We start from the raw sequence: 72,089 nt of genomic DNA on the forward strand, positions 1-72,089 counted from the left end.
CACCCCCGAGGTAATTTACTGCTTGCATCTTGCTCAATACAGGAGTTGGAGTTTGCCACAGAGTAACCATTATGCCTGCTGGCTCCCGCGGTGCAATGAATTAGCACCTCTGGGCCTTTGCTGGGAGCGACAGAAGGGTGTGACATTGGCAACGGCTGGAGGGCTGCCCCTGCTGGGGCGAGGTTGGAAAGCGCTGCCTCTTGGGGTGAGAAAAGGGGGATCCTGTCACTCTCTGGCCACGGCCAGGAAAGGGAGCTTGGATCCGGATGGGCAGTATTGCAACACCTCGCTTTTAGGTCCCTAGGAAGTCCCAGGAACACACAGACCCCCAAAGCTGGGGTCTGGGCCCCGGCTGCCTCGACAATGAATGGGGAGAGAGGGGCGCCTAAGAAGGGGATCCCCAAAAGCCAGCACGCCAGGCACGTGGGGGAGCCTAAGCTAGCCAAGGGAAGATGCTGACAGCAGGTTTGCGCGCTATGCCCTGCCCCTCCCTCCGAGATCAGTGCCCAAGCCCGGGGAGCCACTGCCCACCTAGAGGATTGGGTCCCATTCAGCGTGGTGGCATTCACCTTACGGGTAGCCCAGTGGTTAGAGGACTTGCCTAGGATGCGGGAGACCCAGGTTCAATTTCCCCCTCAGGCTGATGGTTTCTCATGGCCTAGCTGTGTGCCCGGACCACTGGGCTTCACATGATCAGGTGGGTACCACGGCCACTATGACCAAGGGGACCCAATCCGGTAGGCATGAGCAGAGGCCACCTACCCAGTCGTGCCTGCATGCGAGTTACATGGTCGCATGCCAATCTCTGGTTGGTGAATTGCTGCGGGGCTGAGACAGGCGTCCCAACACCTGCAGGGAGGCAACAGTGCGCATGCTCAGAGGCAAACACTTAGGCGGTGCGAGAGTTTAGGTGCCTACTGGGTTTTGTGGAGCCTAAAACTGGGCCTTAGGTACCTAAACCCAGACTTAGGTGCCTCTGTGAGTCCAGGCCTTACTGCGGCTAGACATGGGAGGTCTCCTCTAGCTGGAGTGGCGGATGCCTGGGTTTTCAGACCAGGGGTCTAGTCTCACTCCCGCGGGGGTGCTTCGTAGTGACCATGCAAGGCTGCCCTGGCTGTTCAGAACAGATCTGTTACAGTGGCTGCATGAGCCCCAAAATATTAGCACCATCTTAGAGGTTTATACTGCCACCCATCTGGGATGGTTCTCGAGGTACCCTGGACTGAGAGTCACTTTTACCCCCTGTCTCACCTGTGCTTGGGTGGGCATTCAAGTACTCTTTTCTGGGTTACACCAGCCATCTCTGTGCCTTGCAGGTTAACAAGAGATGCCCCCTAGTCCCCTGGAAGCGTTGCCCTGTGATATTCAGCCCCCGATACTGGCTACTCACAGACATCCCAGATCCTCTGCTCCCAAAGGAACAGGGTACCCCAGTTTTACCTTCAATCACCGCTCCTGTATAGCGCATGTATAATAAAACAAAATATTTCATTGACAAAGGATAGCGATTCCACCAGAAGCAAGGGAGTGTGGTGGAAACAAATGTTACGATATAAAACAAAATAATAAACCGTGACCTAGGGCCTGCATTTATTAAGAGTTTCCTTTCCTATCTAATAAAGTAGGTCTCCCACAAAGTTCAGTCTGTTGCAGAACTGGCTGGCTTCCCAGGAACCAGGATCCAATCTTACATGACACACTCCTGCTCCACAAGAGGTCTCCTCAGTGAATGAATGTGAAGTGTCTTTCCCCACCCTGGGATGGACTGAATCAGTCCTTTGGCTTTATTCACCAACGGGTAAAGTAATGATCCCTTTAGCCTTCAAAGGGTTCCCATTGTTTCCAGTTGTCTTGAATGACTTTCCACTGACTGTTCTGGGATGGGGCAAGAGTAGACGAATGATCGGTGCGTTACATCACCAGCTGACCAGGGAGGGGTGACATATCCCTTCTGCCTGAATGGATGATTCCCTGGTCTTTGTATCACGCTGTCTCGTGGTATCTAAACAGAAGATTGTCCAAGGTGTCACAGCCGGTCAGAGCTCAAAAGAGAATCCAGGTCTCCTGACTCCTTGGCTTACAGATTCATTGATTGCAAGGCCAGACGGGGCCATTGTAACCCTCTAGTCTGACCTCCTGTTGAACCCGGGCCAGAGACCTTCTCCCTCCTCCCCCCAATAATTCCCAGAGCAGATCTTTTAGAAAAAAAATCCAATCCTTAATTTAAAAATGGTCAGTGATGGAGAATCCACCATAACCCCTGGTAAATTTTTCAAATGGTTAATTGCGATCACTCTTAAAAATGTACACCTTATTTCCATCCTGAATTTGTCTAGCTTCAACTTCCAGCCATTGGATCATGTTAGACCTTCCCTGCTGGACTGAAGAGCCCATGATTAAATATGTGTTCCCCATATAGGTACTTATAGACTAATCAAGTCACTCCTTAACCCTTTTGTTAAGCGAAGTAGAATGAGCTCCTTGGGACTACTAGCACTATAAGACATGGTTTCCAGTCCCTACGGCATTCTTGTGGCTCTTCTCTGAACTTTGTCCAATTTCTCAACATCCTTCTTGAACGGTGGGCACCAGAACTGCCAAATACAGATGTAAAATAACCTCTCTGCCCCTACTCGAGATTCCCCTGTTGATGCATCCCAGGATCACATTAGCCCTTTTGGCCACGGCGTCTCACTGGGAGCTCATGTTCCGCTGATTATCCACCGTCCCCCCAATCTTTTCCAGAATCCCGGCTTCCCAAGGTAGAGTCCCCCATCCTGCAAGTAGGGACGGCATTCCTTGTTCCTAGATGCAGACATTTATATTTAGCCATATTAAAACACATCTTGTTTACTTACACCCAGTTTACCAAGTGATCCAGATCACTCGGTATCAGCCACCTGTCCTCTTCATTATTAACAAATCCCCTAATTTGTGTGTCATTTGCAAACTTTCCCAGTGATGGTTTTATGTTTTCTCCAGGGTCACTGATATCAATGTTAAATATAGGTCCAAGAACTGATCCCTGCAGGACTCTACTAGAAACACACCTGTTCCATGATGCCCTGTTTTACGGCTACATTTTGAGACCTGTCAGCCAGTTTTTAATCCATGTAATGTGGGCCATGTTAATTTGATATCAAAATGTCATGCGGTACTATTGAGTCAAACACCTTAGTGCAGTCCAAGTATATTACATAAACGCTATTCCCTTTATCAACCAAACTTGTAATCTGAGCAAAAAAAGGATATCACGTTAGTCTGACATCATCGATTTTCCATAAATCCAGCCCAGTGCCTGTGCGCTCATCTAGATAGCCCCCATTTAAAGTAAGCTACATGTGCCCAGATTCATTTCTCAGAGGTGGGCACCTGTCTCCTCATTCAGAATTTCCTGCTGGCACTGACTAATCAGGCTTTGCAGAGTCAGACCCCCTCATCAGCCACCTCCTTTCCTCTAAGCATCCTCTCCTGGCCAGGCTTGGTCCCTGACACAGTTGTTATTGTTTGTAGTTATTGCTAAGTGGAGCAGGGAAGTTCCATTTTGTGAAGGATGCTGTGATACAGATTTCCAACGTTGTGAATCAGGACAGCACCCAAAAACATCGAACATCACTACTCATTCCAGAAGAAAGTTTAATTTCCGGTCGACAAAAATGTTTGGTTTCGATTTTGACTTTTTAAAACCCTGTATTCTATTATCTATAGTGCAGTACAAAATCAACACAATTCAAAACAGAAAGTCATTAGACTAAAAAGTCCCAAACATTTCATTCCGAAAAGGTCAAAACAGGATGTGTCACACGGTCAGCAATCCCCCCCCCGCCCCAGTTTTCTTCCTAAACAAAATTCCAGCAAAATCGGCCTGATTTCAGCAGAATTGCATGTTCTGATGGAATATGGTTCCAACAACATTTCTCTGACCAGCGCTGTGTGTTGTAGGAGCTGCCAGAGACCACAATCAGGATCAGGGCCCCAGTGTGCAAAGTGCAACCGACATAAATCTCTCCTACTGGCAAAGAGCAGCTACACGGGAGACCTTACAGTGGCATGGCTGTACCACTACTGCTGTGCCACTGTAATATCTGTAGTGTAGACATAGCCTTAGAAAAGAAGTGACACTTCTGGGTGGGACAGAGGGAATTAAGTCAAATAGATACCATTTTATATCTACACCACGAGTAAAGCGTAGGCATTGCCCCACTGCATCAGATCAGGGCTCCCTTTCGCCCAGTGGCGTGTCTCTGACAGCACAGAGGAAAGTGCAAGAAATCCTGCAGCAGGCAGTTACGGGGTTATCTGACCTCAGGGGAAGTTTGCTAACTCCCAATAGCTAGAGGGTCTCTTAAAAGTCACCTATTTCACTATCCAGCCACCTATCCTTTCATGTAGGCATCACAGCAGAGCTGGGTCTTGAGGAGGGAGAGGAAGGGTGTGCCACATTGAGATGGTTGTGGGAGAAGAGGCTGGATGGGGCAGCATCTTTGGCAGAGCAGAAGGAGCACAGGAAGAGGGCAATGCAGAAAGGAACTCACTCAGGTCATTATCGTTGGGAGGTGTCTCAAAAGGGAATAGCAAGTAGGAGCCAGGAAGGGTGATTTCTTCTGCATAGTCCATTAGCAAGAGCATGACTGGAGACCAGGCCCAGCTCTTGTGTTCAACTTCAAAAAGGATGTGGAGAAATTGGAAAGGGTGCCGAAAAGAGCTACAAGAACGGTCTGAGGTCTGGAAAGCCTGACTAAAGATGCTCAATCTATTTCACTTCCAAAGAAGGGGAAGAGGGAGCTCCAGCACAGTCCACAAGCATCTGTGTGGGGAAGAGATTTCTAGCAGCAGAGCGCTCTTGAATCCAGCAGAAGAAGAGCCAATGGGCTGGAAGCAGAAGCTGAGACAAATTCATACTAGAAATACGGCGCCCCTTTTTAACAATGAGAAGAATGAACCATTGGAGCAGCTTGTGTGGCTGGGGATGTGGGGGAGTCTCTGTTGCTTGCAGGTTTTAACAAAATTCTTTCAAAAAGGTATGTGTGACGGGTTCAGTCACACAGATCCTCTTGGGACTGTCACCTGATGTGCCGAGACTACCTCTGAGCCCATTTTCTCTGCCAGCTTGGGACTTCAGAACCCTGTCTCGTTGAGCCAGACATGCCAGCCTGCTGCAACACAGACCCAGGGTCTGACCTGACCCACGCCCCCAAAGCTGCAGACTTAACTGAAAACAGCTCAGCAGGTCACCTATCTCCAGCACACAGACACCCAGTTCCCAATGGGATCCAAACCCCAAATAAATCTGGTTTACTCTGTATAAAGCTTATACAGGGTAAACTCATAAATTGTCTGCCCTCTCTAACACTGATAGAGAGATATGCACAGCTGTTTGCTCCCCCAGGTATTAATCACTTACTCTGGGTTAATTAATAAACAAAAGTGATTTTACTAAGTATAAAAAGTAGGATTTAAGTGGTTTCAAGTAATAACAGACAGAACAAAGTAAGTTACCAAGCAAAACAAAACACGCAAGTCTAAGCCTAATACATTAAGAAACTGAATACAGGTAAATCTCACCCTCAGAGATGTTCCAATAAGCTTCTTTCACAGACTAGTCTCCTTCCTAATCAGGGCCAAATCCTTTCCCCTTGTACAGTCCTTGTTAGTTTCAGCAGGCATTTTAGGTGAAAAGCAGGGGATTCCACATGACTGCAGCCCCCTTTGTTCTGCTCCACCCCCTTGTATAGCTTTGGCACAAGGCGGGAATCCTTTGCGTCTCTGGGTCCCCACCCCTCCTTCTAACTGGAAAAGCACCAGGTTTAAGATGAATTCCAGTATCATGTGAAACGGTCCCGTCCGGTGAGACCCCAGTCTCCATTCTTCCAGGGCTGGCCTGCATGTACCCAGGAAGTTTTGCAAGTAAACAGAGCCATTTACAACCAATTGTCCTGGTTAATGGGAGCCATCAAGATTCCAAGCCACCATTAATGGCCCACACTTTGCATCATTACAGTAGGACCTCAGAGTTAGGGTTACCATACATCCGGTTTTTCCCGGACATGTCCGGCTTTTCGGCAATCAAACCCTCGTCCGGGGGGAATTGCCAAAAAGCTGAACATGTCCGGGAAAATGCCGGCCGGGCACTTCCCCTCCCGCGGCTCCTCTGCTCCTCCCCTGACTCTTTGGCTCTGTTTAAGAGACGAGCTGCCCGAGCGCTATGGACTTCAGGCAGCCCCCTTGCCTCCGGACCCCAGCCGCCGGCCGGGCACTTCCCCTCCCGGGCTCCGGTGGCGCAGGGTCCGGAGGCATGGGGGCTGCCCGAAGCCGGTAGCACTCGGGCAGCTCGGCTCTTAAACAGAGCCGAAGAGTCAGGGGAGGAGCAGAGCCTCCGGCCACGGCGGCTCTGCTCCTCCCCGACTCTTCGGCTCTGTTTAAGAGCCAAGCGCTACGTACTTTGGGCAGCCCCCATACCTCCGGACCCTGCGCCGCTGGAGCCCGGGAGGGGAAGTGCCTGGCCGGGGGCGCAGGGTCCGGAGACAAGGGGGCTGCCCGAAGCCCAAGCGCTACCGGCTTCACAGTTTGCCAGGCAGCCTCCAGACCCTGCGCCCCCGGCTGGGCGCTTCCCCTCCCGGGCTCCAGCTGCGCTGGGGAAGCGCCGGCCGGGGGCGCAGGGTCTGGGGGCTGCCCGGCAAACCGTGAAGCCAGTAGCGCTCGGGCAGCCCTTTTCGCGTGGCTGGGAGTGGGAGGGAGCGGAGTTAGGGCGGGGTTGGGGCGGGGAAGGGGTGGAGTTGGGGCGGGGCTGGGGTGGGAAATGGGCGGGGCCAGGGCCCCGTGGAGGGTCCTCTTTTTTTATTTGTTAAATATGGTAACCCTACTCAGAGTTATATTTCATATTCCTAGTTTCAGATACAAGAATGACACATTCATACAAATAGGATGACCACACTCAGTAGATCTTAAGCTTTGTAATGATACCTTACAAGAAGCCTTTTGCATAAAGCATATTCCAGATACATCATATCCACACTTATAAACATATTTTTATAAAGCACATGGAGTGCAATGTCACCGTATGCAATATCTTAAGCAGCAGCTATGGGCTTGCTGCAGAAATTCTTGGGTGAGGATGGTTGGTCTGGGTCATACCGAAGCCAGACTAGATGATTGAAATCTATGAAAGTATAATCTCATCCCCAGATGCACAGCTTGACCCGGGCATGGGCCAACAGCTTTAATTGGGGGGCCATTTGCATACGTTTGCCCCCCCTCCCGAATGTCAATTAGCGTTTAGCAGGGGACTGGGTGACTTCGGGCATCAGGAATGAGATACTCAGAGTCCAATCCAGCCCAGGCCAGAATAATCGATAGTCAATCCCACCCCAGAGCAGATTGAGATGTGTCCATAGCTCACACAAGCACGGCCACACGTGGCAGCAGGAGTCTCACTGATCAGTCTCAGCAGAGGCCTAAGAACTGGCTGGGTCTCGCCAGAGATTCCCTTGTTCTAGCACTGGGTTTCAGAAGCATATTGACATGGAGGACTTCTGCTCTGCTACTATCGATGCTGTACCTGGTCTGGGGTTCAGAGCATCCATCCTCAGGGCTTTCAACCCTGTATCTCACCTGCAGTAAATTCACGTTAAGAGAGGGGGGTAAGTGGATGTATTTGATCTTATATAGCAATCGCCTACATAATGCGCTCATGACATTAGCCAGGTTTTAGGGCAGTCGGCATTGAAGGTGGCTAGATGAGAACATTAATCTTCCATCTCTGTAAAACTGGGCACAAGTCTGGCTGAAGATAAACCTCAAACCACCCTACCCAGCCCTGCCGCACTATGAAAAACAACATCATCTAGGACACACAATTGCTACTGTGGAGTTGGAGGGGTGGTCCTGACAAGCCCGGGAAGGCTCAGATACAGAGCTACCACGCAGTTTTCCATTAAACTTTTCTTTGAGCCTAGAATTTCTGCGCAAAATATTTTCACAGAAAGTTTTGTCTTTAATGCAAAATGTAAAAAAAAAACAAAAAAACGGGGGAAATTATCAGGATGTCAAGAACGGAACTTTTTAAAAAACTGTAAAGGTAGTAGAAGTACTGAAGTAAAAATCTTAAATGAACCTCAGCACGGGGTGCAGAGATAAAGTTTCTAGACATCAGAAATGACTATTTCTTGGAACAGCTAGTCCTGGAATCCACACGGAGAGACGCAATTCTTGATTTAATTCTAAGTGGAGCACAGGATCTTGTCCAAGAGGTGAATATAGCTCAACCGCTTGGTAATAGTGACCGTATTGTAATTAGATTTTACATCCCTGTGGCAGGGAAAACACCACAGCAGCCCAACATGGTAGTGTTTAATTTCAGAAAGGGGAACTACACAAAAATGAGTAAATTACTTAAAGAGAAATTAAAAAGGTACAGTGCCAGAAGTGAAATCCTTGCAAGCTGCATGGAAACTTTTTAAAGACACCATAATAGAGGCTCAACTTAAATGTATACCCCAAATTAAAAAACATAGTAAGAGAACCAAAAAAGTGACATCGAGGCTAAATAACAAAATAAAAGAAGCAGTGAGACGCAAAAAGGCATCCTTTAAAAAGTGGAAGTTAAATCCTAGTGAGGAAAATAGAAAGGAGCATAAACTCTGGCAAATGAAGTGTAAAAATACAATTAGGAAGGCCAAAAAAGATTTTGAAGAACAGCTAACCAAAGACTCAGAGAGTAATAGCAAAAAAAATTTTAACTACATCTGCAGCAGGAAGCCTGCTAAACAACCAGTGGGGCCACTGGACGATCAAGATGCTAAAGGAGCACTCAAGGACAATAAGGCCATTGTGGAGAAACTAAATGAATTCTTTGCATTGGTCTTCACAGCAGAGGATGTGAGGGAGATTCCCAAACCTGAGCCATTCTTTTTAGGTGACAAATCTGAGGAACTGTCTCAGATTGAGGTGTCATTAGAGGAGGTTTTGGAACAAATTGATAAATTAAACAGTAATAAGTCACCAGGACTAGATGGTATCACCCAAGAGTTCTGAAGGAACTCAAATATGAAATTGCAGAACTGTCGTCTGTAACCTATCATTTAAATCAGCTTCTGTACCAGATGACTGAAGGATAGCTAATGTGACACCAATTTTTAAAAGAGGCTCCAGAGGTGACCCTGGCAGTTACGGGCCAGTAAGCCTGACTTCAGTACCTGGCAAACTGGTTGAAACTATAGTAAAGAACAGAATTGTCAGACACATAGATGAACATAATTTGTTGGGGAAGAGTCAACATGGTTTTTGTAAAGGGAAATCATGCCTCACCAATCTACTAGAATTCTTTGAGGGGTCAACAAGCATGTGGACGAGGAGGATCCAGTGGATATAGTGTACTTAGATTTTCAGAAAGCTTTTGATGAGATCCCTCACCAAAGGCTCATAAGCAAAGTAAGCTGTCATGGGATAAGAGGGAAGGTCTTCTCATGGATTGGTAACTGGTTAAAAGACAGGAAACAAAGGGAAGGAATAAATGGTAATTTTTCAGAATGGAGAGAGGTAAATAGTGGTGTCCCCCAGGGGTCTGTACTGGGCCCAGTCCTGTTCAACATATTCATCAATGATCTGGAAAAAGGGGTAAACAGTGAGGTGGCAAAATTTGCAGATGATACAAAACTACTCAAGATAGTTAAATCCAAAGCAAAGTGTAAAGAGTTACAATGATAGGGTCTAAATTACCGTAGCTGTTACCACTCAAGAAAGATCTTGGAGTCATTGTGGATAGTTCTCTGAAAACATCCACTCAATGTGCAGAGACACTCAAAAAAGCGACCAGAATGTTGTGATCATTAAAAAAGGGAGAGATAATAAGACAGAAAATATCATATTGCCTCTGTATAAATCTATGGTATGCCCACATCTTGAACACTGCATGCAGATGTGGTCCCCCCCATCTCAAAAAAGATCTGTTGGAATTGGAAAAGGTTCAGAAAAGGGCAACAAAAATGATTAGGGGTATGGAACAGCTGCCATATGAGGAGAGATTAATAAGACTGGGACTTTTCAGCTTGGAAAAGAGACGACTAAGGGGGGATATGATAGAAGTCTATAAAATCATGACTGGTGTGGCAAAAGTAAATAAGGAAGTGTTATTTACTCTGTCTCATAACATAAGAACTAGGGGTCACCAAATTAAATTAATAGACAGGAGGTTTTAAACAAACAAAAGGAAGCATTTCTTCACACAACGCATAGTCAACCTGTGGAACTCCTTGCCAGGGGATGGTGTGAAGGCCAAGACTATAACAGGGTTCAAAAAAGAACAAGATAAGTTCATGGAGGATAGGTCCATCAATGGCTATTAGCCAGGATGGGAAGGGATGGTTTTCCTAGCCTCTGTTTTCCAGAAGCTGGGAATGGGCGACAGGAGTGGATCACTTGAGGAATATGTGTTCTGTTCATTCCCTCTGGTGCACCTGGCACTGGTCACTGTCAGAAGACAGGATACTGGGCTAGATGGACCTTTGGTCTTACCCAATATGGCTGTTCTTATGTTCTTAAAAAAACCATGACAACCTTCAGAAAAAAATTAAAACAAAGTTTGTTATGGAAAATATATATTTTTTCCAACCAGACCTTTATCTGGGAACTTCACAAGGCCAGGTAAGATGAGCCCAGTGCATATAGGCTCCATCACAAGATTTCAGCCAGGCTGAGGAAATGCAGAAAGGCTTGTGAACTTCAAGGGTTTGATGCGGAAGCAAAGGTTTAGCTTTATTTCTTTTTTGATTTGAAATTGCAGGGGAGAAGCTGCAGGTCAGAACTGAGGGGCATTGGCCCAGCTGGACAGAGGCCAAGGGGATTCGTTGCGTTGGGATTGAGGGGCATCAGTAGAGCTGGGTATGGGTGGGGGCAGGCCCAGGGCTGGAATAGCCGGCAGGGCTAGAGGCAGGATTCAGAGGTGTGTGTATGGGGAGCTCCAGGCTGGAATAGCGTGAGGACTGCAGGTCAGTATTAAAGTGCATTGATAGCATTCACAGAGTACCTGTCACCAGCTCCTCACTTTTACCTGTACGTTTCTGCTCCTCTCTCTCACCATCACTGACTGTTCAATGAATGTATTTCATTTGCCTCCAGCTTGCCAGCCAGGCAGTTTTCTTTTCAGCACTAGCAGCGAGGATGTCTCTCCCCCGCTTGGTAATTAACAAAACATTGTTTTCAGCACATGCCAAACAGCTCAGCTAGAATAAGGGGCAGAGGCAGCTACTCACCCCGATCTGCTCCTTGTCACCCCTCCCCTACAAAAATAGGAAACTGAATCTGGATCTAGACCAGGGGAGAGACGGGTCAACCCCTCCCAGCCCTGCCTGAACATCAATCCAAAGTGCATGTCAGAGGCTCGGGACAGAGCAATGAAAAAATAGTTTTGAATTTTAAAATTCTGCTTTTCATTTTTTTTTGTCAAACTAAAAATATCGGCTTGTTTTAAAAGTTTCCGAGCTGGAAGCTCTGAAGAAGCAAAACGACAGATGCTGCAGATGGCAGATGTTTTTCTTTTTTATGACTATTTTAATGACTAATATTTTCCACACCAAAACTCACAGATGGTGGTTTGCATCCCCCCTACTGGGGTCAGCGTGGGACGGCCCTGACCTGCAATGGACGTACCCAAAGGGCGCTGGGAAGTATTTATATTTAGCTTGGATTGTGCCTACTGCTATTAACCAATTGTTTGCCACTAGGTACATCCAGAACCACCATCATACTTAGCGCAAAGGCCTTGTCAACACACAGTTTGTGCAGCAATTTAACTAAACCGGTTCAGCAACCCTAAAATTAGGGTGAGTTTAATCAGAGAACACATTTGTTTAAAACCGATACCTCTGGGTATCTTAATTAACTCCTTGCTATTGCAAGGGCCTTGGGCGCTGGTGCGCCTCGGTCCCTCCTGTTCTCTGCCTGTGGCACACACTAGTTCAGACTCTTGAGGGTTGTAATAAATAGAATCATAGACTATCAGGGTTGGAAGGGACCTCAGGAGGTATCTAGTCCAACCCCCTGCTCAAAGCAGGACCAACCTCCAACTAAATCATCCCAGCCAGGGCTTTGTCAAGCCGGGCCTTAAAAACCTCTAAGGAAGGAGATTCCACCACCTCCCTAGGCAGGGCTGGCTCCAGACACCAGCTTAAGCAGGTGCTTGGGGCGGCCAAGGGAGAGGGGCGGCACCTGTGGCAATTCGGGGGTGGCAGGTCCCTCGCTCCCTCTAGGAGCGAAGGACCTGCCGCTGAACTACCGCCGCCGATCGCATTTTTTTTTTTTTTGCTTGGGGCGGCAGAAATGCTGGAGCCGGCCCTGTCCCTAGGGAACCCATTCCAGTGCTTCCCCACCCTCTGAATGAAACAGTGTTTCCTAATATCCAACCTAGACCTCCCCCATTGCAACTTGAGACCATTACTCCTTGTTCTGTCATCAGGTACCACTGAGAACAGCCGAGCTCCATCCTCTTTGGAACCCCCTTCAGGTAGTTGAAGGCTGCTATCAAATCCCCCCTCATTCTTCTCTTCTGCAAACTAAATAACCCCAGTTCCCTTAGCCTCTCCTCGTAAGTTGAAAACTGAAGTCTAATACTTAAGACTAATACTTTGGTCTAACCTTGGTTATTGGTTAAGGTGGGGGTGGGGGGTTGATGTTTAGTGGCCTGTACTATACAGGAGCTCACATTCAATGATCTGGTCCCTTCTCACCATAAACTCTCTGACTAGGTCCACACTGCATTGTAAACCTGGACTCAGACCCGGGTTGGAGCCCCAAACTCCCTACGGTCCACACACAAGTCTGTCTGACTCAGGTCAGCAAGCACTCAGGACCCAGGTCTTAGCATCCCGCCAGGGGGTGGGCCCGAGCCTGCGTCCTGCTGAGACTCAGGTCTGAGCGGTGTCATTCTGCAGTGTGGCCACAGCTCAAGCCGCAGACCCGAGTTGAGCAGTCGGGACGTGTTAGCACGGCCGCGAGACCCGAGTGTAGCAGTTGCAAAACCAGGTTTACAATGGAGCAGGTCCTTCGCTCCAATACAAGCTTGGAAACAGTGAGTCCACAAGGCCGGGTCCCACCGCCCTGGGTTTCCAATGCAGGATAGACCCACCCTATGAATCTCAGAGACAATCCACCCGACCCAGGATACTTTTAAATCTGTTTAAGAGAGTGTTAAGCTTAGCTCACCTTGATTTACAAACCAATGGAAAACGAGACTGATTGAAGACACGCTTACATTGATACGAGCTTCCACGCACAGAGCTGCCCTGGCTTCAGTGTCACACCTTTGATACACCAGTGCAACACTGTGCGTGGGCCAGACTTTAGACGGCTCCTTACTCAGTGCTGTGCTCTTAAAGGGAGGCTTTCCCTGGATCTGGGATACCTGTGTCTGCCGGGAGGAGGGGATGGCAAATGGAGAATCCACAGGCTCAATTCACCATTTCACCAGCTCATCATCCACGCCACTAAATCGACTGCAGAACCAAGAACAGCCGGGTTTGACCCCAGTGCCAAACAGGCACGAACCCCCGGTGTTACAAACTCCCATGGCCCTGGTGCAAATGACTGTGTGAGGGGCAGGGCACTGGTGTGTCGGGGCCCTATCCACGAAGCAAAAACTGCCTCCAAACATGGGTGGGGAGGACGCAGTGCCGGGGGACAAAGTAGCTTATTTTCAGCTGCAACGTGATGGGAAACTTTCCTTTATGACCTAGAAATATAGAGCGCATCTGTAGATAGTGTGAGGGGACTGTTGCCCCCGTACTAACACTCAGTGGGGGGGTTTGGTGGCTGCTCCCAGCACTAAAAGGGGAGGGGTCAATGGCAAATCGGGACCTGAGACTGACAGTCCCCAGGAACAATGGGGAGAGGCCAATGTTCCAGATCAGCCTGATTGACAGGGCGGGCAGCTAGTCAGAGAGTCAGGAGGCCAGGGGGGGTCCCGTCCTCCCTGTGAACTGGAATGGCCTGGGTCAGACAGAGTGGGGCAGAGCTAAGGAGAGAGCAGGGGCCCGAGCTGAGCTGGGGGCAGAGCTGCAGCCCCAAAGCCAGAGCACGGCCCAGAGAGAGCAGAGCTGCCCTGGTGGGAGACCTGCAGCAACCAGAGCCAGAGGGGCCAAAGAAGCAGCCCAGGGGCTGGAGGTGGAGCAGCAGCAGCAGCCGGGCTGAGGCCGAGTGGGGCTGGGGCTGGGGCTGGAGCCGGGGCCGGAGCTGGGGCTGGAGCAGTCCAGAACTGGGTGCGGGGAGCAGCTGGGGAGAGGAGGGGGACCCTGGGCAGTGGCCCAGCGCAGGGAGACGCCTCAGCCAAGAGGCTCTGCAGGCCAGACTTGGAGGGGGATCATAACCCCGACCGGGCAGGGGCGACGCTGGGAAGACGGGTCCTGCCACCTAGAGCCTGAGAGCGTGTGGCCACCACCAGAGCAAGTGTCCAACCCACAGCGTCTCTGCAGCACGGCCAGGGCCTGAGAAGGAGCCTGGGACCTACAAGGAACAGACTGAACTGCCCTGATGTTCCAGAGACACTGGTTGTGATGTTCCCGGCCACAGAGCGGGGTGACGTGTTTCCTTTAACCTTTCCCATTTTTCCTTATTCTTTTTTTAAATTAATTGTTAATTAAACAACTTGTATTTGCTTTAAATTGTATGTAATGATCAGTGGGTCAGGGAGGTGCCCAGTGCAGAGAGAGTACCCCGGAGTGGGGACACCCTAGCCCCTGTCCCAGGCGACTACAGCAGGGTTGCGGGTCAAGCCCCCCAGGAATCCTAGGCCCAGCCTTGTCGGGGGTTACAAGGACTCTGCCACACAGGAGAGTGGAAGGAGAGTCCTCAAGGGCAGGGAGGCCTCTGGGTAAAGGAAGTGGGAGCGAGGACTCAGATCCTTTCGCTAGCCCACTTCACTGGGGTAGTGCAGAAGCCAGGAAAGTTCCCCACAATAGCGGGACCATTCCCCCGCTTACAATAGCGCAGACCCCTTTCCCCATGTGAAACTTGGATGTCCCCAGCGGACATTTTTCCAACAGGGGCAGGACCAGGACCCCTCAACCACCCATTCAGTGTTGCAGAACAGTCATAGACAGCGGCTCCTTTCCCCGGCACGTTCCTGGTGTTACACCTTCCAAGCAGCATTCAGACTTTTCTCCCGCCACCCGTAAGCATGTCCAGGCAGAACACACCTGTTGTGTTGCCCATCAAACCATGCCAGGTAGATGCAGTAAGAAGACACCCACTCAGCTACCTAACATACCAGGGGCACTTGGGTTGAACACATCTGCTCTGGTACCACATGTGCCGGGTTGGACCGCACCTGCTTTGCTGGCCACAGCACAACTTAGTATGGCTGCAACAGAAACGGAATGGGCGACAGAGCCCCAGCACCCAAAGGGTTAATGGTTACAGGACATGAAATGCTAGCGCAAGATCGGGAGAGGCAGCTGAAAACCCAGCCCCACCCGCATAGCCTGTCACCCAGGGTAAGGCTAATGCAGCCACGGAGATCCCAACATTCTGCTCTTACCTCACCCCGGAGGTATTGAGATCCCCATTACACAGCAAGGGAAACTGAGGCACGGAGCTAAGAGGTGAACCCAGAACTGACTCTCAGCCCTATAAGTGGGTAGCCGTGTTCGTCTGTATCCACAAAAACAACAAGGAGTCCGGTGGCACCTTAAAGACTAACAGATTTATTTGGGCATTAGCTTTCGTGGGTAAAAAACCACAAAAGCTTATGCCCAAATAAATCTGTTAGTCTTTAAGGTGCCACCGGAGTCCTATAAGTGTTAACCACAATTCCCCTCTCGGACCCCCCTGCTACCAACAAATCCCACCCAGCAAAACAGCCAGACTGCAGAGAAAGCCGAATGCTCCACCCTAAAAGGACCAAGGCACCGGCTGCGGCCACCCCACAAGGTCAGCTCTGTAGCTAGAGAGCAGGAGCTCTCCCGCCACTCCCAGCAGGAGGCAGCAGCTTCGGTAGCGCCAGGGCCTGGAGCGTGAAGAGTCTGTGGAGTTCAGAGCCTCGGGGATGCCCATCCCGGCTGCAGCACTGGGGACAAGGCCCTGGCTTCTCACAACAGGGACAAAGCTCAGAAACTTTCAGAAACTCACTGGGAAAGAGGAGCAATGAAGCACAGCCCCAGATCCAGGCAAACAAACTGGGCCCAGCTCCTGGAAGGGGCTGCAGAACTGCACACTCCCATTGCAGTCAGCAGGCTTTGGGGGGTGCACAGCACCTGTCAGGATCAGGCCCCATTAGCCCCACCCCAGATCTGACACAGAGGAACATCACAACTTAGTTACAAGGAGGGTGGGGGCAGAGAACGAAGGCGAGGCAGCCCCACCCGCTTTCCAAAGGGTTCCTCTCCCCTAGGGGAGCAGAATATTATGACCCTTAAATCACACTGGCCAGGGTAAATTGGGAGGAAGGGCCAGCCCCACAGGAAGCAGTGGGGGAGAGCCAAGCCCAAACACTTACCCCTGAGAAGGAGAGAGATGTGGCTTAGCAGCAGGTCACTTGCAAAGTGGGCCCATTAGGGCTGCAGCTGGCTGTCGCTCCCAGATTTAAAGAGCCAGCTCCCAGGAGAGCATGCTGGGAAAGGCCACTCTAAGCGGGCCAGCCTCTGTTAACTAGCCTGACAGCAGGTCTGGTCAATATCAGTCAATGAAGCAGAATTCCCCAGCTTTCTGCAGCCTGGGAGAGTTTGATGTAATTGACCCTGAGTGTTCCATAGTCGCAGCTTAGCGTTTTATGTGGTGGGGATATTGCTCTCTTTTATTGTGCTTTGCTGCGGTATTATGTTATACTGTGTAATAAAAGACCAGCTTCCTCTCCTCTTGGGCTTGAAGCATATGGCCCGTTTTATGGATGGATGCTAAGAAATGGCTAATCTAGTCTTACGCTCTGAGAGGACCGTGTCTTTTTACATGACTGTACAGCTCCTAGCACGTTGTGTGCATGACTGTGGGGGTCGGGGTATGCATGAACAGACACACAATTCCCTACAAAAATTACTTTACAAGAATGTTCTCCAGGTGGTAGAGCCAAGCTCTCAAAAGTTAGGAAACGACCCATTTATGCTTGCCTAGACGACCTTAATTTGGCCTCCTTGTGCATCCATCCTGGGCCTGGAATGGGGCAGGGGCCTGTGGAGAAAACAGACTGGGATCGTGCCATTAAAGGCTGCATCACTGCGCACATGCACAAGGGGCCAGAAATATGGTTTCTTGGGCAACCATAAATCTGGCATTTGCTGTCCTTGGAGCGCAGGAGTCTGCAACCTAAATTACGTTCTTCTAAGGATATATGCATTCGAAGAAGTGGGCTGTAGTCCACGAAAGCTTATGCTCTAATAAATTTGTTAGTCTCTAAGGTGCCACAAGTACTCCTGTTCTTTTTAAGGTTTCTTTGTTGCGTGTAATTTCCTAGGGGCTTTTGTTAAAGGGAAAAATAAATTCTATGATGGGCCAAGGGGAGCCTGGCCCAAATCTTGCTCTGCTCCACCAGCTGGGCGAGCTCCAGTCCCATGTGGTGCCCCCAAGGGAGGAACAGGCCACTGGGACTAGCTGGTAAATGCAGGGGGGATATGCCAGGTGAAAGACCGCCCATCTCTTTCTCACTCATCCTGAGAGGAGTTCCTTAGCTGCAGCCCCTTCTCCCTCCTGTGTGCACGGCCACCCTGTGTCCTTCCACACTGAGCTGGCTCCCTGGGCTGGGAGGAGGAGAAGGGCCTCTTTGGCTTTGTGTCTCCATGTTTTGTTACTTTACGACTTGGTTTGGGTCGAACCTTCCGGCAGGGACCTGGCACGTCCCCTCCACGCACCCGTCCAGCAGAAGGGACTGGCCCCAGAGAACCCTTGCATGTGTAACACGGAGCCTGGTGCAGGCTGTGATGGGACACAGGGTTGGGGTTGTGAACCCTGTCAGCTCTGGAGAGGTAGTTGAAGGAAACCTTAGCATAGTTAGAGCCCTTTCTCCTAGGCCCCGAAAGAGGTTACTGCAGGTTAATTATGGATACCTGAGTCTAATTAAGGGCAGCCTGTGGCCTTTAAAACCCACTTTCAGGGTGGGAGAAAGGCTGAGAATCAAGGTGCAGAAGCGTTGTGAGAGGAAGAGGCTTCTCCTGGGTGAAAAGCTGTATGATAAGGGGCAATCTTGTGTTTATTTCTGTTTGGGGAGGGGGTCTTGGGGCTAGACAGGATGGCTGGCAATTGGTAGCTGGCAAAGGAAGGGGCAGCATTCCAGTGGGAGTTAGGAAATGTAATTGTCTTTCTCTTTAAAGAAGCCCCTGGGCCAACTCCGAGCTGTTCTGTGGGTTGTCACGGGAGGGGATCCTCTTGCAATGCAGGTGTGATCAACAAAGCCCAGTTATGCACCTCGGGCTCTCTCAGCTTCTAGGGGAGTGGCCAGGACTTAGCAGCTCTGAAACTCAGGCTGGTTCTTTGGGTGCTTAAGTTATGTCAAAGGGACACCGGGCAGAGCTAAGGAGAAGTGGGACCAGCTGAGTTTCTGTGATCATCCAACAGAGGGCAGTGCAGTGAGGTACTTGCACAGAGTCACCCCACCCTCCCAGCTGCCTATCCCCAACGCTGCCTTAAACTACCGTGCCTCTCTGTAGGCCTCCAACTCCCCGGCGGGCCTTTAGGCTGGACAGGCAGAGCGTAATGGTGCCAAGTCTGACACTATTATCATGATGTGTTAGTGTTTTTCTAAAGGCCCCGCATGCTGGAATCAGGCTGTCACCGGGGAATCTCCACTTTTTTTAATGTCAGTTTCTAGCCCTTCCGGCATCAGAGCTGAAGCTTAAGAATATGAACTCTGAGCCCCCCACACCAGCCAGCAAAGAAAAAGAGCCTTGGATGTATTACTTTTAAAATCTCCTGCTTTTGAAGCCAGTCTCCTGTGTTTTCTGGGGCCAGACGCAGGATAGTTGTGGTTGGCAATGCAGCGGGCACTCTGCAGGACCCAGCAGCCACCTGCAACTGCTGACTGAAAGCAAGAGTCCAAATGGGATTTTTTTCCCCATCTGATAAAATACTTTGGTTTGCCTGAAGCCCCTTGAATCTGAAATCCCCTGTTGATTTGACAGGGGGACTACTTGTGAGAACATGTGGGACGTTTCCACCCTAGCCTGACTCTGCCAATGGAAAGAGCATGGAAAACCATTGATGATTTAATTCAGAGGTTTCACACGATGACCTGACTCAGCAGTGAAAGCGGCAAAGAGCAGGTCGTCGCTGGGATCAACTCAGAACGGCTGCGATAAACAACAGGACTGCCAGTTTGGTTAACACAAGGGATTGAACTAGGACCTCCAGAGCCGAGAGCATGCAGTCACAGCATGAGCTAACAAAGCAGGCTTTGTAAAGGTGGCTGTAACAAACTCACATCTCATAGACTTTAAGGCCAGACAGGACCATCACGATCATCTAGTCTGACCCCCTGCATATTGCAGGTCATAGAACATTGCCTGCTCGCTCCGGCAATAGGCCCAGAACCTCTGGCTGAGTTACTGACGTCCTCAAATCTTGAGGTAAGAACTTTGAGTTACAGAGAATCCATCCTTTACTCTAGTTTAAACCAACAAGTGACTAATGCCCCACACTGTAGAGGAAGGGCTGATGAGTTCCCTGGGGTGCAACCTGGAACTGGGGTACGGCTGAGCCCTCTGACTCACCAGCCTGGGCTCCCTTGCACACTGTGATAAGCTGCAAACCTCTGGCAGGTATTACACTTAGGGCTTGGCTACACTTGTGAGTTACAGCGCATTAAAGCAGCCCCGGGCGCCCTAGCTCACTCCCCGTCCACAATGGCAAGGCACGTAGAGCGCTCTGACTCCAGGGCTACAGCGCTGCTGGTATGCCACCTCGGCGAGAGGAATAATGCTTGGTGCACATTGGCTGAAATGCCCGGGCGTCAGTGTGAACGAGATGTTGCATTATTGCGCTCTGATCAGCCTCTGGAACATCCCATAATCCCCTTAAGTCAAGTGGCCACTCTTGTCATTGTTTTGTAATCGCTACAGGAATGCGGAAATGCCCTTTGAAAGCTCCATCTGACAGCCGGCTGCTTATCTGCTCCGAGACAAACAACCATTACTGTGAAATGCTGTGTGTGTGAGAGAGAGATGGGGCAGGGGGGGTCTGCTGCTGTCTGAACTTACAAGACAGCATGCTGACAGCCCCCCACTCTCTCTCCCCACACACACACACACACAACACACTCCCTGTCCACTCCACCCCTCCCCCCATTTGAAAAACACATTGCAGCCACTTGCCTGTTGGGATAGCTACCACAATGCACTGCTCTCTGTGGCTGTTGCAAGAGCTGCTAATGTGGCCACGCCAGTGCGCTGGCACCTGTCAGTGTGGACAGTCTGCAGCGCTTTCCCTACTGCGCTCTCCGAGGGCTGGTTTAACTCTCAGCGCTCTACATCTGCAAGTGTAGCCATGCCCTTATACACAGACATTCACAGGCAGGGACACACCCAACTGAGGTACATGAATGCTTCTCCCAGCCACTCATGAACTAATAATAGAGAGGCTCCAGCTCCCCTGCCTTGCACCCCAGAGCTGTGCCATCTTGCTCTGATCAGAGCTGACCAATGTAAGGTCATCACCCAGTCCGCCCCTCCCTCGGTGTGGAGAGGACACGCACCAGCCTTGTAAAATGAGCTGTAATTTCCCAAGCACTTCAAGCAAAACACACTGTTTTAAGTATAAAACAGATTTATTAACTACAGCAAGAGAGATTTTAAGTGGTCATAAGTAGGAGGCATAAAAGATCAGAGAACGTTACTAAAGAAAATAAAAGATAAACACGCCATCTAAATCTTAAGCCTTCTTACATTAGGCAGAATGTAGATCAGCAGTTTTCTCACCCCACTGGATGTTACAGTTCTTAATGCACAGGCTTCTCCTTAAGCCTGGACCAGTCTCCTCAGTTGAAGTTTTTGTCTTCTCAGCATTCTTGTTGCTTCCACCGTAGCTGCGGGGAGGAGAAAAGCAAAAACAAGACGCCACTGTCCCCTATTTTATATCCTCAGTCATAGAATATCAGGGTTGGAAAGGACCTCAGGAGGTCATCTAGTCCAACCCCCTGCTCAAAGCAGGACCAATCCCAGCTAAATCATCCCAGCCAGGGCTTTGTCAAGCCTGACCTTAAAAACCTCTAAGGAAGGAGATTCCACCACCTCCCTAGGTAACCCCTTCCAGTGCTCAGTCCATGTGCTTGCAAGATACTTAGCCCACCAGGATATGGCTGGGTTTGCTGAGTCACTGGGTTAAGCAATCCCCATTGTGTGGTGCTTGGGCAGCTGTCATTGAATTGTAAATCCCTTGATTACAACTCCCCTGCTGATTAACAGTCATTGACCACCCTGTTGGGTGTGGGGGGGTCCTTTGTGTGTCACTAGCAAACGTACAGCATATATCAGTACCAACCATACAGCAAAATCTCATAACTTCATACACACAATGGGTTTCAGGAGATCATGACCTTTCATGGCTTGCTTTGCATGAAATATCACTACCAAATATAAATGATGAATATGGGGGTTACAGGGTGCCATTCTGAGGTACAGTGTGTCACAGACGGTGAATCCCTCCCAGAGTCTCTGCCAATCTGACCTGGGGGAAATTCCTTCATAACCCCAAGTATAGTGATCAATTAGACCCTGAGCATGTAGGCGAGACCCACCAGCCTTCCCCATCTCTGCCTGCTGGAGATAGTTGCTCATAGCCGACATGGATGGTCCGTATGCCATTGTGAACAACCTCATCATCCCCTCCATACATTTATCAAGCTCAGTCTTGAAACAAGTTGGGCCTTGTGCCTCCACTACTCAGTAAGTTCATGTCTGCAGAATAGTCTCTTGTACTTGGACTGCAACTGCTTATTTCTTCAGGCCGCCCTTTGTCACTTCTTTAAGGATCCCCACTGATATGTCTTCCTGCGTTTCCACTCTTCTTTGCTGCAGTTTTTGTTAGCAACATCCTCTGAGGGTTGGGTGTAGCTGGGGATACATAACACACCCTGACTGGCCAGTGGCTTATAATAATAATATCTCCTAGAACTGGAAGGGACCCTGAAAGGTCATCGAGTCCAGCCCCCTGCCTTCACTAGCAGGACCAAGTACTGATTTTGCCCCAGATCCCTAAGTAGCCCCCTCAAGGATTGAACTCACAACCCTGGGTTTAGCAGGCCAATGCTCAAACCACTGAGCTACCCCTCCCTCCATACAATAACACTCCTTTTATTTTGGACTTACATAGAGGAGAGGCGGGTGGGATTCAGCAGTAATAAATATAATTGAGGATTCTTCACTGGGGCTGATGGTCACACACATATACCCTGAAGGCGTCTAGCTCCCCAACTGACATACCACCTGAGCTGCCAAGGAACACCGGACCAGTCCTGCTCCAGCCCCCACATCTGGGCCCTCGGCAGACTGGTGCGTTTGCGTCCCACGTGCTAGACTCATGTGCTTTTAAACTTTCCTCTGTCTGACCAGCGCCCAGGCACTGCCTCTGGGTGTCTAAATAGATGCACGGGGGCAGGGAGATTCTCCTTCTAGCCTGAGCTTGAGGCCAAGGTGAAGCAGGTATTCTGATCATTATTATTTGCATAACAGTCACACACTGAGGCCTCACAGCAGTGGGTGCTGCAGAGACAGTCCCTGGCTGGAAGAGCTCACAGTCTAAATAGACCAAGGCTCTAGCATTATCCCCATTTCACAGAGCACAGAGAGATGAAGAGACCAGTTCCACAGGACGCCCCTGGACAGAGCTGGGATTAGACCCCTAGTAGCTAGTGTACCAGGTGGGCTCCTTAACCACTTGACAGCACGTGCTACTGGCTGCGTTACTGACTCCCATCATTTTTATGCTGCTTAGAGACCAGCCCTGTCAGTGTATTAGAGATACCTAGATTAGACAGGCGGAGAAAAGAGATGGCAGCTGTGCTGGTGGGCCCCACGAGTCCCATGCAGGACACACAGACACACCCCAGTGACTAGCTGCTTCCATTGTAGTGTCTGGGCCCCCGTTGGCAGCCCCAGCCCCTAGCGACATGGATCACTGGAGAGGAAGAGAAACCCACCGTTCCCCCTCCCTGGCATGGTGAAGTCTGATCCGAATCCCTTACTAAGACACGCAGTGAGCCGAGCCATGAATATGGAGAGCCATCTCTGGCCCGGAAGGCTAGAGGTGATTATTGGGCTGCTGTCAGCGGTGAGGACTTGTTTCTCTTTCACTCCCACACTTCAGAAGATAATGATCTCATCGCCTAACTGTGAAGCTCGCGCCTTCTCCTCCCCCCTCCCCTCTCCATTACAGGACAGAAATGTTATCAACCAACAATCACTAGGTGTCAAAAATCGTTATCGTGGAATCCAGCTGCCAACGCAACCTGAACCTGCTTCGCAAGTGCCAGAAATGTACAAGGGAAGGAGGGAGGCAGAGAGAGAGGAAGCGTTAGGATGGGCTGTGAACGGCAATTAACTGGTCCACATTTGAAAGGCGCAGGAAATGCACAGAGGGAAGCCGAACGGGGTCATTGGTCTGAAGACCAGCCCTGAGTAATTGAAGAGAAACTGAGCAACTGATCGCTTAAGGGGGTTTGGGGCACGAAGGGCCCGGAGGAGATTGTGGTGTGTAGGACAGGCTGCGGTGGGAGGAGCCGTTTGCCATTAGAGATACAGGGTAGGAGTGGTCCAAGCGAGTTCGTGATGTTAGAGGCATGCCCTCCCTCGAAGGGGACCGTGCTGCTAATCCCAACATGCCCACACTGTGCTGGGAATGTGCTCTGCCCACGTGGCTGTAGTAGGATACAGGATTGGATGGGCTCAGGTGAGGCTGGGGAGACCAAAGGCCAGGGCATGATGTGGGCCAGGTTGCAGCACCGGCCAAACTAGGTGCAGCAGGTGGGACGCTGGTAAAGAGGGAGGATGGGGAAGGGGCTACAAAACGCTAAAAATGAATGAAATTCCATCCCCAGGCTCCTCCCCCCGGAAGCTCCGCCCATATCCATTACCAGCTGACAGCTGTTCGGCCGTCTGTGTGGGAATGGAGCCAGGAGGTCTCAGCCCTTACCGGAGCTGGCTCCTTCCTGGACAGGAAGCCCAAGGGATGAGCCCTGGAGGCTGACCTCCTCTCTCACCTGTTGAGGAGTCCGTGCAGGACGGGGGGAGCAGGACAGGAGCATGTCCTGTTCCTGCCTATGCTGCACCTGCTCCGTGGAGAATTAGCCCACGTCACATGCCCCGGCATTCAGTGTAATGATGATCCTTACAGAGCTATGCCCCAGCGTTCTCCAGGGCCAGCCCCGCATACAGCAGGGAGAACTTGTAGGAGAATTTGAGAGTCTCCCTCCAACCCTCGAGTGCAGGCGTATTTCTGTGGCCACCTCGCCATCTTACCTGCAAGCCTGGCCTCTCCAGAATCACCCAGATCCTAGCAACTAGAGATGGAATAGTCCTGCTTGCATCTCCTGCCCCTTCCCTAGAGCAGTCACTCGCAGAGAACCCAGAGACGGAAAGCACAGAGACCGGGAAGATGCCCAGGGCGGTCACCTTGCATCCTGCTGGGTGAAATAATCGCCTTGCAATATTGGCATGGTCAGGCCAACAGCGAACGTCAACCTTCACCGGTGCAAGATCATTGCACCCTGATGCAACAGGGCTGAATTTGCGCTTTGCATGACCGAAGCAGGGAGAGAACGCACTGACCTACGCTCGGTCCAAATGTCCTGTGAGTTGCATTTAGCTGTCCCAGTGGCGTGGCATCACGTCACTAAGCGACGTGTCGAGTTAAGCCATCCCCAGGGCTTCCAAAGGCTGCAAAAGCATCCTCAGGCCTAGGAATGTCCCCAGAATAATGGAGCAGGGAGCGAGCCCGGCAGCTCCCTTCGTTCACCAGGGCACTTCCAAGCTCTTCCCGGGTGAGAACCCAGATGCATAAAGAGCAGTGAATCGAGTGCACAGGTTCATTCAGTCGATCGCATGCTCTGCAACCATTCAGGAAAGATGGTTTGGGCTTGAAAATACTCAAATACTCCTCCAGGAAATGAACTACACACGAAGCGGTTCCAATAACTCTAATAAAGTCTGTGGAATCTGGAAAATGTAAATCTCTCTTTTTCTCCCGCCACCTATGAAAGGGATGTTAATGTTTGCGGAAGGTGCAATTCCCACCTTAGAATAAGCTTTCCTCCCCTCTGGCTGGCATGGTCTTCCTCTGGGGTGGGGGAGCCTGTTTCCATGTCCCACCCAGTCCTTGGCCTCTCTGCTATGACTGCCAATAATGGAGCCTCTCCATTTGCCTGCTCGGAGCGGGAGTGCAATACATCCCTTTGCCCCGGGGCCACTGACAGAAATCAGAGGGGGGCAACTTGCAGTGCTGGGTGGGCAGGGGCCAGCCAATGCATCAGGGCGTTAGAGTCTGTCTATCTCGTAGATGTGCCACAGAACAACCCCATGGGGTAGGGAGCTGTCATCAGCGCCCTCGTTCTACAGAAAGGGGAAATGAAGGCGAACAGGAATGGAGTGGTTTGTCCAGGGTCACACAGGGAAACCGTGACAGAGCCGGGAACAGACCCCCAATCTCCCAAATCCCAGGATACAGCCTTCATCACAAGCCCACCCATTGCTGACAAATTGCCCATTAGGTAGTAGAGACACAGGGACCCGTGTGCACACACTCACCCTGAGCCCACGTGGTGGTGGAGGAGGAGGAGAAGGCCCAGCAGCTGGAGTTGTGAGAGAGACTGGCTGGTCCAGAAGGGAATCCTGCCCCGAGGGACTCAGAGTCCTGGAACAGTGGCTCTGCCATGCTCGCCAAGGGTGCAGCATCTCCTACTGCCTTGCCCCCTCTCCATCTCTGTTCGGCTCCACTAGCCAGTGAGCAAGGTGAGTTGGAGCCATGGACCTGCCCCCCCCCGACCCCTGCTTTGGGGGGGCTAGCGCTAGCCTGGAGCAGCTGAGTCCAGGGCTATGCTTGCGGCTGCCCGACGTGCAAAGGGTGAGGGAAAAGCACCTTGTCCCCACCCCGCCCCGTCTCCTGGCAGTGCACCAATGCAGGTCTAGACACAGTCTGGCCCTGCATCTAAACAGACCTGCGATTCAGTCCTGTTTGTCAGACATCCCTGGGGGCAGCGGCTGGGCCTGAACACGTCAGGATCCGGGTGGCTTCTCTCTGCTCCCAGAAAAAGGAACAATCAACACCTGAGCCCCAAACCCAGCCAGCTAAATCTTCCTTCTCCACCACCTCCCACGGGTCTGGGATTTATGGAGGTCCAACTGGGGCTGGAGAAAAACCCAGGCCCTGCTCCTGCTGTGACCTTCCCCAGCTGTGGCACCCTCATAATTAATCCAGGGACGTCCTATAACGTGTGTGATAGAGGAGGTCAGACAAGACAGTGGTTCTCTTCTAATCTGAATCTCTAGCAAGCACTTGATGTCGCATCTCTTGGCCATTAGGGGCCACATTCTGATCCCAGTTTCCTGGTGTCAATCTGAGTTCCCTGAAGTCAGCAGACGGGAGAATATGACCACTGAGCTCAGACCCCAGCTACGCCTATGTCCCCCCGACCTCATCCTTTCTCCAGCATAGTTGTGCGTTTGGTGAGGAAGGGTGCAGCTAGATGTCTCCCTGATGCATCGCGCACACACTCTTCTCCAGAGCCCCGATGGAAAGGATTGCCTCCCCTGGCCCAGCCACCACTCCATCTCAGGTGCAATTACAAATGTGTCACTGTTCATTTGGCCAGCCCCGCAGTGTGCCAGACCCGGCCGGCCCTCGGGGGAATCAGAAGTCAAGACAATTTAAGAGGGAAAGTAGAAACGTCCACTTTTATTTTGTCTTTCCCTCTGTCCGCTCTGCTGAAGCAGGGCTGGGTGGGAGAAGAGAGGACACGCTGCACGGGTGAAATACACCAAAGACAGAAGCATCATTAACATGCTCAAGATTTATTGTTCAGACCTTCCTGGTGCTGCAAGGCTGGGTATAGTTGGCTGAAAGCTTTTAAACACACAGCCACTGGATAGAGGCCAAGAAGTGTCTCTGCTTCTTTGTCCGTGAGCTCCTTCAAGATCACTCATGCTGTACCTTTTACCTGCAAGATATCCCAGGTGACCTGTAAAATCAATCCCCTTTGACTGGATATTTAGCTGACTGGGTCAGGCCCCAGACTGAGGCCTCTGATATCTACATCACCACAGGGTAGTTATGGGAGAACACAACAGTGCAAACAGCTGGGAGGGAGCGACATTGTTTAGCTGCTGTAAACAGTGCCTCCCTGTAATCGATAAGAACCCCATCAGTAAGGAACCAGACTGGACCATCCAAGAGACTTTTTCTCTCTCTAGATTCAGCACTCACAGCCTAGCAGTGATGGAGGGAGAATGGACAAAATGGGCTCTAACAGGATGTGGCCGTTTCTAATCCATGATTTTAGGGATGCAGCTGTCTAATGTCAAAGCCAGCATGGGAGGGGATATGTTCTCATCTCTTGCAGCACAGGTCTAATTCCCTTTAACCGTCGGTAACGCTTGCCGCCAGTAGGATAATATCTAAGATCCGCATGTGAGCACACCTGCTTTGACAAGGCGATGTAAGCGGGTACAAAGACAGTGTCCGTGCGTGACCATTCGAGTGATTGATATTATAGTAGCACCCGGGGGCCCTGATCAGGGCCCAATTCTGCTAGCTACTGCACATGCTCAGAGACAGTCCCTGCCCCTGGGAACTTCTGGTCGAAATGAAGATGTAACACGGAGCTGTGACAAACAAAGGGAAGGAAGTGGAGGTGGGCAGATGAGGAGGAGTGTAATAGAAACATATGGTTACATAGATTAGCTATGGGGGCACCATTTTCAGATTTTGAGGTGGCCACCTGGGTAACCATGTTCAGATGGTAATTTACCGTGGCATCTCTGACAAAGTTCCTTTTCTATCTTGGTGGGTCCTGCGCTTATTGGCGGATTTTCTTGCCTCAGAGATTCACCATGTGGGTTGGGGAACAGCCCAGAGACCTTCCCGTCTGGGAGAACCCACAGTCCAGGTCAATTGGGAGGTTTGGGGGGAACCCGGGCCCACCCTCTGCTCTGGGTTCCAGCCCAGGACCCTGTGGAATGCAGCTGTCTATAGTGCCTCCTGTAACAGCTGCATGAGAGCTACAACTCCCTGGGCTACTTCCCCATGGTCTCCTCCAAACACCTTCCTTATTCTCACCACAGGACCTTCTTCTTGGTGTCTGTTAATGCTTATACTCCTCAGTCCTCCAGCAGCACGTCCTCTCACTCTCAGCTCCTTACACCCATACCACAAGCTGAAGTGAGCTTTTTAAAACCCAGGTGCCCTGATTAGCCTGCCTCAATTGATTCTAGCAGCTTCTTGATTGGCTGCAGGTGTTCTAATCAGCCTCTCTGTCTTAATTGTTTCCAGAAAGTTCCTGATTGTTCTGGAACCTTCCCTGTTATCTTACCCAGGGAAGAGAGACCTACTTAATCTGGGGCTAATATATCTGCCTTCTATCACTCTCCTGTAGCCATCTGCCCTGACCCTGTCACACATCATATAGGTAGTAGATTTTAAGGTGGGAAGGGCCTGTTAGCTGGAACCCCTGCAGACATTCAGTGATTCCTGCATCAACCCAGAGACACGGCATGTTTGTCAGAAGGAGACACTCCATCTGAAATTGGACCCAGCCAAGGCCGAAGTGGGTCTTGCAGAGGGATTTGGAGGAGGGCGGGGTAGGGCTGTCATGGGTTGGTGCAGGAAGTGCATCCCATGGGCAGCACGTCAGAAAGTGCAAAGATGCGGGTAGGAGAAGAGGGCAAATGGGCTGGCAGGGCGGGGTCCCGGGTTACACGGGTGTCAAGGAAAGCTCCTCGCGGCCCTGAGTCTTTGTAACTCTGTGGGATGGGAGTGCAAGTCCAGAGCGCAGCCCGGCTGTACGTATAGATCTCCTTTCTAATTGTTCCTGAATCGAACGAGCCTCATTTCCCACCATTAATTAATGCACAGAGCCACTCGGCTGGCTGAAATTACAGAGAAGAAGAGTTTTTTATTGGCCGTCTCTTAGCATTTTTAATTTGCTACATGAGGTAAGTTTCAGCAGGTGCCAAAGAGCAGTTTAAGAAATTAGCTGGCCTTAGCATTTCCTCTTCTCTCTGTTTAACTGAGGCCCTCAGTGCCTTAATTAAACTGGAGAGCGTTTGCAGTGCAAAACTCCACAGGCTGCCCCCCCGGCAGGGCCTGGCTAATGCCCTCTTTAAACCCCCTGGGGATATCTACATCTTCCACGCAAGGACCTCGATGCAGGAGGCAGGGGCTGCAGGCCAGGACTGAGGTGCACCAGTGGAGATGTGTGGGGAAGCCAGGACTAGGGGGCTGTGGGGTAGGACCAAGGGGCATTGGCAGAGCTGTAGGTGTAGAGCCCAGGACTGTTGCAGCGGGCATGGGGCTTCAGAGCTGTGGGGAGTCCCAGGACTGGAGTAGCGGGGAGGGAGGGCAGGAGCTGAGGACGAACACTCCAGAGCCCTTGGGGGAAGCTTGCATATGTCCTTTCTGTGCCACGCCATTGCCTGTGTCAGGGCAGCTAGTTTCTCACTTTCAGGGCGATTAAATTCCATCACCCGTCCTCATCCACTTTGACCTTGGAGCTGCCACACACCTGACCTCCTCCCCGGGGACTATTCAGGGAGACAAAGAATGAGGCAGAAGCAGTGGGATGTGCAGGATATGGGCCATGCAACGGTTCCATGTGCATTCCTAAGGCTACCCTTTCATATACATAATAGACACACGGGCCATTAACTCGAGTAGCATTGCCAGGAGTTTCTATTATAATCTGTAATGGATCAAATAATGCAAGAGATCAGTAGCTGGCTGCTCAGTTCTATAGGTTCAGTAACTGGTCATTACAGAATTTATAGGCTCTGTAATTGGTCATTACAGCATTGAGACAAACAGTCGCAAACCCACCCGGGAGATGTCACCGGAGCAATCATGGCCAAATAGCCCACAAAAGGCCGTGACATGCCCCCACTGATGGTGAGCTGAGGTAATGGGCGAATAGTTGAGGGATGACTAAAACCTAGAGGCTCCTCCAAGCACACGCTCTTGTAGAGAATGTATTGTGTCTCCATCTAGTGGCTGACCCCCAGAGAGGATAACAGCCTAATACTGCTGCCCCTGCTGGAGTTATTCTTCTCATAGGAAGTCTCTGCTTTTATGCGGGGTCAAACGCCACTGATGACCTGTGGCCAGTGGCTTTACACACTCGTAAAACGGTTTTCTGTTGGCTCACAAACCACTGCCTATGTCACGTGATCACAGGAGGACTATCTTCAGTGGAAAAAAGATTGCTTCTGGAAAGGAGGTTCACTGAACCAAATCCTGCTCTCTGTTACTCCAGTGTAAACCCTGCAGGAGGCAGGGGCCACTCTGGATTTACCACGGGACCGCTGAGAGCAGAATTTAACCCACTGGTTGCATAGGAATCTCCCTCAGCTGGAAAGCTGGCAGGGGCAGAGCTTATTAAAATGCCAAGCAGTTAAGTGACAGGTGATAGAAGCTGAACACTGGCTCTGAAGATGCGTTTCTGCTGACACTAGCACATCCCCAGGCCAACTTACACTGGGAGTACATGGATGCAGTGTTGTGATAGCCATGTCCAACTCAGGATATTCGAGAGGAGGATGGAGGCATCCATCTGCTGACCTGACATGACATCCCGGGAGGTAGCCCGCCTCTGAGATATTATGGAAAGGTTGACGAGACACGTTTTCCCCTCTGGACAATAGTGCCAGGCCTGACCGCGAGCAGATCAGTGGTGACTACAAGGCCCTGGGAGTGAGGGTGAAGGAGTTAGGGACACAGATTGTGTTCCCATCCATCCTCCTGGCTGAGGATAAGGGCCCAGGCAGGGACAAAAATCAGAAAGGCACAAAATGAGCTACACCCAGCAAGATAAAGGCAATAAAAAGGTTCTACAAGTAAGAGCCAGCAATGTGATGCAGTTGCAAAAAAGGCTAATATCATTCTGGGGTATCATATGTGAGACACAGGAGGAAACTGTCCCACGCTGCTCAGCACCGGTGAGGCCCCAGCTGGAGTGCTGCATCCAGTTCTGAGTGACACACTTTAAGAAAGATGTGGACAAATTGGAGAGAGGCCAAAGGACAGCAACAAAAACGATAAAGGGTTTGGAAAACCGGACCTCTGAGAAAAGGTTTAAAACACTGGGCATGTTTAGTCTTGAGAAAAGCAGACGGAGAAGGGACCTGATAGTCTTCAAATATGTTCAGGGCTGTTTGAAAGAGGACAGTGATCAATTGTTCTCCACATTCACTGAAGGCAGGACAAGAAGCAATGGGCTTAATCTGCAGCAAGGGAGATTTAGGTGAGATTTTAGGAAAATCTTTCTAATTCTAAGAGCAGTTAAGCTCTAGAACAGGTTTCCAAGGGAGGTTTGTGGAATCTCCGTCACTGGAGGCTTTTAAGAAGAGCCTAAACAAACACCTGTCTGGGATGATGTGAGTTATTCTAGGTCCTGCCTCTGTGCAGGGGGCTGGACTTGGTGATCTCTCAAGGTCCCTTCCAGCCTGACATTTCTATGATTCTATGATGGCTGGAAAACAATTCTTTGCCGCTCTGCAGCCGTAAAGAAAGGCTAATGCAGAAGGGAAGGGTGTACTCCTGATCACAGCAGAACAGGAAGGATTCATTAGCAAAACTCCTGAGCAACGAGGATGGGACGAGGCTTTGCAACCACCGTTAGTATTCAGTCGGAATGCTGCATCTTCACCAACAGAGCATTAATGGCAACCTCACTAAGTCAACACTTTTAGAGTTAAAAATATAATATGAAATTATCACTTATTGTGTATTTTTATGTTGTGTTTTTATTTTTCTGTTTTCAGGTTAAAGGTTTGTGGGAATGGAGAGCTGGTGAAATGCACCATTTTGACAACTCCGGAGGTTGAAGGCTTCTCTTTATCCCAAAAGACGACAGCGCTCTGGCGGCTCTGACTTGTATATTGCACTGCTGACCACCTCGAGAGTTTGGTCACTGAGCCCCACTGACCCCTCTGTTGAGACTGCCAGACAAGGGTGGGGGATTAGGGCCAGTTAGAGTGGTGGGGCTGCTTTTGGTCAGGGTACCTACCACTGGGACCTGGACTTAGACCCACCAACTCTCACCCACTATCAAATTCCAGTGTACAGTAGAACCTCGAAGTTACGAACCCCTCAGGAATGGAGGTTGTTCGGAACTCTGAAATCTCGTAACTCTGAACAAAACGTTATGGTGGTTCTTTCAAAAGTTGACAACGGAACATTGACTTAACGCAGCTTTGAAACTGCTATGCAGAGGGAAAATTCTGCTTTCCCTTTATTTTTTAGTAGTTTACATTCAACACAGCACTGCACTTGATTTGCTTTTTTGTTTGTGCTTTTTTTTTGGTCTTCGCCACTGCCGGCTTGTGTACTTCCGGTTCCCGATGAGGCGTGTGCCTAACTCTGGTGTTCATAACTCTGAGGTTCTACATTTCCACACTAAATGAAGCGGTGACCTTGGCTTTACTAATTGTCCCTTTTGCTGGCAGCCTCAGCAGAAGGGCTCAGGACAGAACAGTCCATGCCAAATGAACCAAGCAAGGGTTGCCCTAAGTCAACAGAGCCGTGTGATGGGAGCTCGCCCTGATCTTGCCCCCGGTGTCCCTCTTCTGTGGATCAATAGAGAGCTTCCCTCCCCAGGGATATCAATCCAGCCCCTATCATCAGTGTTCATAAACCCCACCATTAAATGGATGGGGGAGCATTAGCCTTTGGCTTCTCCGTGTCTACCGCAGCGAGTACAAATACCTTTCTGCAAAGGACTGAGTAATAAATGAGCCTTCATCTTCATCCAACACCTCGGAATGCATTTCCAGTGTATCCCAGATGCAGCCCGGTGGGGCAGGCAGCGTTTGAAATAGAGGACAGCCATAAATCTCTCCAACGCTATATGGGCATTTTACAGCTTGCAGTTTCCACCGAGAAGTGGCTGTAAATAATGGAGTGGGAAATCTGCCACCTGTCTCTAGGGGAGGATTGATTTGGGTGGAAGTGCCATTGAGCTTCGTGTATATGCTACTGCTGTAAATAAGCAAAGTTTAAGCAGTGACCCGGGGTCGGTCTCTCAGACACACACACTCTTGGCTGTTCCACCTGTTTGCTTCCCCCGGCTCCTTCTCCGGCTGTTGTTATGGACTGCAGCACTCCTCCGCTGAGTGGAGAAGCCTGAAGCGTTACTCCGGGTAAAAGGGGGCCGTTGCTGTGATGGAGGCATTTTGCTTTTACATTCAGTTCATGCTAAGGAAACAAGGGGGTGAGGAGGGAGGGGGAAGCAACTTTGAAGCTTAGCTCGTAGTTAGGATGCAGCTTCCACAGCCGTTTACTTTCCAAATAAATGCTCCTTTGAGCTCCCAGTTCAGGATTTTAATGATGCTGTTATTCCTGTGTAGCAGCATATGGTTGGCTGGTCTGCTCCCGTCTTTGTTTTGCAGCCTTACGGTCCCGTTTCAAGGCTTCAAACTTGAGACCATCTGGAGGGACGTTAACCGTTTGAGTGCTTCCACAGGCCTGGGTGATGGCCAGCCATTGATCGTGCTCCCAGAGCCGGGTGGAACGCAGCGATGGGCACTCCCTGTACGTAGCAAGCACTCTGGAACATGGCAAAGGGGCGCAGGTAGAGGCCCCTACTGGGTGTAGAGGGCATGCCTGTGTAGAACTTACCTGCCAACACACTGCCAATCATGCCAGGTTCCCCCAAGTCTAGAACACACCTGTGGCGCACCACTCAAAACGCAAGGTAAGCCTAGGTGGAGAACACCTGCCAAGCACTGCCCAATGCCCAGCGGTGCTATTTAGCATGTCCAGAACAGTAGTGGATTTCAATGGAAAGTCAATGGCCAGGAGCAACACAGCAAATGCAGCAGACCGGCGGCGAAGGAGAAATTTAATCCCCCTTACACAACACACCAATTTCAAACAATTTCCGGAACATCCACTGAGACCAAACTGGGATGCAGCCTCTTTTTGGCCTGTATTTACACGGGTTACGGCTCTGTTTTCTGGCGGAGAATGGGGGCTTGGCCATGCCTTCCAAACGATCACCCAGCGGCTGACATGGGACTCCTGTACCGAGGAAGGAACACACAGTTCGTGGCGTTTTGTCAAAAGAAAGAGAAGAGGAAGCATCTTAGAATCAAGCCGCAGAGGGAGAAGTTTGATCCTTTTGTGTCTTACTATGTGACAATGTTTTCTTTTCGGAAGTTGACAAACCCTCCATCTGACCTGGAAGAACCCCCATCTAGGATCAGTCTTGCTAGTCAGCTCCGACCTGTCTCCACAGCATTCCCTCCATGGCCTCTCTCTCATGTGACAGGGACAATGAGACTAGCTTAGTGACATGGACACCTGCCATCTAGTAACTGGACTGAGCCCTCTCATTCGTCGCAGGTGAAGGCCAAATGCACCTGCCTGGAGCCCCACGGAAGCCAACGGGACTGATTCAGGCATCAAGACCAAAGTCATCAATGCTTCAGCCACTACCAATCTACAAAGGTTCACGCCCGTAACCTCGAGGTGAGAGGCAGGGCATTCTATTGCAGGCTCAAAGAACTACCTAGAGCAGGGGGGGCCAACCTGAGCTTGAGAAGGAGCCAGAATTTACCAATGTACATTGCCAAAGAGCCACAGTAATATAATATAATATAATATATGGAGATATCCTATCTCCCAGAACTGGAAGGGACCTTGAAAGGTCATTGAGTCCAGCCCCCTGCCTTCACTAGCAGGACCAAGTACTGATTTTGCCCCAGATCCCTAAGTGGCCCCCTCAAGGATTGAACTCACAACCCTGGGTTTAGCAGGCCAATGCTCAAACCAGAGTTATCCACCCCCTATGTCAGCAGCCCCCCCATCAGCTCCCCCACCCCGCTCCCAGCGCCTCCCTCTCCCTCCCCGCACCTCCCGATCAGCTGTTTCGTGGCATGCAGGAGGCTCGGGGGGAGGAGGGGGTGAGCCTGGCAGGCTCAGAGTAGGGGGTAGGAAGGGGTGGAGTGGGGGCAGGGCCTGTGACAGAGCCAGGGGTTGAGCAGTGAGCACCCCCTGGCACATTGGAAAGTTGGCGCCTCCAACCCCGGAGTCGGTGTCTAGACAAGAAGCCGCATATTAACTTCTGAAGAGCTGCATGCGGCTCCGGAGCCACAGGTTGGCCACCCTTGACCTAGAGGTCTGGGTAAGCTCACAGGCGCGTCTCTCTCACCAACAGAAGCTGGGCCAATAAAAGATAATACCTCCCCCACCTTGTCTCTCATCTCCTGGGTTACAACACTGCATTGAACTACTTAGTTTCTTTTCTGCCTTTCCAGAATTCCACAAAAATAAATGTCGAGGCTTAAGCGATAACTTCCCAGACATGCAGTGGTGGGACATCGATGCACAGCCTTTGGCAGGAAAAAAATAAAATGGGAATAAATAAAAAATAATCATGAATAAATATAGTAGAGCCCAGAGGAGGACCAAGGCCCCATTGTGCTAGGCTCTGCACACATCTACAACAAAGAGAGACTCCCAGCTCAGCAGAGCTTACAGCAATCTCTTACAATCAGCATTAAGCTCTGCCCTTCAGTATCTTCACAAATGCTTCCCCTTCTGCTGGCACACCCTGCGTCTTAAAGAGAATCGGAGGAGAAACAAAGAAGTCTGACAAGATGTGGCATCTCTCCACAAAAGGCTACCAATTTTCTTAAGGAGATCCCTGTAGGGCAATTAGCATCTCTTTACAATAACATCCTCTCTCCTTCTTTTGTTTCCCCTGAGGAAGAGCAGACTGTCACCGACAGCCGGCCAATGGAACTTGATGAATGCTGAAAAGACATTTCGCTCTTGACCACAAACTGGATGGAGCTGGTACCACCTGGGGACTGACTGGTTAGCACTAGAGTCCAATAGTAATGGGGGATTTCAGCTATTCCCATATTGACGGGTACAAGTCACCTCAGGACGTGAGGCAGAGATAAAATTTCGAGACACCATTAATGGCAGCTTCTGGGAGCAGCTGGTCCTGGAACCCACCAGAGGAGAGGCAATTGTTGATTTAGTCCTAAGTGGAGCACAGATTCTGGTCCAAGCAGTGATTAGAACTGGACAGCTCTGTATTGTGACCATAATGTAATTAAATTAAACATTCTTGTGGGGGGAAAATACCAAAGAAGCCAACCACAGTATCATTTAATTTCCAAAAGGAAAACTACCCAAAAAAATGAGGAAGCTAGTTAAATGGAAATGAAAAGGAACAGTCACAAAGGTGAAATGCCTGTAAGCTGCATGAAAACTTTAAAAAAAACCCACCATAATAGAAGTTCAAATTAAATATATACCCCAAATAGAAATAACACAAGGACCAAAAATGCCACCACGGCTAAGCAACAGAACAAAAAAGGCAGTTGGAGGCAAAACGGCATCTTTCCAAAATTGGAAGTCACATCTTTCTGAGGAAAAGAGAAAGGAGCATAAACTCTGGCAAGTCAATTATAAAAGTAGAATTAGGCAGGCCAATAAAAAGAATTTGAAGATCAATTAGCAAAAGACACAAAAACTGACAGCAAAATGTTTTTAAGTACATTAAAAGCAGGAAGCCTGGTAAACAACCAATGGGGTCACTGGACAATGGAGGTGAGAGAGCAGCTCTCAAGGAAGACATGGCTGCTGTGGAGAAGCTACATGAATTCTTTGCATTGGTCTTCACAGCTGAGGACCTGAGGGAGATTCTCATACCGGACCCATGCTTTTTAGGTGACAAATCTGAGGAATTGTCCCAGATTGAGGTGTCGATAGAGAAGGTTTTGGAACAAAATTGATAAATTAAAGAGGAGCAGATGGGATTCACCCAGGAGTTCTCAAGGAGCTCAGAAATGATATTGCAGAACTTCTAACTGTAGTATGTAATGTATCACTTAAATCAGTCTCTGTTACAGATGACTGGAGGATAACAGATGTAACACCAATTTTTAAAAAAGTCTCCAGAGGCAATTCTGGCAATTACAGGCTGGTAAGCCTGACTTTGGTACCAGGCAAATTGGTTGAAACTACAGTAAAGAATAGAATGATCAGACATATAGATGAACACGATAAAAGAAGAGCCAACCCAGCTTTTGTAAAGGGAAATCATGCCTCACCAATCTATTATAATTCTTGGAGGGGGATCAATGGACATGTGGCCAAGGGTCATCCATCGGATATACTGTATTAGGACTTACAGAAAGCCTTTGACAAGGTCCCTCACCAAAGGCTCTTAAGCAAAGGAAGCTGTCATGGGGTAAGAGGGAAGGTCCTCTCATGGATCAGTAACTGATTAAAAGACAGGAAACTAAGGGTGGGAATAAATGGAGAGAGGTAAATAGCAGGGTCCCCTAGGGATCTGTACTGGGGCCAGTGCTGTTCAACACATTCATAAATGATCTGGAAAAGGGGGTGAACAGAAAGGTGGCAAAGTCTGCAGATGATACAAAATTACTCAAGTTAGTTAAGTCCAAAGCTGACTGTGAAGAATTACAAAAGGGATCTCACAAAACTGGGTTACTTGGCAACAAAATGGAAGATAAAATTCAGGATTGATAAATGCAAAGTAATGCACACTAGAAAACAATCCCAACTACACATTGTGACAAAATTTCTCCTTTATCTTGGTGGGTCCTGCGCTTATTGGAGGATTTTCTTGCCTCAGATTCACCATGTGGGTTGGGGAACAGCCCAGAGACCTTCCCCTCTGGAAGAACCCACAGTCCAGGTCAATTGGGAGGTTTGGGGGGAACCTGAGCCCGCCCTCTACTCCGGGTTCCAGCCCAGGGCCCTGTGGACTGCAGCGGTCTATAGTGCCTCCTGTAACAGCTGCATGACAGCTACAACTTCCTGGGCTACTTCCCCATGGCCTCCTCCAAACACCTTCCTTATTCTCACCACAGGAGCTTCCTCCTGGTGTCTGATAACGCTGGTGCTCCTCAGTCCTCCAGCAGCACACCCTCTCACTCTCAGCTCCTTGCACCTCTTGCTTCCAGCTCCTCACACTCCCACCACAAACTGAAGTGAGCTCCTTTTAAAACCCAGGTGCCCTGATTAGCCTGCCTTAATTGATTCTAGCAGCTTCTTCTTAATTGGCTCCAGGTGTCCTAATTAGCCTGCCTGCCTTAACTGGTTCTAGCAGGTTCCTGATTACTTTAGTGTAGCCCCTTCTCTGGTCACTCAGGGAACAGAAAACTACTCATCCAGTGACCAGTATATTTGCCCTCTACCAGACTCCTGCACCCCACTGGTCTGGGTCTCTCACAACATACAAAATGATAGGGTCTAAATTAGCTGTTACCGCTCAAGAAAGAGATCTTAGAGTTATCAAGGATAATTCTCTGAAAATGTCAGCTCAATGTGCAGCGGCAGTCAAAAAAGCAAACAATGTTAGGAAAGGGAAAGATAAGAAGACTGTAAATATCATAGTACCACTATATAAATCCCTGGTACACCCACATCTTGAATACTGCGTGCAGTTCTGGTCACCCCATCTCAAAAAAGATGTATTAGAATTGGAAAAGGTACAGAGAAGGGCAACAAAAATGATTAGGGGGTATGGAACAGTTTCCCTATGAGGAAAGGTTAAAAAGACTGGGATTACACAGCTTGGAAAAGAGATGACAAGGGAGGATATGATAGAAGTCTATAAAACCATGAATGATGTGGAAAAAGTAAATAAGGAAATATTATTTACACCGTCACATAACACAAGAACCAGGGGTCACCCGACAAAATTAATAGGCAATAGGTTTAAAACAAACATTCGGAAGTATTTCTTCACACAACGCACAGTCAACCTGTGGAACTCCTTGCCAGAGGATGTTGTGAAGGCCAAGACTATAACAGGGTTAAAAAAAAAAATCTAGATAAGTTCCGGGAGGATAGGCCCATCAGTGGCTATTAGCCAAGATGGTCAGGGATGCAACCCCATGCTCTGGTATCCCTAAGCCTCTGACTGCCAGATGCTGGGACTGAATGGCAAGAGATGGATGGTCCAGTATGGCCGTTCTTATGTTCTGTTCTTAGAGTTCTTGGGAGCAATCACACTATGCCAGCAGACAGTTGGAATGATAAATGGTTAGAGGTCTGTGGAGCTGTCATGGATTCACTCACTGCTAGCAGCACCTCCTGCTGGCTGTCCCGGGAATTAGCTCTGCCAGGGGTTGCACTCCCCTTCTGGCGGTGTCTTCCTCTGGGCTGTCTTACCTTGTGGCCTCTCTCACCCCAGGGACTGCAGTCTCCTCGTCGTGGTTTGGCCCTCCAGACAGGTCACTAAGGTTCTCCCCTTCCAGGGAATTCAAAGTCCTTCCGGACCTACTGGCTGGCTGTGTCTCCAAGGCCCTTGACACTCCCCAGTGGCTGGTAGCAGGCCTACCCTCTGTACTGGGTTCCAGTCCAGGGACCCTAGAACAAGCAGCTAAGGTCTGTGCGGTCCTACTGCTGCTGTTTCCCTGGGCTTCTTCCTACTCATCTGGCTTCGCCTCTCTCTAGGTTTGCCAGCCTCTGACTCCCTCCCCCTCAGGGAGTGGCTGCAGCCTAGTTCCCTGCCTTCCTGCAGCCCCCATCTGTAGCCAGCTTCCTGGCTTGATAAGCCCCTGTTCCTGCACAGGTGAGCCTGTGTCCATTCAATTCCTTCCCAGCTCCCTGGCTCCTCCTCCAGCTGCAGCCAGGGGAATTAATTGGCCAGCCTGCCCATCTTAACCCCTTCCAAGCCTGTGTGGAGTGGCCGCCCCATCACAGGAGCACTTCAGGAAACTGGCTTTCTGTTAACTAGGAAATGCAGGGGACTGGGTCTAACATTTATCGTAGGAAATGGACTAGCTCAGTCATAAGATGGTTGTAGAGCCGCCACTAGGCACAAGCAAACGAAGCAATTGATTAAGGCCCCCGAGTAGCTCAAGGAGGTCTCCTATTAATTATCAGTATGTTTTGGGGGGGGGTGTGCCACAGGGTCACTCTTTTGGCTGCCTGCCGCTCAGCCTCCCTAGGCTGGTTTTAACCCTCTCAGGGCCAGTGCGGGGCAGGTGCCCCGTCACAGGGCCAAAAATAGTCCTGCTCAAGGCCCCTAAGGGGCTAGCACTGGCCGCGCATGCTTTTCTCCCGCAGACCCAAACCTAATCTGCTCTGAGATTCTAAAACGTTCACTGAACTTCCAGCACCCTCTGAATCCCCCCTGCGTGCCCAGCTCTGTGCGCCTTGGAAGCAGAAGAGCTGAAATAACAGGAGGCAAGGCTGTCCCGCTGTGATCACCGGCCCAACGGGACACGAGAAGTAGCCTGGGACTCTCACGGGGAAGCTTGGTCTGTGAAATTCCTACCTACTATTGCACGCTCCAGAGGTTCAGGTAAGGTCTGGATCAACACCAAACTTTGAGAGGTTTCCCATATGCTAATTTAGCAACAGTTGGGATGGGGAGGTGATATTCTTCCTTAGTTGCACAATAATGCCTTCCTCTACATTTCCCCATCGATTATATCAAAAGCCAGGAAACATTTTCTGCCAAAAATAATTATTTTCATTATTTTTCAACAAAATTTCAAGTGTGTGTGTGTGTGTGTGTGTGTGTGTATAGCAAGAGAAAGAGAAATTCACACAATATTTTGTCAATTTTTGTTAACATTTTAAACTTTTTGGAAATTTATGACAAGCTCCAACTATATCTAGTCCCTTACTGATGACCTCTTCTGTTGCTGCTTAAGTGACTTTTATTGGCAATTTATTCCCCCGCCTGATTCCTCAGTGTAATCAGCACTGTTTGCAAGGAACTACTCCTTTTTCTAACACTTTAACCCTGTAAATAAATACACCCCCCTCATCTTCCCTCTCCACTATTTATTCCTGGTCCTCAGAACCCTTTTGCTTGTCTCTTTTGTCTAGAATAGAGCGGGTTGAAAAATGCTGTTTATTTGCCGTGAAAAAAAAAGAATGAAATGAAAAATTATTTTTTTGGTTTCTGGTTTTCAAAAAGTGGGGGAAAAGAATCAATTTTCTGGGTTTCCCTTTTTTATCCTGAAAAGGGGGAGAGAGAAAATGGAGGAGTGCAGAAAGCTGAAAAACCAAAGGAGAAAACTTTGTTGTTGTTGTTTTCAAACAGTTTTTACTCTCTTGCCAAAAACCCAGAAGTTTCAAACTGATCAAAAATGTTCAGTCAAAAAGCCATTTTTGGTCAACAGAATGTTTCACCATTTTTTTTTTCCTTCCAGCTCTATTTTATATGTTCCCTTAACTTCTCTCCACAGCTCCCTCCCGTCAAGCCTTTTAGCATCTTCCATTCACCTCTGGATTCCTTCGATTTTGTCATGGGCCTGACATCTAGGCCTGACTCCTCCAAGGCGCTGAGCGATGCCTGGGAGTTGAGGGTACCACACAACGGGGCTCTGTACTTTGCAGGATCAAGCCCCATACAGTCTAACACTCCAAGTACGGTCATACTGAGGTGGTTGACCTACCACCTCCTCACTGGCTGGCTGTACAGGGGATAGCTGATCCTGGGCCCAACGTAAGAGGAAACGCTGTCCCTTTGAGATGGGGTCCAGACCCCACTCTGCCCTGCTCCTGGTTGCAGCCTTGAGGAATGCCATGAGTTGTCATTCCTAAAAGGATGGGATTATAGGCTGCAGCAAGGAATGCTGGGAAAGGGGGCAAGAGCATAAAGAAAGCCCATTTCCTCAGAACAGAGGGAGACGCGGAAGTAGCAGGAGTTCTTGGTCTCCCCTGTGAAAGGATCCAGGTAGCTGTTGGAAGACCCTGGAGAGGGGTTGCGTTTTGGATTGACTGGAAGTGTTGGGATTTTGCATTAGGTCCCAGCCTGCGGGCGACTTTGAATGCGGTGAAAGAGATGGCTTTAGGAAGAGGCCAGGAGGCCTGCAGGGGGAATCTGCTTCCTTTGTAGGGGCCCAAGGCTGAGGGTCCCTCTCCCCACACCATGCCTAGGTGGGAGCTGAACACAGACCCCAGTGATGCTTTGGGTTCGGGCTCTCAGTGCCCAGTTGCTGAAGGGCTAAATTGACTCACCAAAGAGAAGACTGGAGACAGCATCTACATGTCTCTGATAGGTTAGGTAGGAGGACACGGGAGTGAGAATCAGACAGCTTTGGTTCTAGGCCCAGCTTGTCTGCCCACAATCACCCAGCAGAAATTTTCCCTCCCCAGGCCTGTTACCCCCCTTGTCTGGTCAGATTAAGTAAGCTCTTGGGGCAGTGGCTGTCTCTGGTTATGTCTTTTCTCGCACCTACACCACAGGCGTGCCAATTTTATCCAGGGTTTCTAGGAGCTACTATAATACCAATAAAAAGAAGAACAGGAGTACTTGTGGCACCTTAGAGACTAACAAATTTATTAGAGCATAAGCTTTCGTGGACTACAGCCCACTTCTTCGGATGAAGTGGGCTGTAGTCCACGAAAGCTTATGCTCTAATAAATTTGTTAGTCTCTAAGGTGCCACAAGTACTCCTGTTCTTCTTTTTGCGGATACAGACTAACACGGCTGTTACTCTGAAACTTATAATACCAATAACAATAGTAACAGTTCTAGGAAAATATGCCAGTTAATTAAATAACTTGACATAAAATGTCACACACAAGTGCAAGAAATTCAGCAAAGTCTCCCCTAAACTGCCAGCCCCTTTCACTCCCAGAGTTCCCTTCGCTTTTCTGCTTTCGAACCAATAACCTCTCCTCTTGTTCGGTGCCTGCTAGTAGGATTCCCAAAGTACTAATGTATCTGAATTGAACTTTCCCCATTGGTGTCTCCCGGCTTCTCTTTGTTTTTGCTCTACATTCTTCTGTAACTGTTCTCTGTGCTCCGGTGGGCTCCCAGCTCCCCTGCCTCCGTATCATCTCTGAATGAGATTTACGAGCAATGTCTATCTTCTAGATTGCGTTGGAAGATTTTAAAGACCACTTGGATACCAATAGTCACTCTTGTGGCATCCTCTTCTTCCCAAATGAGATGCTGTGTCCATGATAATCACCCCCAGACAAAATTTACTTCCACTTGAACTCAACGGAAAGGATCCATTGGTTTCAGTTGGAGCTGTATTTTGTGGAGTTCCTATTAAAACAATATCACTGGGACTTTGCTAGAATTAGATTATGAGGCAAGTTCAATAAAATTTAGGCACATCCCTGGACAAAAAAACCCCAACAACCTATAATAACTGGAACTGAAGATTGTAAATCCCTATCAGTAACTTAAGGGAGAGAAACTTTTAGAAACTGTTGTTTTAAACAAAAATTTACTCAGAAAATCAAAAAGTCTGAATTAAGATGGGGGGGGAAGAATGTGTGTGAGAAAAGAAGAACAGGAGTACTTGTGGCACCTTAGAGACTAACAAATTTATTAGAGCATAAGCTTTCGTGGACTACAGCCCACTTCTTCGGATGCATATAGAATGGAACATATATTGAGGAGATATACATACACACAACTCCCACCTGTTTATGCTCTCTGTATGTGTGTATATATATCTCCTCAATATATGTTCCATTCTATATGCATCCGAAGAAGTGGGCTGTAGTCCACGAAAGCTTATGCTCTAATAAATTTGTTAGTCTCTAAGGTGCCACAAGTACTCCTGTTCTTCTTTTTGCGGATACAGACTAACACGGCTGCTACTCTGAAACCTGTGTGAGAAAGAGAGGGCGAGAGAAAGAGAGATCACTCTGCTGGAGGGAATCAGAAATTCTCATCTGTGTGATATAATACCTATACTTGAAACATCTAATGGGGATTCCCCATTAGGTAACCTTATAGCTACAGTACACACTGGGTATAGCCAGTATTTGAGCCAGCGCTAAGACATAACCTAGCTCTGGGGTCAGTACAAAACCCATTAGGGTAGTTTATAGGACAAAATAAAGCTGGTTTACATTGTAATGGCTTTACATTTCAATGGCTTCCTGCCTCCTTCCGAAGAGCCTTGGTGTCCGTGGTATTCTTCTTCTTAAGGCCTCTAGCCAACAATTGAATTATTTGTATTTAAACATTACATAACAGCAATGGAAGGCTGCAGCCAGCAGCCGCTCTTCTGTTCCTGCAGGCCAGAGCTGTGCCTTCCAAAATGGAGGACCATCTCCAGCTGTGCAGACCCCCACCTGCTCACAGTACCAGCAGCTCAGCACAGTGTCCAAGGTGAACACCCAGGCTGTTTAGAGTCTGACTTCACTCGTCACTTGAATGGGGTGGGAAACAGCTTTCCTGTCCCGTGAACAGTTTTGAGATTTTGAAATTTTTTTCCATCTCAAAGCAGGAGAAAAAAATTGAAATTGGCAGGGGGAAGAGAGGGATTGCGAACCAAATGCCAAAATTTTTAGTCCATATTTTGTTTGGATTGCAATCATTTTTAGTTTTAAAAAAATTAAAGAGGATGTTTTGACAATTTCCAAAGCTTTTTTCCCCGAAAGCTTTTTGAGTGGAGAAGTTCATCGTAACTTGACCCTTTCCCACAAAAAGTTTCGTTTTTGACAAATTGAATTTTTTTGGAGATAAAAACCATTATGTCCAAAGATTCCCAACCAGCTCTACTTTTAACCCCTGAGCTCCGGAGCACACGACAGCGCTGGCTTCCTGACTGCAGCTGCATCAGTGGAACAGACGGTTTTCACAAGCCACATCAATATAGTTTAGCGCAGGGTAATTTCTTAATATTGCCAACAACTGTAGGGCACCGGAGAGGCTCAGCAACGTGACAGTTGTCATTGGTTGAGCCTCTGGAAACCGGTTGGATTTGCTGCTCCTTCGTTCTGAGGCCCCGTCTGGCTGTGTGCACTGCGGGGCCCAGGATCTGACAACAGTCAGTGTTATTTTCATACTCTGATTCCTGCCTTTCTCAACAGGGTGTTGATAACCGGAGCAAGATCTCTGCCTAGAAGAGTTTCTTTCATCCTCAGCAGGTATTCTCCATCCACTCCTCCTGTCAGCTGAGATGGCAGAGCCCAAACTGATCAGGTTCAGATAATGTCACTCTTTCCTCTCCTTTCGGTGCAATTTATAATTTTTACTGAGAAAGGGAAGACATGCTCCATAAATCAGGATCTGAGGGATAGAGTCTCGGCACAATGTGGCATCAGTCGCTCTCTGTAGAAGATAAAGTGGTAAATATAATGCATTTTCAAACAGCCAGCGTGCAAGGCTGTGACATTGTGTGTGTGTCTGTTTCCCCTGCACATATTTCAAGAAAGGTTGTTGGAGTTATTTGAGCAGTCTCGTTTTGATAGGCAGTCAAGCCCACATAAGCCACAGCCAGAAATCCAGCCACACTCAGGGATAACCAGGGGCTGGAAACTCAGACACTCCAGAAGGTCAATAAGTCAAATACCCTGGTTGGATTCTAACAAAAAGAACACAGTAACATGTACAGCAAGCCACATAAAGTAACAGAAAGCAATGGAACTATTGGACCTAGGCTTGTTGGATGTCCAAGGAAATTACTGCCCAAGGATATTTTTGTCATATAAGAACATAAGAATGGCCATACTGGGTCAGACCAATGGTTAATCTAGCCCTGTATCCTGTAGTCTGGCAGCTTCAGATGGAATGAGCAGAACAGGGCAATTTCAAATGATCCATCCCCTATTGTCCAGCCCCTGCTTCTGGCAGCCGGAGGCTAGGGACACCCAGAGCATTGGCTTGCATCCCTGCCCGTCTGGGCTAGTAGCCATTGATGGACCTGTCCTCCAGGAACTTATCTAATTCTTTTTTGAACCCCGTTCTAGCTTTGGGCTCACAACATCCCCTGGCAAGGAGTTCCACAGATTGTGAGTTGTTAGAAATACTTCCTTCTGTTTGTTTTAAACCTGCTGCCTGTTAATTTCATTGGGGGACACCTGGTTCTTGTGTTATGTGAAGGGGTAAATAATACTTCCTTGTTCACTTTCTCCATCAGTCCCCTAAGCATATTTAGGTCAACATAGAATTAATATTAATCATAATAAAAAAGGAATGGATAATGTCATGACCTTTAGCACTTATAGCGAGGCCACTTAACCCTAAAGGGTCATTCACTGCCATGTTACAGGATATCAAATATAGAGGTGGGTACATTTGTTGGACCAAAACTTTTTGGCAAAAAAATGTAGATTCGGCTCCACAAAAAAATGTAACGAATTCATGTTGATGTCAACAAATTCTTATCGGTTTAAAAAACTACATTTCATTTTTGACATTTTCAAAACAAAAAACATTTTGGTTTTTCTTTTGAAAATGCCCTTTTGTTTTCGAAATCCATGTCAGGCTGCCTGGTGTGGGACCCGGCTAACAGCACCAATCTCAGGTCAGACTGCCAGAAGACAGAGCGTGCACCCCGAAATGGTGGTCTATTCTATCCTAAGATTTCACCAAGCCAGTCACAAATATCTGTTTCCAAAATACTATACTAATTATTATGAAGCCATCGACAGTCCCCTTCAGAACCTCTAGCCTGTCATGCACCACCCAGACAACCCAGACTTCGGGAATAAATGATTATTAACACATATATTAGATTCTTCCAGTTTCAAAGAACCAGAGACCCATCCCAGGTCAATATATACGGTGGGATCTTGCCAAACAGCATGCTGCAGTCAGTCTTTAGTAAACCTACTAAAGATGTATTAATAAAAAAAGAAAAAGAGATTAAACAGTTAAAATGAATCATCAACATTACAGTTGATTTCAGAGTTTGTAGATCAGGATAATAGCAGTGATGTTAAATCAGCCAGTTTGTAATAAGTCTCCCTGGATTACCCAAAAAACTGGGGTGTCCTCAGTGGTCATAAATATACACAGGGCAGCTATACTGAATTGCCTTACCTGTAAGGGGTTAATCAGTTTAATTAACTTATTTGGCACCTGACCAGAAGGACCAATGGGGAAAGAAGATACTTTCAAATGGGGGGAGGTGGAGGGGGAAAGAGGTTTTGTTTGTGCTCTCTGTTCCCTCTCTGGACGGAGAGAGGGTCCAGGCAGGAAAAACATCTCCTGGAAACATACCTGAAATGAGCATCTAAGATTACAAAAATTGTAAGTACAGCAAGGAAATGCGTTAGATTATCTTTTGTTTTACCTTGTGAATTTTCCCTATGCTAAGAGGTAATTTTATTCCTGTTTTGTAGCTGGGAAGCAGAGTCAGAGGGGAATCCTCTGTGTTTTAAATCTTTTTATTGACCCTGTAAAGTTACCTTCCATCCTGATTTTGCAGGTGTGGTTCTTTTCCTTTTTTTTTTTTTTTGTTAATAAAATTTTTCTTTTAACAACCTGATTGATTCAGTGTCCTAAAAGCCAAAGGGTTTGGTTTGTGCTCACATTGTAGCCAATTGATTAGTATATTATTCTCAAGCTTCCCCAGGAAAGGGGCTGAAGGGGCTTGGGGAAATATTTTGGGGAAACAGGGACTCCAAGTGGCCCTTTCTCCTGAATTTTTGTCTAAATCACTTGGTGGTGGCAGCAATACCGTCCAAGGACAAGGAAAGGATTTGTGTCTTGGGGAAGTTTTAACCTACGCTGGTAGAAATAAGCGTAGGGGTTTTTTCATGTGGGTCCCCACATCTGTACTCCAGAGTGGGGAGGGAACCCAGACATCAGTGCATTGTTCAAAGCTTCTCTTTGTTAGAAATCACAGTCCAGAGATGTGAAGCAGGAAAGAGGCCAGGGGATGATGTCACAGTCTCCATTTATATCCCTCAGTCCATGTGCATGGAAAGTTACAGTCTCAAACATGGAGTCAGGGATCACATGTTCTACATGTCTCTCTGAGTCATGAGGCATCCTCTGCTTTCACGCTCTCTGAGGCGGTCTCGGGAGGAGCCGATTGGAAGAGTTGATTCTCCTTAATGGCCCATCAATCATGGCTTGTTGGTCTGGATTTAAATCTATCTGGTGGGTGCTACCCAGGAACACAACATGTCTGAAATACAAACAGCAAAGACTCAACTTCATGTACAATGATAAAACACGCCTGTAAACAGGATAACTTTGTGCAACAGATCACAACTTTTCCAATGATACCTTACAAGGCAAACGTCGTATAAGATTTATCACAGTCGTGCAACAGTAATTATATATCAGTGGTTGCAACAGTGTCGGTACATCAGTGGTCAGACCCTAGTATAAACAAGGCCATCTTTCTTTTTACACAGTGTCACAGTCTGAGGCCTGGTCTACACTGTGGGCGCGGTGGGGATCGACCTAAGATATGCAACTTCAGCTACGAGAATAGTGTACCTGTAGTCGACGTATCTTAGGTCAACTTACCTCACGTCTTCACAGCGTGGGGTCGACGGCCGCTGCTCCCCCGTCAACTCCGCTTCCGCCTCTCGCCGCGGTGGAGTACAGGAGTCGACAGCAGACCGATCGGGGATGGATTTATCACGTCTACACTAGACGCGATAAATTGATCCCCGATAGATCGATCACTACCTGCCGATCCAATGGGTAGTATAGACGTACCCTTAACAAAATGTTTCCTTCAACCGGAAATAATTTTTTTTTTTTTATTTACTGAATTTTTCGAAAAATGCTGTTTTCAGCTCAATCTAAAACAATGGTTTCACATTTGCTCGGATATGCCAGCAAATGCATTAGTTGCCCAGCTCTGATCAAATGATCACCTGAGAGGCCAGGAAGGAATAGCTTGCAGCACAGGCCAGTTGTTTAGCTGTATTTTTCACATACGGGGCTGTTTTTTTTTTTTTACTCTGCTTTTCATTTTGGCGTGTGGCCTCTGCCCTCCGAGTTCCTGATGTGTGGATGAGAGACTTATCATGAGATTTCCAGCACAGTTTAAGAAATGCAAGAGCTGAAAAGATTCAGAGAAGATCTTGATCAATACTGCAAGTGCTGGGTACTTATCCAAGCCAAAGCTTCGTACACGTTAACATCTCACTAACCTCTGGCATTGGCCAGCACCTGAGGAAAGAGTAATAGATTTTAAAGTTAAACAGAACCACTATGCTCATCTAGGCTGAACTCCTGCATAACGCAGGCCAAAGGACTTCACGAGGATACTAGACTACATGGGCTAATAGTTTCACAAGAAGCAGGACTGGCTAATGCTCTGTTTGGATCAGGCAGGAGATAGGGTAACAGGCAAGACAGAGGGAAGTGGGATCAAACAGTCTGGGAAGTAAGTCCCATGGTCGCTGGTGTATTCACCATTCTCAGGTTCTCTAGGATTTCTCTAGTCCCGAGTGTGCAAAATCCAACAAAAACAACCCAACACCACCCAGGGCAAACCTTAGCGCCCTTCCACGACCCTACCACCCCACTGCACCTCACTCTTCCCTTCAGCCTTCTCAAAGTCTGCATTCGCTGAACTCTGTGAATCCACATGGTAAATCAGCCCAGAGTCTGAGACTGACAAGGTAGTTTAGATTAAAAGGTTTCACTTAAACCTCCCCACAAACCAGGCAGACTTCAGTGGAGAGAAAAAGTTAAGCAGCTCAAAATAGCAAAGAATTGGGGCTTCCGAGTCTTGTGGGTTTTTTTTCCCCTAAGAGTGCGGGTACTGGGTTTAACACCCTTCTGCATCAGCGCAGAACTTGCATCGCTCTCCTCACCCTCCAGGGCTTCATCTCATCTTCCTTCTGCGTGGCAACCCAGAGCTCAGCTCCTCACATCTCAAGCATGTGGAGTCTTTACTTCTTCTTATTCTCCCCCTTTTACAGATGGGGCACTGAGGCTCAGATTAAGTGACTTGCCTTAGGTTACACAGGAGGTTTGTGGCAGAGACAGGAATTCAACACAGATCTCCTGAGTCCTACTCCAGTTCCTAACCACAAGGCCACCTCTTCCAGGCTATTTACAGGTGCCAAGAAGCATCAGCAAAGTAGCCCCAACATCAAACAACGCTGGCTCCCTGGTCATTTCAGGATCCAGTTCAAGCCTGTCTTTCTTGCTGTTAAGAGCATTTTGTTGGACTTGCTCCCGATTATCTTGCTGACTTGGTCTCTTCTCTGCTCACCGAGCGCCTATCTTCTAACAAACCTCCCCTTGTGGCAGCAGCTCTTGTTGCCTGAAAAACCTGAATCTCCCAGCCCTGGCAATGCTCCATCTCAACCAGGAACGTAGCTTTTTATTTCTTCCTTCACCTTAGCCTCTGCGTTCCTCTCCCCTGTGCAATGGGCTAGTTTAACATTGTCACTGTCATGTGTCACGCTGAGCACTTTGAGAGAGCTGGCCTGGAAGAGGCTACACACAAATAAACCTCAGCTCCTTTGCGTGAAGGCACAGTGGGATGAAAGTGAGCAAAAGGAAATTTAGCCTGAACATCAGTTAAGACATGTTCTAACAGTGAGATCTGTTTGGTGGTAGAATATTTATTTGCTCAAGGGGGTCCATCAGTTTAAGTCACTGTCTATGTGGCTTTGCAGTGCAGACTAAGGGGGTGTGAACTGCAGCACACACAGAAGTGTTATGTAGTAACTATCTTGTGTAGACCCTGCTACTGCAAACGACAAGGTAACTAGTTCGTGTTGAAGTGGTCCAGCTTGAAATGGGACTATGTTAATGCAAACTAAGTACCTTTTAGTTCATGCTAGCAGGGTCTACAGGAGGCAGTTACCGCTCAATACTTTTGTCAGGGTTCCTTCCCCACTCTAAACTCTAGGGTACAGATTTGGGGACCCGCATGAAAGACCCCCTAAGCTTATTTTTACCAGCTTAGGTTAAAAAACTTTCCCAAGGCACAAATTCCACCTTGTCCTTAAACAGTATCGCTGCCACCACCAAGTGAGTTAGACAAAGATTCAGGAAAAGGACCACTTGGAGTTCCTGTTTCCCCAAAATATCCCCCCAAGCCCTTCATCCCCTTTCCTGGAGAGGCTTGAGAATACTTGACCAACCAGATAGGTAACAAGGTGAGCACAGACCAGACCCTTGGGTTTTAGGGCACTAAAACCCAATCAGATTCTAAAAAACCCCCAGACTTTATAATAAAGAAAGAAAAAGTAAAAGAATCACCTCTGTACAAATCAGGATGGTAAGTACTTTACAGAATAACAAAAGATTCAAAAACAGAGGATTTCCCCTCTAGGCAAAACTTTAAAATTACAAAAGCAGGGATAAACCTCCCTCTTAGCACAGGGAAAATTCACAAGCTAAAACAAAAGATAATCTAATGCATTTCTTTGCTATTACTTACTATTTGTGCAATACTAGATGCTTAGTCCAGATATGCTTAAGGAGATTGTAGCAGGGTGAGCACCTGCTCCAGCCCTGAAGGGGTTGGAAAAGCCCTGCAGAGGGCTGGGGCTGGGGGAAGGGAGCAAACCCCCGGCTGATTGGGGGAAGTGGCTGCAGCTGGGGCCACGCCTCAAACAGACTGACTGGGCCTTATAAGAAGGCCAGGGCAGCCAGGATCTTAGCAGTTTCTCCTCTAGCTGTGGAGGGAGACAGGCCTGGCTGCTAGAAGGTTGAGAGGTACCTGGGAGTGGGGTAGGGCTGGGGAAAAGCCAGGGGAGCTCCAGGCTGGCAACTCCCTAGGCCGCAGGGCCTGGTTCCAGGCCCATAGAGGTACTGGATGGTAGAAGAAGACAGCAGGCCAAACCCCCCTTGCCAGTAATGAGTGGCATACACTGCAGTCTGCCCCAGGGAATGGGGCTAGTTGGTGACTGGCAGTAGCCTTACAGTGAGGCAAGGTGGGGATAGGGGGTGGGGGTTCCCCTGGGTGGGGAGACCCAGAACCTGAGTGTGGGGGTACTGCCAGGGGGGCAGCACCCCAGAGAAAGGAGCACCGGGGTCCAGGAGGGACACAGGGGTGTAGCAGGTCACTGGCTGACAGAGGGTGCTCCAGAGGGCTGGTGAGCTAATTCCCATAGATGACCAGCAGGAGGCACTGCAGGGGTGAGTCTCACATGTCTACAGAGATGTATTTTTCCTGCCCTGGTTCCTTGCTGACTCTATGAGAACAAAACAAAGACACAAACAAAAACCTTCCCCCACAGATTTGAAATTATCTTCTCCCCTTATTGGCCCTTCTGGTCAGGTGCTGTCGGAGAATAACAGAGTTCTCACTTTTTGTTTGGGTACAGCAAGTCAGATGCTTTATTAGCAAGCAGGTTATCTGAGCTTCTTAGCCCTTTCCAGGTAAAAGAGGGATTTTATGCTCCCCTTAGCTGTATGTTTGACAACTTTAATGCATGTTGCAATGTAAACTCCCTGTAGTCCACTCTGAGGGCTAGGTAGACAAGCCCTAAACTGAGCCTAGACACTTCACTGGAGAATGTATTGTAGGGAAACAGCATTTTATTTTGAGTCCTGGGATATCTGGTGCATTGTTTTCTTAAAGCCCCATCTCCTGGATTCATGTGATATGAGAATCTTAATTTTCCTTTTTAGTAAATTTCTAGTCCTTATGGTTCCAGAGAAAAGCTTGAAAATGTGAACGCTAAAGGCTGAAAGGCAAGTCACACTGCTTGTCATTTACAATTTCATTATTTTTAAGCCCCGTCTCATAATTCTGGGGGTTTGGCTCATGACTTTTGGATGCTAACAGTTGGCAATACTGGAGAAAAATCCTGTCCTTGGACCAGCTGCTTTCTGGACCCACCTGGAGGAGCAAGGTTGTGGGACTGCAGGGGGAGCGCCTTTAAAGCCACCATAATGCTGTAATTTGAGAACCCTGGCACTGCTGGGGTTTAGTCTAGTGCAAGAGCTTTTAGTGTGCAGCAGGCTAATAAACTTCTAATGAACCTGCACCTGGGGGGAGGAGGAGGAGAGAGGGCTGGAATCATCATCTTCAAGTCCTTATAAGACCCTGACTTCCCCCCTCCATTATACATGACTGGGCACACTGACAGCACCCGGTAGCTAATTACGATATCTACTAATGCATTGGTGGGGAGATGGTCAAGGTCATTTCCACCAATAATTTCTATGTCCCAGGCTGGGACCTGCCATCTGGAGCTCAGCAGCTGATGACAGTACTTGGATGCTTTATGAGTACAGTAGGTAGATAGGTAGGTCGGTCTTTCCTGGACCTGCTACCAGCTTCCGTCCTGCCTTTTGCTTTACGTGATGTGCACAGAACTCCTGCTCTCCCCCACCTTCCAACAGCTCTCAGAATCGCTCCCCAGGGATTTATGGCCTTAAAGATACCTGCCTTGTTGTTTTTCTCTGAACGCTGGTAATAACTAGCTTGTTCAAAGGCTCCTGGATACCATCCCTGCGACACGGGAGACACCCTTGCAAAAATTCCAGCCAACTCCATTAGACTCCTCCCACTGGCCTCTAATGGTTTTTATTCTCCTCTACTGGGTGTTAGCTGGAGGGCCTGGTGCGCCGTTCCAAAACCTGGTGGTCAACTGGAACCAGCAGGGAGCAGCTGAAAATTTGCAACTGGAATTTCCACTTGAGTCCCCTCTGATACCTTAAGCCGTAAGCGCACCTCAGTATCTGCTTGTCAGTCCAGGTGGTGCTACAAGCCCTTATCAAGCGAGACAAGAGATCCCTCTGGGCACCACATCACAGCTTTGACTGATGTCTCTTCAGAGGTGGCCTTCCTAGCACATTGCAATGATGTGGTGGCTCAGGGCAGAATTAATTACAGTGCCAACGAGACCAGGACCCAGGCCCAAATTCTGCTGCAGGGAGCTCCAGTGTGTCTCAATATCAGATAAGTTAGTTGAGAGACATTCCCCCTGTAACTCAAGCAGCAAATGTTAGGGGAAGAGAATCTGGATTCTCTCTTTGTTGCTGTGTGGTGCTGATGTGCAGCCTGGTGACAACTGTTTAGGCCTAACAGGGTGTAGCTGTGCGGCAAAAGAAGAGTCTCCACAAACAAATAGACGTTGTCTGATGATTAGCAGCCTCCTAATGCGGATTAGAGACACACGCCCAGCCCCTTTGGTGCCTTCTTGTGGTTCATCAAACCCACTGATGAGTCAGAGTGGCAGGATTTTAATACCTCCCCTCTGAGCCATGTGCAATCCCATGACACTTGGTGGGACGGTCTCCAGATCGGGATGTGCTCCTGCTGAAAGCCTGGTCTCTTTGGCGTAACACAGGGCCAATTCCTAACTACGATACACATGTACAATGGCAGGGACATGGAATAAAAGTCTTCTGCCAAGCCACGCTTTCCATCGCCGCTTAGACACAAGACTCAGTCTCCCTCTCCCTGGCTTGGGAAGGCGAGATACAATATTGCATGGGTTTCTGCCGGCATGATTTATGGGAAAGAAATTGCAACGTAATGAGCAAGACTGATGGGAACTTTACAGGAGGCTTTTTATGTAATTAAAACCAGCGCATTGAAGATTGGAAATAATAACACTGGCTCCGGGCCGGGGCTGCTTCTGGCCCTCCATCTTAGACCTTTAATACCAGCTCACCTCCCTGCTCTGTCGGCTTCCTTCTCCGCACACCCCCAGCCCCGAGCACTGGCTGCTGGTTTTCCTCTTTCCTGACTGTACCCTGGATCGTTTCCAGAGCGGATTCTTTTCCATCAGAGCCTGGAGGGATCATGAACGCTCGTGCTCTCTCTCTCTCTGTGTTTTCAAACCATGAGTGCAAGCTATAGCGGAGTATTGAGGTGCTTTTCTCACGTTGCCCTGTTGCCGAATGTAATGGCAATGCAGGCAGGCAGGCACCTGGATCTCAGTGCAGCGGGAAGCAAACCAAGCCAGGAAAACCAGTGTGAGCAGGGGCGGCTCTATGTTTTTTGCCGCCCCAAGCACGGCAGGCAGACAGGCAGCTTTCGGTGGTCACGTGGATTCAGCAGCGTGCCTGCGGGAGGTCCGCCGGTGCCGCGCCATCGGCAATCCCGCCGCCTAATTGCCGCCGAAGCCACGGGATCGGCAGACCTCCTGCAGGCATGCCGCTGAAAGCCGCCCCCATGCCTGCTGCCCTCACAGCAATGGCAGGCTGCCCCCCGCGGCTTGCCACCCCAGGCACGCGCTGGTGCCTGGAGCTGCCCCCGAGTGCAAGGGTGTATCTTATTGCAATGTCGGTTTGGTGTCCATGATGTATTTATCCCAAGGTGCACAGGGGACTGAGCATCTGAGTTTGTTTTAACCAGGTGCTTTAGAAATACCATGTAGCAGTGTGGGACTCACCGCTGCAGCGCCTCCGGCTGGTCGTCCAGGGAATTAGCGTCTCCAGCCTCCGGAGCGCCCTCTGCAGGCCGGTGATCCGCCTTGCAACTGGCCCAGTGTCCCTCCCAGGCCCTGGTGCCACTTTCTCTGGGTGCTGCCCTCTGGCAGTAACCCCTTTTTCTTTGGGTCTCCCTTTTCCAGGGAACCCCCACCCACTATCCCCACCTCACCTCAGAATAAGGCCACTGCCAGTCACCAGCTGGCCCCCGTTCCCTGGGGCAGATTGCAGTATAGGCCACTCATCACTGGCAAGGTTGGGTTTGGACCTGCTCCCTTGGCCTACCCCTGGGCTGCCCTCTGCAACCCCCAGTACCTGTTGGCCTTCTGCTAGGCCACAGCCTGGGGCTTTCCAGGCTGGAGCTCCCCAGTTCCTCTGCCTTTCCCCAGCCCTGCTCCACTCAGGTACCCTGTCTCTTAGCTTCCTGCAGCCAGGCCCATCTCCCTCTGAATGCTTGATAGGGCCAGCTGGGCCCTGATTGGGGCATGGCCCAGCTGCGGCTGCTTCCCCAATCAGCCTAGCAGCTTTTCCCTTCCACCCCCCCCCCCCCCCAGGGCTGTCTTTAAACTCCTCAGGGCAGGAGTGGGGTGACCACCCCGCTACGCACCTCAATGCCTTTTATTCAATGAAAGAAGATACACAAAGGAAAAGCTAAGCCTGGATTCACCAGTGAGTGCCGGCAAAGGGGTGATGCAGGGCAGAGAATGGACTCTTATTGGCCTTTCTCTGCTGTCTTCCATCTGAGGTGCTCTGAACCTCTGCCTGCATCAACGAACTGAGCCTCACAACAGAGTTACCTCTGAGAGGTAAGGGCCAGAATCCCCACTGCACAGACTAGGGAAACTGAGGCACCGAGAGGGCAAATGACTTCTGCGAGGTGAGACACAGCCCATGGCAAGGCTGGGAATACAACCAAGATTCCCAGGCCCCGATCCTTCACAGATGGATAGACTGGGAATAACAAAAAAGGAAGACGGAGAGGCCTATATCTCTTCCCCGCCCCTTCCCCCAGCCACCCCCACCATAAGGTTGAGCCAGGTAGAGGCTCATCCATGTCCTATTGAAGATAATTATTCCTAGACTCTCCTTGTGGTTTTTAGGTACCACCCTATGGTTTGCAATAAGGATCCCTTTCCCAATCCTCCGCTCTCTAAATCTTCCTCTGGGGCCTGGACCAAGCATCCCAGTCCAGTTCACCTAGTCAGCTTTCCTCGAAACAATTCATCTCTTGAGCTCGGCTGAGAAACCAGCTCGCTCATGGGAACAAACATCTCATGCTGTTCTCCCTCCTAACAACCGTGACTGTTAGCCCAGGCTGAAACATACAACATCAGCAGCGTAACTCCTGATTTCTATCCGCGTAAGGGACGTGAGAATCAGGGGAAGCGAGCATCAAAAAGGCAAGAATGAATTCAGAAAGAATTTGCCAGAAAATTCAAACCACAATCCATGGGAAGTGTTTCTGCAGAATCCATCCACTTTGACTACTTTTTTGTCTGCTATAAAATGGTGTGTGTGTGTGTGTGTGTATACACACACACACATACATACATACACACGCACATACATATATAAACATGAAAATTTGTACATGCATGAAAGCCTCCTGCGCCAGATTCTCAGTCAGTGGCTTAGTGTAATTAGGGTTGCCAACTTTCTACTCACACAAAACCGAACACCCTTGCCCCGCCCCTGCCCTGAGACCCCGCCCCCCCACTCATTCCATCCCCTCTCCCTTTGTCACTCGCTCTCCCCACCCTCACTCACTCACTCATTTTCACCAGGCTGGGGCAGGGGATTGGGGTGCGGGAGGGGGCGAGGCCTCTGGCTGGGGGTGTGAGTTCTGGGGTGGGGCCAGAAATAAGAGGTTCAGGATGTGTGAGGGGGCTTTGGGCTGGGGCAAGGGGTTGGGGTGCAGAAGGGGTGGGGGCTCTGGCTGGGGATGCGGGCTCTGGTGTGGGGCCGGGGATGAGCAATTTGGGGTCAGCAGGGGGCTCCGGGCTAGGGGTGAGGGGTTTGGAGGGTGGGAGGGGGATCAGGGCTGGGAAAGAGCATTGGGGTGCAGGGGGGTGAGGGCTCTGGCTGGGGATGCAGGCTATGGGGTGGGCTGGGGTTGAGGGGTTTGGAGTGAAGGAGGGGGCTCCAGGCTGGGATCGAGGGGTTTGGAGGGCGGAGGGAGGATCAAGGCTGGGACAAGGGGTCGGGTCGTGGGGGGGGGCGTCAGGGGTGCAGGCTCGTGGAAGCAGCGGTATGTCATCCCTCCGGCTCCTACATGTAGGTGTGGCCAGGTGACTCTGCACACTGCCCTGTCTGCAGGCACCACCTCCACAGTTCCCTTTGGCCATGATTCCCAGCCAATGGGAACTGCAGGGCTGGTGCTTGCAGCAGAGGTAGCGTGCGGAGCCCCCTGGTTGCCCCTCACACTAGGAGTCGGCGGGGGGACATGCCGCTGCTTCCGGAAGCCGTGGGGAGCCACAGCAGGCAGGGCGCCTGCCTTAGCCCTGCTGCGCTGCCGACTGGACTTTTAATGGCCCGGTCCAGGGTCCCTTTTCGACTGTGTATTCTGGTCGAAAACTGGATGCTTGGCAACCCTAAGTGGAATACCAGTGATTTACTATTTGCACAGAGTCTAGCAGAATTAAACCCCGACCTTACTAAGCTCTCTCAGCACTTCCACAATATGAATGTTAATCAAGAATAATTCCAGTCCAGTACAACAGAAACAGTCTCTCATGCTCCGTGTTCCTATATGCAGTGTTGTAGCTGTGTCGATCCCAGGATGTTAGAGAGACCAGGGCGGAAAAGCAGGGCCGATGAGAGGGGCGGGGAAGTCGGTACCAATTACCGGGGCCCGGTGGTCGGGAAGGGGTCCCGGGGCGCAGCTTCCCCCCCCCCTCGTCGGCCCTGTTTAGCCTGTCTGCTCTTGCTGGGGGGGCCCGAAAAAATTCTGGGTCCGGCTTCCCCCCCCTCTTGTCGGCCTTGTTTAGTTGGTCCGCCTTTGCTGGGGGGGCCCAAAAATTTTTTTTCACCGGGATCTGAACCCACTCTCAGCGGCCCTGGGGACAAGGTAATATCTTTTTATTGGACCAACTTCTGTTGGTGAGAGAGACAAGCTTTCGGGCTACACAGAGCTCTTCTTCAGAGAAGTTCAAAAACTTCTCTCTCTCTCACCACCAGAAGTTCATCCAGTAAAAGATATTACCTCCCACACCTTGTCATTGAATTCCTTTAGGCATTTTTGCTATTAATAGCATAAGCAGACCTACCATTTTAATAATCCTATCAAATTAATACTTTTCATTATGCTCAGAACACAACATGGAAGGGCTAGTTTATGCTCCAGGCCTACATGGAATAGAAGGAAAACATTTGCATTGAAACTTTTTTTTTTTTTTAATGGGAAATGCCTTTTCATTTGAAATGAAAACTTTCGGCAAAAAAAATTAAACTCATTGTCATTGAAGCTTTTAATTTTTTTTTTTATGAAAATGGTCAATTTTTTTCACTGTTTGAAAAGGCTTGCCTCGGGGCCAAATCACTCTCTTTTTTCCCCCTGGGAAAAAGGTGGGAGTGTGCAGGCATGTGTATATGGTGAGGGGTTGATCTGTGTTCCTCCCATTTCCACCAAAACAAAACAAAATTTTATGACAGTTCATGGAAAATCAAGTTTTCATGTCTTTTTGTTTTTAAATAGTGCATCAGACTTTCTGGTTTTGATCAGCTCTGACTAGGACCTTCTAGCCGTACATAGCCAAACCCTGAAGTAAGGCGGGGCTAAACCTACTACCCCATGGCTGCGTAAGACCTTCCTGGATCATGACTCAAGGTGAGGGGAGAAGAAAGGGGCTCATATTTCCTCCCAGGAGCAGGTCAGCCAGGAGGGGTAGGGAATAGGTAGTTCATTGACTAGCCACTGGAGCTAACTGGATGTGATTGGGGAAGTTTTGGGCCCCACACTACAAGAAGGATGTGGAAAAATTGGAAAGAGTCCTGCAGAGGGCAACAAAAATGATTAGGGGGCTGGAGCACATGACTTATGAGGAGAGGCTGAGGGAACTGGGATGGTTTAGTCTGCAGAAGAGAAGAATGAGGGGGGATTTGATAGCTGCTTTCAACTACCTGAAAGGGGATTCCAAAGGGGATGGATCTAGACTGTTCTCAGTGATAGCAGATGACAGAACAAGGAGTAATGGTCTCAAGTTGCAGTGGTGGAGGTTTAGGTTGGATATTAGGAAACACTATTTCACTGGGAGGGTGGTGAAGCACTGGAATGGGTTACCTAGGGAGATGGTGAAATCTCCTTCCTTAGAGGTTTTTAAGATCAGGCTTGACAAAGCCCTGGCTGGGATGATTTAGTTGGGAATTGGTCCTGCTTTGAGCAGGGGGTTGGACTAGATGACATCCTGAGGTCCCTTCCAACCCTGATATTCTATGATTCTATGAGTATGCTGCCTCTTGGACAGCACATACCTCCCCCAACAGCAGGAAAGGGGAGCTCCAGCCAGAGAAGTTCTGTCTCTAGGGTACAATCCCTTCCCAGTGCTTCTCTTACCGCACTGTCCAGTCTAGTCCTAAGGGGCTTGATCCCACCACCGCATGGATCTCAGGCTGTAGGACTACGCTGAGCATTGCAATCCAAAGCCTGCCTGTGCAGGAAGGGCCAGGCCCCCGCCTGCCCGGAGAAGTGTTCCACATGCGGCAGACTAAGATCACATAGCTCTGCACCAGCGCGGGAGGATTCTGTCCAGGGCCATCTCTCTGGTTTGCTGAGCTGGGAACACCATGGGCTGGCAAGCCATCAGGTATGGCCCTTCTCCAACAAGGCTGCCTGCATCCAGGGGCCTGGTACTCGTAATGCCAGCTGTAGGGTTTCTCTCAGGCCCCTTCCTGTCTGTGTGGACGGTCCTGATACCTGCAGCCGGTAAGGGAATTTGGTGGGAGGGGCATCATCTGCACCCAGTCACTGCCTTCTAGATATTGCATCCACTGGGAGGGTGCCACACCCCTGATGCCCGCTGGAGAACTAGTTGAGTGCACACCTATTCTCCAGCGGGCACCAGGGGTGCGTGACCTCTGCTATATGGCAGCCTTGTGTGCGTAGCTCTCTGGAGCCATACGGGTGGGTCCCCGTGCCATGCTCAGCCCTGTGGTGGATTCCATCTGCATGGCAGCGCTACCTTTTGTGATATTGGCAGGATCGGGCAGTACATGAACAAGGGATACAGACACCCTATAAAACAAGCAAAACACAGCAAATCTTTGCCTGCTACTTTTGCATTATTAAAAGACTCTTCCAGATCATTGGGAATCGTGACACATTTCCCATTTCATACTTGGCACAGCTGTTCTGCTAGCGTGTTATTATACGATGCAATTTGGTGAGAATAAAACTTCTGAATAAAATAAGAAATTGGGTTTCTCGCTTCATCCCAGGGAGCAGATTCTGACACGCCCTGCATCCAGCTGTTACTTTCTGTGCCATTTTCCAGTCATTAGAGGCCATGGATTTGGTTGCCCTTCCCTCCTTGCTGTCTAAAACCTCCTAATCACTTTTTTTTATTTAACTAAACAAAAACATTTACTCCTTAATGGCTTCTCTTTGTTATGCAAATGTGCTTAGCTCCTACCCAATGAAATGCATGTGTATGTGAGACATGGAAAGTCTGCATTATATTTTCATAGATTTCAAGGGAAGAAAGGACCATTAGATCATCTAGTCTGACCTCCTGTAGCACAGGCCAGAGAATGTCACCGTTACCCCTGCACTGAGCCTAATAACTTGTGTTTGACTGTCACTAAATCATCTCTTCCAGAAAAGCAACCAGCCTTAATTGGAAGACTGCAGGAGATGGAAAATCCACTACTTCCCTTGGCAGTTTGTTCCAATTGTTAATCACACTCCCCGTTAAACATTTATGCCTTATTTCTAATTGGAATTTGTGTAGTGTTAACTTCCCGCCATTGGTTCTTGTCTGCTTTTCTCTGCTTGATTAAAGAACCCTTTGTACCTGGTATTTTCTCCTCGTGAGGGTACATACACACTGTAATCAAGTCAACTCCCAATTCTCTTTTGAGAATCTAAACAGGCTGAGCTGCTGAAGTCTCTCACTCGGGCATTTCCTCCAGCCTCAAATCATTTCTGTGGGTCTTCTCTGCACACTCTCCCATTTTTTATCAATGGGGACACCAGAACTGGACGTAGCGTTCCAATGTTGGCCTCACCAATGCTGTATAGAGAGCTATAATCACCTCCTTTCTCCCTACGCCTGTTTATACAGCCCGGGATCAGATCAGCGCACCAGGGCCCACTGATAATGTTTTACAATTCTGGATCCTGCTTTTTTCCCATGTTCCAAAAGTGTAGTCCGGCAACCTAGGAAGGAATTCTTGTAAACTGCTGGATAACTTCCTATTGGTGAAATCCTAACCCTCCTTAAGCCAATGACAAAACTCCCATTGACGTCAATCAGACCATATTTTTAATATGCCGCCCATAAGAGATGTTTCATTTTTATTAAAGCTCAGGCGAGGGGCAATACAGCACCTTTACTAACAATACAGGAGCTGGAAATGCTCTCCCCGTAGGCCCAGTGGACAGTAGCTTACTGATCAATCCAGTAATATACATCCTAACTGAGGGACCCAACTTCAGATCTGTTTCCAAGCCCACTGGAATCCGTGGGAAGGCTCACACTGGCCCTTAGGGAGATCTGATGGGGAAGTTTACCTGTCCTCTGTCTCAACAGAATTGGAGGATTCTTATGCAAGCCGTAGCTTTTTATTGTTCCATTTATTTTTTTAATAAATGTAGTCCATGGACCATAGGGACACATCTGGCGCAGCTACGGGAGCTGTGTTCATTTTTATCACCACACATCCACTGTGTAAGCCTCAGGGCAGGTTCCTTCATATTTCTATGTCTTGTACTGTTGTATCCCATAGAAGCGTTGTGCATTATAAACGTGGGCGGCGGGTGGAGCCCCTCTTCAGAGACGCTAGCCCCCAGCTCTGCCCCTTCTGCCTGCAGGCCCCCCCATGGTCAGAGCCCTGCACCGTGCCTCCCCTTTCCAGGCCCCAAGCCGCAGTGGGGAAAAGCATCTTTGACTCTCGTCTGGAAGAGGTTTTTGATATGCCCCATGCAGGTTCCGGGCTGGCTGAGGAGGTGGTATTTGCTACTCAGCTTCCTGGGTTCATCAGTAATCTCTCTGGAGTCCAGGGAGTAGCACATCTCGCCTCCTCAGCTGCCCCGGAACCTGCATGGGGCATAATAAAGTAAAAATTTCCCCCGCCAAACCTTGCAACCAGGGTTCGGCGGCCGCGGCAGTGCCAGAGGAGGCTAAGCCCCTCCGGTCTATTATACCTGCCGCCCATGATTATAAAGCTTCATAAGTTTATGAAAGGGATTGTAGGACGTGGTCGCCTGAAAGAAACGGGGACTGAACTCAGTGACACAAGAGGTCCCTGACAGTTCTATGTTCTTCTCATCGAACGGAGACATTTTCCAACATTTAAGACCAGAAGGGAGCACTGTGATCATCTGGTGGGACCTAATGCGTAGCACAGGTCAGAGAACCTCCCTCAGAAAGTTTGGCTCAAACCCATAACTTCCGCTTGAGCTAGCGTACATCTTTTAGAAAGATATCCAGTCTTGAGCCAACACATCTCTAGGTCCATTTTTACAGGGGTTAACTACTCTCCTTGTTAAAAATTTACATTTTATTTCTAGTCTGAAGCTGTCTAGCTTCAGCTTCCAAGCACTGGATCTCTTTCTGCCTTTTTCTGCTGGATCAAAGAGCTGCCTATTACCAGAAATCTCATCCTCGTGTATGTATTTGTAGGCCGGCATCAAGTCACCTCTTATCTTCTCTTGGATAATCTATAGCGCTTAGTCTCTCAGTATAAGGCAGGTTTTCCAGACCTCAAATCATTCTTTTAGCTCTTTCTAATTTGTTAACATACTGTTTTGAAATATGGGCACCAGAACTGGACGCAGTATCCGGTAATGGTCTCACTAATGCCATATACATAGGTAATACCACTACCCTGCTCCTCCTTGCTATTCCCCTATTTAAAAATCCAAAGATCACATTCACCCTCATAGCTATAGTATCCCACTGGGAGAATTGTTAAATGGTTATCCACCCTGAGTCTTGTTAAGTATCGCTGCTTCAAAGGGTAGAGTTCTCCACCTTAATTTTAAGGCTTATTCATATGGCTGTAGAAAGCCTAAATATTTTATGACTGCCTTGGCAACTTGTCTTGTTATGGGAAGAGCTCAGTTCTAACATGAGGAACCTTCTTATGTGAGGTTAATTTTACATCTTCAAATATACTCTAGGTCAGATCCTCAGCTCGAGTGAATTGGAACCACTCCACTGATCATAGAATCATAGACTATCAGGGTTGGAAGGGACCTCAGGAGGTATCTAGTCCAACCCCCCTGCTCAAAGCAGGACCAATTCCCAACTAAATCATCCCAGCCAGGGCTTGGTCAAGCCGGGCCTTAAAAACCTCCAAGGAAGGAGATTCCACCACCTCCCTAGGGAACCGATTCCAGTGCTTCACCACTGATGACTAGCTGACACTAGTTGTGGATCTGGCTCACAATCAACAAGTTTAAGTTTCTTCTCAACAGGACTTCCTCCTTTCCTTAATGCTCTTGTGGTGTGAGTACCATTGCTGTTAGGGCTAGCTGTCAAGGGACATCCCTAACTGGCTCCCCCTTTTTAACTCAATGTTAGAGGATGCTAGTCTATTTGACATACTATAAACTGTGGTCATGGGCTACTTTATAATGTCTGTACCCAGAATAAACTCATGTGTGACCTGCAGCAGAAAATACCACTCTACACACTCGGCTGCTTTTTTCTGAATTGACTGAAATGCAGAGATATAGATCTGTGTTTCATCAGTGTATTGTTGGCATCTGAGTCTGTAATGTCTTGTGATCTTAGGCAGATTTTGATCCACAACATGAATCTGCATGTAGCACTACATCACATTTGTCCTAGTGCTCTAACTGAGATTAGCATCTGGAGGAAAAAAGGGGCTGAAACTAGAACTTGTTTGGAAAAATAATTTGTGAAAATCTTATTGCTAGTTTCATAGATTATTATTATTGTTATTAATAATAATACTTAGTTGTGTTACCATACCAGCTAGGAATGCCTAGTCACTGTCCAGGATTCCATTGTGCAAGGCACTGTGCAAACACAGAACAGAGAGACAGCCTTTGGCCCCATACAACGTATAAACTAAATAAAAAACATGAGATATCAGATTGATACAGACAATCGGGGCAAACAAGGAAACAATGAGACAACACTGGTCACCATGACAGGCAGTGCTCTCAGCTCACCAGCCGCTTAACTGTTGTCAAGCTTCTTGTCAGAATCATGGAGAAGAGAGTTTTATGGAGGAATTAGAAGGAGGATAATGAGGTGGCTGTGACAGGCAGGGCCGGCGCTTCCATTTAGGTGATCTAGGCGGTTGCCTAGGGCGCCAGGATTTGGGGGTGGGGGTGGCATTTTGCCGTTCTCGGTGGCAATTTGGTGATGGGGGGGTCTGTCTGCGCTTCGGGACTTTAGCAGCAATTCTGCGGCGGGTCCTTCATTCGCTCTGGGACCCGCCGCCGAAGTGCCCCGAATACCAGGAGCGTGGAAGGACCCCCCCCCCCGCCGCAGAACTGCCGACGACGACCAGGAGCGCAGAAGGACCCCCGCCTAGGGCGCCAAAAACCCTGGCGCCGCTCCTGTGTGCAGATGTTTATAGGGAGCTTCTCCCAAGTGTGAGGGCCAGCATGGGAGAAAACGCAAAAGTGCTTGTTTGAAAATTTAACAAGTGGACAATGGAGGCTGGCATCATGGACCAATCGGAGGTGGGAGTCGACATTTCGATAGGCGACTGGTGAATTTTTATTTTGATTTTTTACAATTTTTGAGGAATTTTGGGTTATTTTGTTTTATCCATGCATGGGGCTGTGACTCCTGCCGCGGCGGTGGGGGTGGTCCTGATGGGGTTGCAGAGCAAGCCTACCCAACACTCATCCTGCAGCAGCAGCTCTTGACCCAGGCAGCTGGGGTATTGTGACCTGGCACACAGAGTCTCAGGACTCTTCAGGCAGGGCCAGATTTAGGGACAGGCGACCCAGGCAACTGCCTGGGGTGCCGGGCTGGGAGAGTGTCGGGCTCGGGATGCTGTAAGGTATTCTAAAGTTTAACAAATGGAGGGGGCAGGCACAGAAGATGCTCCTCGCCTGGGGCACCATTTGGTCTAGGGCCATCTCTCTGCTCAGGTGTGGCTTGTCTGCCCCTCTCATGAAGGAGCAGCTGGGCCAAATTTGAGAGAATGGTGTTGTGACAATTGGGCCTACACATTTACCTGAATCGTGAGCTCAATTATAAAAAGTATGTAAAAGTTCATATGATGTTATATTTACCTACAAGAACAAATGTTGATGGGAAAAGATACGAAAGGGAGACAGAATAACTGAATTAGTCTAAACAGAAAGGCCAAGTTGATCTGATTCAAGGACTGTGTTGAAATTCTGCTTGTTAAAAACAGGTGATGCGGAGCCGGAAGTTAATGAGCCCAAACTGGTATGTCGGATATAAGTACTAACTGGTGGACAGAATAAAGAAGGGAAGGGCTGTTGCATCCATCACTCCCTTTTTGGGTCCTTAGAAGAAAGATTTTGTGGAGAAAGTATGAAAGAACAAAAAGGAACAGACAGAAAGAACACTCAGAGCTACTGGGGTGAGCTTCACCATAATGGCTGCCACCCGCCCTGTCTCCTGGGTCCCTGAGTCTTCATCATCCAGATCCTGAGAAATGTCCTAACCAGACCGGGCCAGAGAGAGGAACCCAAGTGACATCATCACCTCTACCAACTCCAGCTGAAACCCAAACACCACCTGCCATGAAACAGCATCAGACTTTACCAACAGTAGGAGCAACAACAGCTTTAGCTCATCTCAACTAACTTCTCTTTTCCCCAAAAGGACAGTTATTTACCATCTTTGATACCATCTAAGAGACTGTCAAACAACAAGGTTTTTTTTTTGTTTCCTTTAAAAGCTCTCTCCAGCTAAAGGGAACATGGGATGTTGTTAAAATGAAAGTCTTGTTTATTACCTTACATTTCAAAGGCTTTCAAAGGTTTTCTTTCTTTTGTGGATCTTCAATAGAAGGTTAAAATGATTTTTAATGGTGTTTGCATTAGTCCTAAGGAGGCTGCGGTCTCTCTATACCAAATACTGACCCTTGCTGATTAGTGTTAGACTGTAACTAGGTTACGTTAACGCCTTTGAGCTATTTTTTCCATCTAAATTAATGCAACAGTGCAAGTCACAAAGCCACTCACTCATATTTGGCCCAGCCACTGACGCTGTCATGACAGAGAATCAGCTGGACCAATGCCTGAAGTGGAATACCGGGTCCAGCCCCATAGGACAGGTGCTGCTTCGGGGTGAGTTTTTCATTGTATATGTTTGATTTTGCTTTATTTTGTGTTGTTTTGCATTTGTGAAAAACACAGGGCTCTATCGATAGCGAATGAGAGATGGGGCGGGGACACGTCATGCAAGCACTTGAAAGTGAAGACAAGTAGCTTATGTTTGATGCCATAGAGAAGGGGGAGCCAGCGGAGGGCTTAGAACAGAGGGGCGATGTGATCAAAGCAACGGGCTAGGAGAATGATCTTTGCATCAGCATTTGAAATGGAGAAGATTGCATTTGTCAAGTATGTTGCACTAACGGACACACAAGATGAGAGTCTGGGTGAGAGTTTTTGCAGTGGCTGGAGAGAAATAGCTGTATCTTAGACATGTTATGCAGAATGAATTGGCAAGATTAATAGACTTTAAGGCCAGTAGGGACCACTATGATAATTTATTTTGACCTCTTGCATAACAAAGGGCACAGAATTCCAGCCAGCTATTCCCACACTGAGTCCAACAACTTGTGATTGAACTACAGCGTATGTTTTAGAAAGACATCCAATTTTGATTTAAAGAATTCAAGCGATGGAGAATCCACTACGTCCCTAGATAAATTATTCCAAAGGTTAATTACCCTCACTGTTCAAAATTGAAACCTTATTTCCAATTTGAGTTTTTCTAGCTTCAGCTGCCAGCAGTTGGATCTCATTCTGCCTTTATTTGCTAAATTAAACATCCCTGTAGTAGCAGATAATTTCTCCCTGTGTAGATACTTTATAAAGCATGGCCAAGTTTTCTCTTAACCTCTCTTTGTAAACTAAGTAGACTGGGGTCCTTAAATCCCATTTTAAGGTATGTATTCCAGACCTCAGCACATGACTTTCTAGTAGTGGTCTCAGTCATATCATAGAGGCAGGTAATATCACCTCCCTATTCCTGCTTACTGTATTCCTATTTATACATCCAAAGATCATGTTAGCCAATCTGATTTTCAGAACTGACCAATTTTTTCTTGCTTTTCAAAGATTTTCTGCAGATTTCCTCATTTTTTTGCTTTCAAAAACTGTCATTTTCAAAAATGAAATGTTTTTCCTTCACAGTTGAAAATTTGCACTTTAAAAACTAGTTTGCACGATCCCACCATAGGACTCAGCTGACCAAACAACATGGGCAAAAATGGGGAGCAAAAACAGAAACGGAAAACAAAAAAAGAAACAAAAACAGTAAATTAAAAACGAAGGAAAAATTGATCCAAAACCAGAAAAATTCATGAAAATCAAAATATTTTCCTCCCGGAAGAGGGAAGTATTTGGAAGAACCGGGCAACTCCGTGGTCTTGCACGCCATCGTAAGTGTCTGGTCTTCCTGTCATTAAAATGGCGCACAGCCCTGGGGTCCTTCATGGTTTTTTCCCTATTATCATCGGGGTTTTTTTTTTTTCAAACTTTTTCACGGTTTGCTTCCCAAGATCAATATTTTTTGGTTTAAAACTGAACAATTTAATTTGCCAAAAACCCCAAAAGTTTGAATTTGTTTTTCCTCAGGAAAACCTGAATATCCTTGACCCCGAAAACATACTTATTTTTGTGTGTGTGAAAACTTCCCTTTAGTCAAAAAGCCACTTTCCATCAAGAAAACATCTTGACAGAATTTTTTAATCAGCTCTAACATTGAGCACAGGGTACGTAACCAAGCAGGATGAAAAACCTCTAAGGACTGGGGAGACTACATATTCCATGTCCTTGACACCACAACAGGGAAGGTGAGAGGCATGTAATGGGATCACTAGCCACTGATGGCAACTGGACTGAGATCCAACAACTCTTTTTTCCACAACGCCCACAAACAGATGACTCATTTGTGGTTTCTAATACTATTGTGTGGATTCAAACCAGTAAGCTAGAGGGCACTGCACCATCCAAAGAAAACCAACAATGGGCAATATTATGGGCCCCACCACCATTAGTAGATTCAGAGTCTAATAACACAACACTTGGGAGAACTATGATACGATGATCCAGTCAGACCGTCATGCCACCTACCAGGGCAAATTGTGTTTCTGCAACCTGCTAGAATGGTTGGAAAGAGTTAATAAAACAGTGGAATAAAGGACACTTCTGGACGTAATTTACTTGGGTTTTCAAAAGGCTTTTGACAAGGTTCCCCACAAGAGACTATTAAGGAAAATAAATATCTACAGGGTAAGGGGCAGCATCCTGTTGTGGATCAAAAACTGCTCGAGCAATAGGAAACAAAGAGCTGGAGTGAATGAATGCTCCTTGGGGTGGAGGGAGGTTAAGAGAGGGGGACTCCAGGGGCCTGCACCAGGACTGGTGTTATTTAATATATTTATTAATGGTTTGGAGGAGGAAGAGGACAGAGAGTTTGTGAAATCCCTCCATGTGACACAAAACTATTTCGGTTGTGTGTGGTTTTTTTAAAGGAAAAAAAAAAGTTAGTTATGAAGGATTGTGAGAAACTCCAGAAGGATTTAATCAAACTGGGAGACTGGGCGGCCAAGCTGGCTGATGAAATGTAACCGAGATAACTGCTTGCGGACTCTCCTCTGACAGGCTCTGAGCAAGCAGAAGCCCCTTAGGAAAATGAGCTTGCGGTCACTGCATGCAGCTCAATGAAGAGGTTCGTTCAAAGGCCAGCCGCTATCTGAACAGGAAATGGGATATTTGGGTGAATTCTTGAAAAAAAAAAAAAAGATCGAGAAGAACACAATGTCAGTGTCCCGATAGGATGTGAAGATTTGGGTTCAGCCCAAGGAACCGTGACTCACTGGGTCGCCTCCTCCTCAAAGATGCAACAAAGATGGGGAAGGACCTGGAGAAAAGCAGGGGGAAAAAAATCCACTACTATTTATAATGCCCATAAGTGTGTTGGGTGCCCAGCCCTCCCAAAGAGATACTGTGTCAGGCCTGGAGAGGTTGGAGGTGCCTGTGTATGAGAGGAGATTGCAGAGGAAAGGGTAGGGAAGCAGCATGGTCTGGTGAAGGAGTGAGGAAACTTTCCTGGCAGTGCCACTGGCCCTGATGGCAAAATTACTTGGAATGGGGCATCAAAATCCCTTAGGCACCTGTGAGACGCTCAGCCTGCGTAAAGAAAGCAGATGCAGGGTGGGAGAAAGGACAGGTTATTACCTTCGCTTTGCAGCTGTCCAACAGCCAGTGGGGTTCTGCTGCTGCAGGGTGCCTTGGTTCTGGGGTGCATTCACCACCAGAGCGGCCCCTCGTGTCAGGATGCAGGGTTGCACCGGTTCTTTCACTCTAATACCCTACCTTGCCCATCCTGGTTCCACAGCGGCCTGCTGCTTCCATGGCCTCACCCTTCAGCCAGCTCACCTCTCAGTCAATTCCCGTCCTGGGTTAACAGAAAAGACCAAAATAGGAAACCCAAAGTCTGGTGGCCTCTAAGCTCGGTCCTCAAGTCCTGGCCTTTTAAAGAGTCAGTAACAAGATGCCTCCCAAACACTATTTATTTCCTGAGCTATTTCTTCTCTTCCGATATCTCTTTGGTCTTTCGTATCAGAGGGGTAGCCGTGTTAGTCTGGATCTGTAAAAGCAGCAAAGAGTCCTGTGGCACCTTATAGACTAACAGACGTATTGGAGCATGAGCTCTCGTGGGTGAATACATGCATCCGACGAAGTGGGTATTCACCCACGAAAGCTCGTGCTCCAATATGTCTGTTAGTCTATAAGGTGCCACAGGACTCTTTGGTCTTTGTATACCAGACCTCCCAAAATCTTCAATCTGATGGGGATTGGCTGACCCCTAGGCATTGCTACCTTTAAGGGGGCGGTTCAGACCATTACAGCCACACATGCTGCACTCATGTCAGCCATCAGTCAATTCTCGGTGTCAGACTTGATGAAGCTCATCACTGAGAAGAGTTGTCCACAGGAGCCCGTTGAACCAACGACTGTCCACGAAACTACGGGTAGTTTATTCACTGAAACAAAATAATCAAGCAATGTGTTCCAAGACCACAACATTTTGATTCCATTTGGAGCGATTATTTACTTCAGTCCTACTAGGCTCAATATTTTCCAGCTGGGAACTGAGGTCAACAAACTCATTTTTCCTGCAAGTACTCTCCTGAATTCAACCATTTCAAGCTTATTGATATTTAGTTTTCCGGGTCTTGACATGTAGAGATTGCCCTACTTCTCCCTATGTGGCTGTGATGAATTCCAATGTATTTTCTAGCTCTTGGAACTCAAGAAACTGTTCTGAAAAGAGATCCAACCACTCCCCAAATATATCTGAAATGATCTGTGCCTTTTTTCAATGGTGCCAGCGTTTCAGAGATTAATAAGACTGGGACTTTTCAGCTTGGAAAAGAGACGACTATGGGGGGATATGATTGAGGTCTATAAAATCATGACAGGTGTGGAGAAAGTAAATAAGGAAATGTTATTTACTCCTTATAACACAAGAACTAGGGGTCACCACATGAAATTAATAGGCAGGAGGCTTATAACAAACAAAAAAAGAAGTATTTCTTCACACAACGCACAGTCAACCTGTGCAATTCTTTGCCAGAGGATGTTGTGAAGGCCAAGACTATAACAGGGTTCAAAAAAGAACTAGATAAATTCATGAAGGATAGGTCCATCAATGGCTATTAGCCAGGATAGTCAGGGATGGTGTCCCTAGCTTCTGTTTGCCAGAAGCTGGGAATGGGCGACAGGGGATGGATTACTTGATGATTCCCTGTTCTGTTCATTCCCTCTGGGGCACCTGACATTGGCCACTGTTGGAAGACAGGGTACTGGGCTAGATGGACCTTTGGGCTGATCCAGTATGGTCATTTTTATGTTCGTATTGTCCATGAAAATACCTGAGTTTTCCAGATGTCTGCTCAATGAAGGGAAAGTCTTTTTAAGTTTTTGGTGTCCAAATCTTTCTTGAACATTTCCAGATTCTTTTCATAAGTATCGATGTTGTCAGACATTTTCTTGGCCATCACATTTTGCATTAGTTCACTGACATGTTGAGTGAAGTCAGCAAAAAAAAAAAAAAAAAAAAAATTAAATCAAATCAAGTCATTCACCCCTGACACATTTGTTAGCTCTGAGAAATCTTGTCCTTTCTGAACTATGACCTGCCTGCTTTCTTGCAACCTTCTGACACTGTTGTTCACCAGAAATGAAGAATGTCAACACTCTCTGCTTCTCCTACAAGTGTTTTAAACTCTCAGGTGTTAGGAGCAATGAAATTCCCAACTTCCGATGCCACTTTCATGACCTCTCCAAGTGTTGCTAAACTTCCTTTGCCAAAGAACCCCTCTTGATGCCCAATCCAATGAGATTCTAACTACTGTCAGTTGATTCCCTCAGGAAGACATTGAATCTATCTAGCTTAGGTATTTCCATGGCCTCTATTACTGTAATATCTGAATGCCTCACCAGCTCTAATGTATTTATCCTCACAACACGCTTGTGAGGTAGGGAAGT

The sequence above is a fragment of the Malaclemys terrapin genome, chromosome 6 (genome assembly GCF_027887155.1).
Source record: "Malaclemys terrapin pileata isolate rMalTer1 chromosome 6, rMalTer1.hap1, whole genome shotgun sequence".
Classification (NCBI taxonomy): Eukaryota; Metazoa; Chordata; order Testudines; family Emydidae; genus Malaclemys; species Malaclemys terrapin.